Source organism: Gopherus evgoodei, chromosome 10, assembly GCF_007399415.2.
Source record: "Gopherus evgoodei ecotype Sinaloan lineage chromosome 10, rGopEvg1_v1.p, whole genome shotgun sequence".
NCBI classification, from domain to species: domain Eukaryota; kingdom Metazoa; phylum Chordata; order Testudines; family Testudinidae; genus Gopherus; species Gopherus evgoodei.
This window is the reverse complement of record NC_044331.1, coordinates 1,306,553-1,376,201: the sequence shown is the minus strand read 5'-3', so window position 1 is coordinate 1,376,201 and position 69,649 is coordinate 1,306,553. Positions and strand designations below refer to the sequence as shown.

The following is a 69,649-nucleotide window of genomic DNA, read 5'->3' as shown; positions in this document are numbered from 1 at the left end:
TTGGAGGAAAGAAACAAACAAACCTGAAAGCATGAAGCAAGTGTAACTGAGGCAGTGCCATCTGCCTAAGTCTGCGATAGCCAGATACAATTGCTGTGAGGAGGAACTATCCCATCTCTCAATGGGGTGTTAACTCCACAGCCCACTACACTGGGGATGCCTGCCAACACCTCTCCAGCAGACAGCTTTGTGGGTAGCAAGAGAAAAGTGCAGTGGGCTTGTCCCACCTACTGTAGCAGATACATCCCAGGTGCTGAGGTAAGTATTGAGGGTCCCTTACTTTCATCCCTGCCTCTCTGGAGGAGAAGGGGTGCTTCTGAAAAGGGCTGGGGGTTCTGACGCCACTCTTGGAAGAGGGTAAAAGGGAACTTCATGTTGCTACTTCTGCCTCTCTGAAAGGGATGGAGCAGCGTGATGGTGTTGAAGTGGGGCCATGGGATTGGACTCACCGGGGCATCATGCTATGGTGTGCCTAGGGCCCTGGATTGCCTTAATTCAGACCTGACTACATGAGTCACTGGTCACTGATAGCTGGAATCAGGATAAATCCTCAGTCTGGACAAGGTCTCAGCAGAAAGGAGTATTGGGGCAGGCAGATGCATGGAATTCTAAGTCTTGCTACAGGCAGGGCCATCCTTAGGCATAGGCAACATAGGCAGCTGCGTAGGGCACCTGTAAATTTGGGGCACCACTGGGTCTTAGTGTCCACCCTCTTGTTTTCCTATCCCTGTTCTGACCCTTCCTGCAGGCTCCCACAGATGGCTGCTCTAGCCTGGTGAGTCTTCCTTGGGAGGGAATCTAGTAGTTAAAAGTTAAAAAAACCTCCAGCCTGCCAGACCTATTAGCACAACATTGAAACTGTTAAAGAGACATTCAAGGGGTAATAAAGCCATTTAACAGGCATTTGCCAACCCCAAGGTATATACTGACAGGTTTCAGAGTGGTAATCCTGTTAGTCTGTATCAGCAAAAACAAGGATGAGTCCTTGTGTCACCTCAAAGACTAACAAATTATTTGGGCATAAGCTTTTGTGGACTAGAACCCATTTCATCCGATGTCCATGAAAGCTTATGCCCAAATAAATTTTTATACTGTCAGTTTCTGACTTTACTGACAAAAACAGTTGTGCATTAATGTAATATTTATATAGAACATGTCAGTCTACAGGACCTTAGTTTAAAATTTGCTTTAAAAATATTTCATTAGTGAGCTGGTGAAGATTATAAAATCACATTTCTAAAAAATGCTTGCATAGAGTTTTAGATGCACAATCTTCTTTAGCCTTAAATGCGTGGACCTTCAGACATACAGTTTTTTAAATAAATCCTTCAAAAGACCTCCCTTATCTAAAATACACATTTTAATTACTATAGTTAAAAAATAAAGTGCTTCCAAGTCTTCCTGTCCTTTCTGTCCATCCCTTCACCACCTCTCCCCCCACTCCCCACTGAAGAGAGCCCTTAAAGGGACAACAGTCCTTCCCTTCCAGATAGCTGGACAAAGAGTTTCCCTTTCTTTACTTCTGACTATCCGACGAACTAGTTTTAAAAGAACCCTCCAGCAAAATCAGTACCTTAGTAAGACAAAATCCTTGTTATACCTAAAATCTTTGGAAACATATTTTTTTAAAGTTGGTGAAATTTCATAACCATGTCTCTTGTTATGGAGATCACACAAAGTAAATTACTGTTCCCTTTTTCTAAAAGCAACGAACATTGTTATGAACACACTAAACCTCTCTGATTAATTTAAAAGAATGTCTTTGTTTCAGTGAGTTAAATATGTAATAATCTGGAATGCTGGCTTAAGATTTGAGTACATTTAAAATATAAATTCAATTTAGGAATACTGAATAAGAAAATGTAAAACAGAGAAGAGCTGCATCATGTATTCCATTATATGTAATGTTGTATTCAGCAGGACAGCTGACTCACCCTTACTATGAAGTTTTTGCAAATAAATCTCTGACAAACTTCAGGGCATATCAAAAAACCTGTGACTGACATTTTTTATTCCCAAATTTTAGTGCTTTTAATTAGGTACTTTCTTCATGTCCATTCTGCATGAGGGAGAGGGCATGGAAGTCTCTGCGGGGAACTGTGACTCTGGCCTGGTCCACGCTACGCAGTTAAATCGATTTAAACAGCGTTAAATCGATTTAACGCTGTCCCCGTCCACACTACAACACACTTTAAATCGATTTTAAGGGCTCTTAAAATCGATTTCTGTACTCCTCCCCAACGAGAGGAGTAATGCTAAAATCGATATTACTATATCGATTTAGGGTTAGTGTGGATGGAAATCGAAGTTATTGGCCTCATCATTTTACAGTAGCTACCCACAGTGCACCGCTCCAGAAATCGACGCTAGCCTCGGACCATGGACGCACACCACCGAATTAATGTGCCCTAGTGTGGACACATAAAATCGATTTTATAATATCGGTTTTATAAAACCGGTTTTAGTTATTTCGATTTTATGCTGTAGTGTAGATGTAGCCTCTCCGCCACCATGAGGCAGGCCGGGCATCTCATTATCCTTTGCTGTCAAGACCCTCCTCCCCCTCCCCCACCAGGCTGTGAGCTTGGGCTGCCATCTGGCACAGGGGCACCAGTTTAATAATACTGCATAGGGCCCCATAAATCCTAAGGACGGCCCTGGCTATAGGTATGTGTTTGTAAAAAGACAAAGAGGGGGTCAGGGAGCAGGCTTGTGTCAGATCATGCAAGGTAAAACCCAGGAACAATTTATCTTTTCTAAAGCTTTACAACCATTATTATAAAGGTTTGCAATAGCAAGAGCTGCTATAGTTAAGGGTATGGCAGGCCTTTCATTATAACTCTGATTTTACATGCTCACAACTTTCTGCAAAGTTCTCCTTTAAGGGTTGAAACTTTGCATGCTCAATCTCAACAAAGAGACAACATTAATGTTGGAAAGTGTGAGATGGATAGTGAGGAACACACTTTTCCAACAGCTTAAGTTTCCCCCCCCCCTCCCAACAGTTTCAAAAACAGCTGGGACAAAAACTTCCAAAGATTGGGACAATTTGCAAGCAGGAGCCTGTAAAAGTTGAATTGAAACACACCCAACAGTTCTCTGAAAAATGAAAACTAAGAACCCAGTTTTATTCCCATTAAAGTCAATAGCAAAACTCCCATCAACTTCAATGGAAGCTGGGTCAGCCCTAGGGCCCTGATCCTTGCCACCTCGGCAGTGCTTGTATGCCCCTTTGTGGACACACAGGGGTCACAAACCCACAGACTTCCTCACAAGGGAATACCCCCAGCGAAATTCTCTGAAGTCAGTGGGACTTAAGCATGTAACTAAAGTCAAGTGTATGCTTAAGTGCACTGCTAAACAGGGATGGACTGTTGAATCAAGGTGCAAATTGTTAATCGTCTGCCACAGCCTCAGAAAGGTTCACTGGTACAGGGGCTTGAAGAGCAAACACTGATGAGTCGGAGTGGAGAGAGAGAAGACTCCCCTTATAATGCAAGTGTGTGGGAGGAAGAAGCTGTGGAGCGGTTGCACTGGGTGGGGAAGGAAGACAGAAATGACTGAGATCAGAGCCACTGTATGGTTAGAGATAGGAAGAACGCCAGGGACGGGAGAGAACGTGAATCAGGCCATGAGACATGGAGGGCAGCCGCGGGCTGACAGGCTCCACAAACCAAAGCCTAGAGAGAAGTGGGGGCTCTCCGGAGAAGTCTGCCGTGTGTGTCACACCAACCCCATGAGACAGAGAGAAAAAGGGATCAGAGGAGTCCCCTCCTGTGGGGTGGGGGCCACTGGGATGGTGGAGGGAGGCGGGGTCAGAGGAATGGGGCAGTCCCTTCCTGGGACCATGGGAGCCATCAGGAGGGGGTGGGGGCCATGGTGGGGGGCTGACTGTACTGAGCAGCTCAGGGGCACTGGTGGGCTGCGTGTGGCTGGGGGTCACTGACTGGCTGATCAGAACCCCTGGGGCCATAAGGGCTACTCTGGAATAATCCCCCCTCTTCTGGGGGGCAGGAGAAGGGCTCTGCCAGGCCATCAATTGACTGACCCAGGCGCAGGTTGGGGGGAGTCCCAGTAGACACAGTGACTGGCAGATCCAATCCCCGTGGGTGCAGACTGGCTGATTCAGGCTGCTGAGGGCCCTGTCCCTGGGGGACTGCCTGGCTGAGCGGGGTGTGGGGAGCCTCAGGAACCACAAAGCAGAGTGTGAGGGGCCGGGGCAGGCCTCTGGCCTAGCAGTCACAGCTGAGCTGGGTCCACACATCAGGGACGGAGGGATCGTTAGAGCCAGGCTCAATGGGTTGGGATCAGGCCACACAGTGTCTGTGGTGGCCTAGATCACGTCTGGGCTACCTGCCACTGTTAAACAGGGCAGGGCTGTAAGGGGCCGTCAGGCTGGGTCCCTAGGGCAGTGCTTTCTGCAGCACTGGCTCTGCTGCCCTCCTGGTGGCACTGGGGGAATGCCTGCCAGCCCCAGCGGGGCTCCTAGGCCATGCATCCTTACAGAGAGGGCAGGAGGGCAGCTGAACAGGGGGTAGAGAAGGAGCCAGGAGAAAATGATGGGAAGAGGAGGGTGGCTGAGGGAGATCTAGTCCATGGTGGGTAGTATCAGACACTTCAGAGGAGAGCAAAGGAATAATCTACCTGTAGGAGAAGTTTCTTCCTACCAACAGGCAATTAGTGGTTGCCTTACACTTATCTATTGGATTGACTCTCTTCCCAGTCTTATATTGTGAGAAAAGATAAACAAGAACACCCTATTTACCTTGTCTAGACCATTCATTAATTAGACATTCACCTATTCAAGTACCAAGCCTCTGTAATGTTCCTACATTTAACTTTTGTTATTTATTTGTTAAATTCAGTGTACTCCCTGTGAAACAGATCCTTGGTGGCATTTTACTTCACAAAAAGTGCTTCTGCCTCTTTCATCATGCTAACCTTTTCCAGCCGCCTCTTGACACTCTAGGTGTTCTGTAAGCTCTGTTATGTGTTCTGCTCCATTTCCTGTTTTAAAGTGGAAAGCCTTATTTTGGGAGAGGAGTGAATTCTGCACACACACAAATTGTGATTGTCTAAATAAAAACTGAAAACTTACACTCATGGCATTTGTGATGCATTTTGCAAACATTTGTGTGAGCAAACTCATGAGAAAGTGACAAACACCAGTGGAAGCGTGTCTGCATGAATAGATATTCATGCGGAGTTTGTTTGGTGGTCACCTCGAAAGCTCTTTGTGAGTTTTGGAAAAAGGCAGTTAGAGCGCCATGTTTCTTAACCGACCAACCCCACAAAATGTATAGCAGCTATTTGAAGCAAAACTCACAGCCATCTATAGGCTGAACTATGTTTCCAGAAACAATATTTCATATAATTGTAAATAACAAAAATATGTTAAAATCCAAGACGGTCCCTAGACAGGAAAAAAGGATATGTTTGTTAAATAAACTGGTGACTGTAATTAATTTGCCTGCTGTACTTGCTTCCACTAAGATCCACTATCTTTAAACATCCATACAGCCAAATCCTTACTGCCTCTACTTACATCTTTTTCCATTGCTTGTTCCATGAAAAGCAGACCTCATCCTTCTCTTTCTTCAGATCCAGGAAGCTGAGAGTCTCTGTTTTCCTTGAAGTCATTTTGAGACAACACCTTCTGCAGCTGCTCTGAACTACCAACCACTCCCATTACCAATTGTGAGATCTGACCCTCCTCCCTCATGTCTGGGAATTTTGACCTTCCAGTCACTACACCTAATTGCTAAGCCTCCACTTACTCTAGTTCCACCACTCTGAATCTTGATCTCCCTTCCATTCCAGCTTCTATTCTGTGAGCTCTCAGCCTCTATGGGGTCATCATCGGTAATATTCCATAGGCACGACATTCATTCAGGGAACTGAGGAACCCAAGAAAGTCCATTGATTTCCAAAGTTGGGCCAATCCTGATTAAGGGGGGAAAGGTAAACTTTGACCTTAGTTTCCACAAGGTAAAGGTTAATTGTAGAAAATTAATATGGGAAGTAAGGGGAAACAAGGAGAAATCTATGGCCAACAGAGTTAAGGACAATAAGGAGTTTTTAAAGTATATTAGGAACAAAAAGAATCCTGACAATGGTATTTGTCCATTACTAGATAGAAATGGTATAACTATCAGTAATAATGAAGAAATGGCAGAAGGGTTCAAGAAATATTTCTGTTACGTATTTGGGGAAAAAACAGATGAAGTAGTCATATTTTGTGATAATACTCTTTCCATTTCACTTGTATCTCAGAAGGAGATTAAACAACAGCTACTAAAGTGAGACATTTTTAAATCTGCAGATCTGAATAACTTGCAACCAAGAGTTTTAAATGAGCTGGCTGAGGGGCTTGCTAGATGATTAATGTTGATTTTCAATAAGTCTTGGAACACTGGGGAAGTTCCAAAAGGCTTGAAGAAAACTAATCTTTAACCAATATTTGAAAAAGGTCAGTGAGGTGACCTGAGTAATTATAGGCCTGTCAGTCTGACATCAATTCTGGGCAACATCATGGAGCAGCTGATATGGGAATCTATTAATTAAGAATAAAAGGAAGGTAGCACAGGAAAAGCCAATCAACATGGTTTTATGGAAAAAGATCCTGTCAAACTAATTTAGCAGCTCTTTCTGATGAGATTACAAATCTGGTTGACAGCAGTAATAGTGTTAATGGAATACATTTCTGTAACTCATTTGACTTGTAACCACATGATATTTTGTTTAAAACCTAGAATGATACAAAATTAGCACAGCACACATTACATGGATTAAAAACTGGCTAACTGATAGGTCTCAAAATGTAATTTAACAGTCAGTCATCTGTTGAACCAGTGGATTTCTAGTAGGGTTCCACAGGAATTGATTCCTGCCCTACATTGTGCAATATTTTTATCAGTGATCTAGAAGAAAATATAAAATAATCACTGCGAAGGGTTGCAGATGACACACAAATTGGGGGAGTGGTAAATAATGAAGAAGACAGGTCAGTGATAAAGAGCGGTCTGGAAGGCTTGTTAAGCTGGACACAAGCAAACAGTATGTGTTTTAATATGGCTAAATATAAACTGGAACAACACATGCAGGCCCTACTTACAGGACTGGGAACTCTATCCTGGGAAGCAGTGACTCTGAAAAAGATTTTGGGCTCCTAGTGGACAATCAGTGGAATACAACTGAGATCCTGTGGCCAAAAGGACTAATGTGATTCTTGTTTGGATGTATAAATAAGGGTATGTCTACACTACCCACCAAATCAGCAGGTAGTGATTGATTTATTGGGGATCAATTTATCACGTCTAGTGCAGATGCGATAAAATCGATCCCCGATCGCTCTGCCATCGACACCACAACTCCACTGCGGCACAGGGGAGCGTCAGCGGTCAACTCACTGCGGTCGAGCTCACTCACAGCTATTTGCGTAGCTGAAGTTGCGTATCTTAGGTCGACTCCCCGCCCTAGTGTAGACCTAGCCTAAGGGAAGTTTAAGTAGGAGTGGAGAGGTTATTTTACCTCTGTTTGGCACGGGTGCAACCACTGCTGGAATCCTGTGCTCAGTTCTGGTGTCTGGGACACCCCCGTGGGACGATAAAGTAGAGAGGGTTCACAGAAGAGTCACAAGACTGATTCAAAGATTAGAAAACACGCCTTATTGTGATAGACTCAAGGAGCTCAATCTAATTACCTTAACAAAGAGAATGTTAAGGGGTAACTTGATTATAGTCTATATAAGTACAGTATCGGGGGTAGCCGAGTTAGTCTGGATTTGTAAAAGCAGCAAAGAGTCCTGTGGCACCTTATAGACTAACAGACGTTTTGGAGCATGAGCTTTTGATGCATCTGACGAAGTGGGTATTCACCCAGGAAAGCTCATGCTCCAAAACGTCTGTTAGTCTATAAGGTGCCACAGGACTCTCTGCTGCTTTTATATAAGTACAGTATTTCAATCTAAGAGACAAAGGTCTAACAGGATCCAACAGCTGGAAGTTGAAGCTACACAAACTCAGACTGGATATAAGGGGTAAAAACAGTGGGAGTAATTAATCCTTGGAATAATTTCCCACCTCTCATGGTGGATTCTCCATCACTGACAATTTTAAAATCAAGATTGGATGTTTTTCTTTCTAAAAGATCTGTTTTAGGAATTATTTTGGGGAAGTTCTATGGCCCATGTTACAGGGGAGGTCAGACTAGATGATTGCAATGGTCTCTTCTGCCTTGGAACCGATGAATCTGGGAATTATAAGATCTTTGGGACTGGGACTATTTTTTTATTACATGTGTATAGTGCCAAGGACAGTAGGGCCCTGGGCCCTGATTGGGAGCTCTAGGCAATGTCGCAATAGAAAATAAGACCATGATAAAGGTGTAATCTTCACACACAGAGATGCACTCCCAATCACAGGCTGAAAATAAAATCCAAAGTATGACTTCCCAAGTGTGAGTTGTACGAAGCTTGTCTGGTAAGGATCATTGCAACCATGAGATTTTAAGACAACCCAGAGGAATCATCATCTGCATGGATGTCAAATCACCCAAGACAGTAAGTCATGGTGACTGCAGTACTGGCTAGAGTCTGGGATATATTATTAACAACCGGCGAGGCAGGCAGAGAGTAGGTGGTCTTGTAGATAGCTTCAGGTCTTTTGCTCTGTGTCATGGTTATTCATGGCACCACAGAGGATATCCTTGCAGTGGTGGATCAGGGGGGCTGGAACAATTTGTACAGTGAGTGTGCTGACAGACATCCAATCAAACTGTACATTCTCCATATAATGGAAACCACTTCAAGCCCGGGGTGCGGCAGCAGCACCCTCCCCACTCCTAGTTCCAGCACCCAGGGGTGGGGTTCTGTGAGATGCCTATCTGTCATCCCCACTGCACCAACAGTCCTTCAGGCTCACTAAGCCTGCCTGGCTCCCGGCCACAGCTGATTTCCAGTTACTTTACTGCCCTTACAGAGGATAAACATAAAAAGGTGGCTCAGAATGAAAAGTTTGGGGGCCTTCAGACTAGCTGAACACAGGCGCAATCCCAGCACTGGGGAGTCGTGGGCTTTCCTGCCCCGGCCGGCTGGGGTGATGTGCGTGGCACTCGTGTGCGGCACTCGTGTGCACTGCGTGTCCCCCACGGGAGCGGTCACTGCCCCGCTGGGAGAGGCGCAGGTGGAGCAGTTCAGCCCCTCGCTGCCGGTGGGAGCCCAGGGCCGGGCTGAGCAGCGGCTCGGGGAACGGACCGATCCCCGCGCTGCTCCCGGGCGCTGTGGGCGAGTGTCGGGGCGGGGGCCGGGCCGATGCCCGCCCCGGCTCTGCACGGAGCCCCCGCTCCGGTCCCTTCCCGTGCGGAGGGGGGACGGGGGCGTGACTTGGTTCGGAAGCGAAACCGCCACCGCCCGCGAGCCGGCAGAGGGGCGGGCGGGGCGAGCCCCGGGCTCGCGGCGAGCCTGCCTGGCGGACCGGCCCGGGAGCCGCTGGGCAGTGGCGCGGAGACAAAAGGGAGCGGAGCCGAGACGCGGCTGCTTTGCATCCCTTCCCGTCAGCCCCGCTCCTCGCTTCCTGCCGCCGGGAGCGGCCCGGAACGGACCCGGAGCCCAGGGTGAGTCCCGGCGCGGGCGGCGCGGCGCTGCCTCGGGCCCGGCTCGGGGCCGCCGACATGGCGCGGGCCGCACGTGGGGCCGCCGCTTCCCTCCCCCCCCCGCCACCGGCAGCGCCCCCGCCCCCGCCCCCGCCCCGCCCCGCCGCCAACTTCCCGGGGCCGAGCCGGGGCCGGGACCTGTTGAGCCCGCGGCCGGGACCCCGCCGGGATCCGGGGCTCCCCCGGGCTGGGACACCCCCGTGGGGCGCCGCGCAGCCCCAGCTCCGTGTCCCCCGATTCCTGCCCAGGCCACGGACCCGGCTCGCTGCCCTCCTGCCTCGCCACCGCCCGGCCCAGGCTCCTGCCCCTGGAGCAAACTTCGGGGACAGAGCCCGCGGTGGGCCCGGCCCGGCCCGGCGCCCGCACTTACCGGGGAGCTGTGCCGAGCCGGGCTCAGCTGCTCCCCGCCCCAGGCGGACCTGCTGGGCTGCGGAAGGAGCCTCCCCTCGGCCTGGGTGCTGGGCTCAGGGCCCCGGTGGACAGCCCGTGTCCGTGCAGGAAGCGCCGTGGGGTAGCCCTGCCTTTACTCCCAGAGAGACTGGCTGCCAGGGCCGCCCGGGGGGCAAGAGGGGCAATTTGCCCCAGGCCCCGAGCTCCGCAGGGGCCCCACGAGAGTTTTTGGGGGCCCCTGGAGCGGGGTCCTTCACTTGCTCCAGGGGGCCCGGAAAACTCTTGCGGGGCCGGGCCCCAGAGCTTCTTCCGCTCCCGGTCTCTGCCGGCGGGGGGCACTTCTGCTCCAGGGGGAAGGACCCCCGCCATCGCATTACCGCCCAAGCGGGACCTGCCTCCGAAGTGCAACCCGGTCTTCGGCGGCGGGAGGCCCTTCCGTTCCGGGACCCACCGCCGAAGTGCCCCGAAGACCCACGGCCGGGATCCCCCACCACCGAATTACCGCCCAAGCGGGACCTGCCTCCGAAGTGCAACCCGGTCTGCGGCGGGGGGCCCTTCCGTTCCGGGACCCACCGCCGAAGTGCCCCGAAGACCCACGGCCGGGATCCCCCGCCATCGCATTACCGCCCAAGTGGGACCTGCCTCCGAAGTGCAACCCGGTCTGCGGCGGGGGGCCCTTCCGTTCCGGGACCCACCGCCGAAGTGCCCCGAAGACCCACGGCCGGGATCCCCCGCCATCGCATTACCGCCCAAGCGGGACCTGCCTCCGAAGTGCAACCCGGTCTTCGGCGGGAATTCAGCGGTGGGGGGCCCTTCCGTTCCGGGACCCACCGTCAAAGTGCCCCGAAGACCCACGGCGGGGATCCCCCGCCACCGAATTACCGCCGAAGAGCGGGCTGCACTTCGGCAGCAGGTCCCGCTTCGGCGGTAATTCGCCAGCGGAGGGCCCCGCCGCGGGTCTTCGGGGCACTTCGGCAGCAGGTCCCGGAACGGAAGGGCCCCCCCACCGCCCAACAGGGCCGGCTCTAGAATTTCGCCGCAGGGGGGCACCCTGCCGCTTGCCGGTCCCGCCGCTCCGGTGGACCTCCCGCAGGCATGGCTGCGGATGCTCCACCGGAGCCGCCTGCCGCCGATGGCCCCAGGCCCCCGGAATCCTCTGGGCGGCCCTGCTGGCTGCGGGGCCTTCCTTCTCAGCAGGGTGCACTGTGCTTTTGTGGGGGGCCTGAGAGTAGCTGATGGGACCATTCTGGGCTAAGGAAGGGTTAGACTCAACTGAGAGAAGGGAAAAGAATTTCATCACTAGCTTGGTGTTATATAAAAGTACCTATGATCATAGTAGTTAGAGATGGGATGAGCCTGGCTGAATAGGTTGTGTTCCCCTAATGCAAATATTTGAGGTTTAGGACCCACTCTCACCTGCCCTCTTTTATCTACACCTCTTATACAGCAGACAGATCTCACCTGCCTTCTGGAAGAATTCAGAAAAAAATCTAGTTTCACAACAGCTTTGTTCATGAGAGCTCTGGTCTGACTGGTAACCACCTTCTTTTGTGACTCTCTCCTTTGAAAAATATTGCATGTGGTGAGGAGCTTTCCCTGCTTACAATCATCTCTAATCAATCTACAGAATACAATATGAATAGACTTTATTTAAACACATTGTGTTGCAAGAAGGGAGGGATGGTCAAGGCAGAAGATGCAGTTCTGAGAGGTTAAAACTCCTTAAAATATAAAAAAAACACTGGAAACGCAAAAAGTAGAGAAGGCTGGTTAGTCTTTAGGCTTCAGTCAGAAAGGACCAGTTGTTTGTGGCATAGATGATTTAAGTTTATTTGCTCCAAGGCCTCACACTAAGGATTAAACTTTTAGCAGAATTGATTTTAAACACCATTATACAATGGTTTTGGTGGACTCTGTTTAAACATGGATTGTCTGGCCAATGTGGATCAGGCATAACCATTTAAAAACTGCATTCTAGGTTAGTTGGAGCCCTAAGAAATTTAATATCCCCAGATGAACTCTGGAAAGGTTGTGGATAAGAGCTTGTTTTAACATTTCCTGGGGATCTGTTGAAAGTAACCCAATTTTGGCAGCAAACCAAGGGCCAAATTTTAATTATGGTTTAGACTTTCCCTTCATTCATGAAACATTCCTATTGGAGTCTTTCCTCAAATTCTTTTGATCAAACAATATATGGAGCTGTATTTGCACTTGATTATGGCAATGAAAATCCTTCTGGCAAAGAAATGGAATGCCCCTCTCTCCATTCTAGAGGAATGATTTAAACAACAACAAGAGTGAAGAATACCCTTCCAATGGAAAAACTCACAACTGCAGGCTAAATACATATGGCCATCTTGCAACATGGTTCTCATTTTATGAATATGCTAGACTGATAGGCTCCATAAATACAGATAACACATTCTTTCCATATACAAGGTTAAAGAAAAATAGATAACTTCACTATTATTACAAACTGTATGCAAGTAAAATTGTTTCTTCACCAAATAGGACTGCTTTTTGCCTTGCTTGTGTTGTGTTTAATCATTTCGATGTAGTTTTAGTTTTATTAGACTAAAAAGTATAAAGGGATTGTGATTTGTAAACCAGTTTAGTAAATACCCCTCAGAGACAGGCTGAATGAGATTGTCAGAAGCATTGTGTTAATGAATAGGCAATGGACTATTTGTGCATGAGCTACGGTGATTATTTCAGGACATTTGCCGCTAAGCGAGACAAACGTTCCATATGTTGATAAATGTGATTTATTTTTTCATATAAATTTTATATTGAGACTTAGACCCCAGTTCAGAAAGGTCCTTTAACACGCCTAACTTTAGCACAGTCCTGTTACCGTCAGTTGAACTAATCATATGCTTAAAGTTAGGCAGGTGTTTAAGTCCCTTGTCAAATTGGGACCATAATAAAAAGAACCGGCTAGTGTAGGTGGGTGGTGAGTTGCCATTATTACTCCTGACTGAGTAGGAATTGTGCGTACTCTACTGTTCTTGCTACTCCATCTGCCTCTTCCTGCTCCCCAACCCAGTTGTTCTGCTGGTCCACTTGCTATGTCTTGGCTTTTAGACTGGATGCTCTTTCAGAGAAGGACTGTAATTTTCTACATATTTGTTCAGTGCATGATGTCACAGCTCAGGGCAGCTGCACCTGTATTCCTCCTCCACAGTCCAGCAAAGATGCCCACTTCTAGGCTTTTGGCTCCCCAGCTGTCACCTCTCTTGCATGGAGACTCGTGTGTGTCTCCCTCCTGACATGTTTTTTTCCAGGGTGCACGGTTGCCTACCTACACTGTTAGGCAGCTTAGCTTGCTGGGAATAAGCTGGCCGGCATCTGCACTTTGCTGTGCTGTAGTAGTGTTTTAGTGAAGACCTACTGTGCTGATGGGAGAGCTTCTCCCAGCAGCACAGCTAACTCACCTCCCTGCAAGGTGGTAGCTATGTCAACAGGAGCAACTCTTCCATAGACACAGCAGGGTATGACTGTCACTCGGGGTGTGCTTTGTTTACACCCCAAGTGAAGTAGTTATACTGATAATGGCCTTCATTACAACAAGCGTGGTGAAAGCATTACAGAGAAAACATTAAAACAATAAAGGGGCCTACGCGCATGCTCATAAGCTCCCCAGAGATCACCCCAACTCCATCAGGGGCTCTGTTAGGAGTCAGTCCTTCAAACCCCACCAGGAGGTTTTTCTGTGGTGTCAAGTTCATAGCAGATTCTTTTAGCACAAGCATGCTTGTGCATTGGTTAGTCTTTCCTTTATGCAGTTTAGGCCTTTGATGTTCAGATTCCAGGAACAGGAAATCAGCAGACAGTGATTCCTTCTTCAGGGCGTAGCTACCAAAGACTCTGTTGCTGGGTTTTTTGCATAATCAGAGGTGAGAAATTTGCAATCATCTCCCCATAGGGATTTCCCAGGCAAACCATTGACACTGTTTGTTCAAAATCCCATTCTTCTCTGGCCCGTTGTTCAATATAGTCCTTTGAAGTTCATAATATTTCCCAGGGCTCACAATAATACAGAACCTTTGCATTTAATACAGTGAACTCCAAAGATGATTAAACTTAATCCCTTTTTTTCAAGGATATTGCAGGAAATTGCCATATCTGTCACATCTAGTATAATGGGGGCCTGACCTGCTTGGCCTGTAGGTTCTACTGCAATATAAATAAACCTTCTAAAAGATCTAGTTTGTCTCTCTTTTGGATACACATTTTTATATAACTGCTGCTGTGCTTTTTATTTGTCTTGTTTGAGGTGGAGGCCCAAGGGCCTGGCTGCTGCACAGCATTCCATCCTAGAGGGCATGTCGGGGGTGTTCCCTTCATTTCAGGCTATGGATTTGGGGCAGACAGTGTATTCCAAGTGGGGCTTATAGAGCTTTGACCTTTTCTTTTTTATTCTGATCTACCACATTCCCTCCTTTAACTCTAATTAGCTGCACTCTGCGCTCTCTCCCCTTCCCCAAACCAATTGTGATGGGCACAGTGATTAGACTGTAATAAGTTGGCCTGATTCAGTCTGTCCCATTTTTAGATACTTTTCCCCCAAACAGAAGCTTATTTTAAAGGTGTCATATTCTTGTCTTCCCTAATTTTGACGGAGGTTAGCTTGGAGACCAAGAGCACTGGAGTTTGAGGTTTCTCAGCCTTTGTCAGAGAGTAGTGTTGAATCTTCAGTAAGGAGAACTTTGCTCCCAAATGTGTCAGTCAAAATAAGCTGAGCTAAAATAAGTGTTAAAAACCAAAGTTTAAAAAAAATTCTAACTAAAAATCCATTTCCTCCTTAACTGTTCAGGTTTCACTTCCTTAGCACTTGTGATACTGTCATCCTTTGTTTTCTCAACTTTTCTATAGGGTGTCCCAGGCCAAACAGAGGAGACAACCTCCATTTCTGCTGGAGGGAAAGAACAGCAGGAGGGGAAAAAACCTTTTTTTAAATATCTGCCCTTCTCAACCTCTGAAGATTGTAAAGAAGCTCCCCTTCTCCCCTGACCATAATCCACACACCTTGTCCTCCCACCCCTCTTTTCAGGCCACCTCTGGTCTTACCATAGAGACAGGGCTGGCTCCAGGGTTTTTGCCGCCCCAAGCGGAGGGGGAGAGGGGAGGGGTCATGATCGGCAGCAGCTCCACTGCGCCACTTTCTTCTTCAGGGGCAGTTTGGCGGGTGGTCCTTCCCTCTGAGAGGGACCGCGGGACCCGCCTCCGAATTGCTGCCAAAGAGCCCAGCGTGCCGCCCCAAGCACCTGCTTGCTGAGCTGGTGCCTGGAGCCGGCCCTGTGTAGAGAGGCTAAAGTAGAGGAACAGTGTCTGAAATGTTCTCCAGTGTAGGGGAAGAAAAGAGCCCGTCGGAAGTTCACCTGGGTTCTTGGAAAAACTTTTTCCTGGTAACAAAGATGAAGTGCTCTGAGAGGCTGAGGTGACTGAAGTAGTAGTGCTGGAGCAAACTGATCATTTAAAATGCAGTAAGTCACCAGGCCCAGATGGTCCATCCATGGGCTCTGAAGGAACATAACTAGGAAGTACAGTAACTCCTCACTTAAAGTTGCAATTTTCAGGAACAGAACTACAACTTTAAGTGAAACGATGTTAAATGAATCCAATTTTCTCATAAGATTTAATGTAAATGCTGGGGGTTAGGTGCCAAGGACATTTTTGGGGGCAGACAAAAGGCGTTCTGTATGGTAGTGTACTGTACTGTGGTTGGAAAGTGTCCCTGGCTTACCTCACACAGGCACAGCCTGCTGCAGGCAAGGACGCTAGGAAGCAGCGCACCGGCAGCAGCTTCCCCGGAGAAGAACGGGTGCTGACTGTGCCAGGGAATGCTCCAGGTCCATCTCTTCCCACCCCCCTCCACCTCTCCAGAGCACGCTGCATCCCTGCTTCCTCCCCTCTCCCCCCAAGTCCTAATCTCCGCCATTTGGCAGTGGGGGAAGTGCTGGGAGGGATGGGGAGGAGGCAGAGGAGAGGAACTTATGCAATGCTCCCTTGTAAAGTCGCTGCTCTTCCACAGAATCTTACAAACAGTGGACAGAGCAGGCAGCCAGACGATGTTATAAGGGAGCATTGCACGACTTTAAACGAGCATGTTCCCTAATTGAGCAGCGACGTAACTTTGAAACAGTGTTAAGCGGGAGGATGTTAAATGAGGAGTTACTGTAGTAGAAGTAGCTGCCAACAAAATTATGCATCTTTAATTTAAAAACAGCCACTGTTCCAGAGAATTGGAAGGAAGCAAATATTGCACCCGTAATTTTTAAAAGGCTGTAGGAGAAATCTGGGGAATTATAGATCTATAAGCCTTACATCAGCACCTGGCAAATTAGTTAATTGCCAATTCAACCAAACACCTGGAAGATCATGATCTGATAGGGTCTAACCAGCATGTATTCCACAAAGGAAAATTGTCTCACTAATCTCTTAGAATTCTTTGAACATGTCAAGAAAGTAGTGGATGAAGGAGAACTAGTTAACACACTATATTTAGATTTCCAAAGGGCCTCTGAGAAGTCCCCACGCAAGAGACTGAAGACGTTGTCATGGGGTAAGAGACAAAGTTGTCATGGATCAAAAAATGGCTAGGAGACAGAAAGCAACAAGTAGGATTAAATGGTCAGTTTTCATCATGGCCAAAGGTTAAGGTTCTGTGCTAGGTCCTTTGTTCAATATGTTTGTTTAGTATCTGGAAAGGTGGGGTGCAGTGAAGTGACAGAACCGATAGGGTACACAAAGTTATAATTAGGACCAGAGAGGATTGTGAGGAACTAGAGTGAGACCTATACAAGCTAGAGGAGTGGGCAGCATGATTGCAAATGAAATTTAATTTTGATAAATGAGAAATAATGCACATTGGAGAGAGAGCTTAAACTTTTCTTCACCTTACAAGTTCCTAAATTAACTGTATCAACCTAAGGGTATGGCTACACTTGCAGCTGTACAGCGCTGCTGCGGGAGCGTTGCCGCGGCAGTGCTTTGAAGTGCGAGTGTGGTCGCAGCAGGTACTCCACCTTCCCGTGGGAATTAGCTTGCAGTGCTGGGAGCCGTGCTCCCAGCGCTGGGGCACTGTTTACACTGACGCTGTACAGCGCTGGAACTTGCTGTGCTCAGGGGGGTGTTTTTTCACACCCCTGAGCGAGAAAGTTGCAGCGCTATAAAGCACCAGTGTAGCCAAGGCCTAAGAAAGTGACGTGGATGTCATTGTAGACCGCTCAATAAAAACCTCTGTGCAATTTGCATTTATAGTCAAAAAACTAACACAGTGTTGGTGTGCATAGGAAATAGCATAGAAAATAATACTAAAAATATCATAATGCCTTTATATATATCTCCAGTTGCATCTGGATACTCTGCTGCGTTGGTCACTCCATCTAACATAGGATATTGCAGAAGTAGAGGGGCTTCAGAGAAGAGCAACTGGAATGATCAGAGGCCTGGGGAAAGCTCTCATTAAGAGAGATTGAAAGGAAGATGGAGACAGTCAATGAAATTAAAATGTGGGAAATTCACAACCGATAAAAAGAAATACTTTTTCACACGGTGTGTGATTAAACTGTGGAACTAAATGCCATAGGAAGTCATTGAGGCCAAGAATTTAAAAAGGTGATTGAACATTGGCATGAATATCCAGAGTTGTCATAACTCCTATCCCTTCCCAAATGTTTGACATTAAACCTTATTCATCAAGACTTAAGCCAATCTCTAACTATTACAGATCAGAATGAGACCTTTTTAGGGGGAATGGAGGGGTGGGCGGGCAGGCAGGCATCTGTCTGCTGCAGGGTTCTTGCACTGTCCTCTGAAATATCTGATTCTAGTTACTCTGAGATAGGATACTGAACTAGGTGGACCTCAGGTCTGATCTAGTCTGCAATTCCTGTCTTTCTGTGAAACTCTGCCATTCTGGATTTGAGGTGGAGAGCTCTTTGAGCTAAACGGTGTTCCTGGGTTTGCAGGGGGAGTTTATGCTTCAAAGGAAACGTGGGCAGCTCCAAAAACCTAGAATAAGCATATGTGTTGTAGGAAATGGATTGTGACAAGCAAAACCAGATATGTGATCTGCAGTGGTCCATTACTTAGGGCTGAGATTCTCAATCAGAGAAAGATAACTTCATAGATGTAACATACTTAGACTTTTGCAAGGTGTTTGACTTTGTAACTCAAGATGTTCTGATTTAAAAAAAATAGCATTCAGTATCAGTAATGCATTTGTTAAATAGATTGACTATCAAGCAGTTGCCAATGGGGAGCCATCAGGGGGTGTTTCTAGTGAGGTTGCGTCGGAGTTGGTACTAAGCCTGATGATGTTCAACATTTTCATCAATGATCTGAAAGTAAATATAAAATCACTGCGAAAAAATGTGTGGATGATGCATAGAATGATAGTGTGGTAAATAACGAGGACTAGGCAGTTCTAGAGCTTGATAAGCTAGGCCCATTCAAACAAAATGTGTGTTAATAAAGCCAAACGCAAAGTTATCCATCCAGGAACACAGAATGCCAGGCATACCTACAGAATGGGGGACTGTGTCCTGGAGAGCGGTAACTCTAGAAAGGTTTTAAGGGACAGAGTAGACGAGCAACCTAACGTGATCTCCTAGTGATGCTGTGGCAAAAAGGGCTAATGCAAGCCTTGACTATGTGACATGGGGAGAAAGGATGAGAAGGAAGGTAATGTTTATCTCTGTAGATGGAACTAGTGAGACCAATCCTGGTCCAGCTCTGGTGTCCACATTTTTAAAGGATGTTGGAAAAATTGGAGAGGGTGCAGAGAGGAGCCAGAAAGATGATTTGAGTGTTGGAAGAAATGCCTTTCAGTGAGAGACTTAACGAGCTCCATCTGTTTAATTCATCAAAAAGAAGACTGTGTGGGGTCTTGTCAGAGGGTCCAACCAAGGCCAGCAGAATTGTCTGCTTTTTTTTTTAATGGGTAATTTTCATGCACCAAAATCATGGTGTCTCCAAGTTTGGATAAATATCAAGGCCCAGCCTATGGCATTCAGAAACCAGGCAGGCTTGAAGTCCACTTGCAGTTTGTATTCATAGGTGATGTATTGAGCGACAGGGAGAAAGGAGTGATAGAATTACAGAAGAATAAATGCTTGTTCTAAATTTATCTTTCCTGTTTCTTGGTAGCAAATGTTTGTGTGTATGTGCTGCAAGGCTCCAGACAGTTTCCCCCTTTGCCATTTTTCCTTTCTACTGACTGACATTTACTGCTTGTCTGTATTTTCCTTCATTTCATAGACTCTCTCTCCCCTATCTCTTTTTCTTTTTATATATATTTTTTTCCTGAGCCCTCCCTTTGTTTCCTTCCTTTTGTCCTTTGTTTCTCCTAACATCCTGTCTACTGACCAGTGGCCCAGCACCCTATTCATCCAGGAAGACACATGAGTGAAAAGCCTGGGTTTATTCCCTGGCCATTCAGTGGTGAAATGGTGGCGGTGCTGGAAATTGTGGGGGAGCAGTGTCCCCTGCAGAGAGCCAACATACCAGCTGCTCTGTGGATTTTTTTCTAAATCTTGAGATTAAGAACGTTTCAGTTTCTGTGAGCTTCCAGCTAATAGCCCTGGAAATGAAAGGAGCAAGCTGGAGGAGGGCATTTGGCTGTCTTCCCTTGGGGAGGGCTCTGTTTGAAATGTGATGCTCTGGGTTTCTCTCTTTCTCTCAAAGGGCTGGTCCAGACTAGGGGGGGGGGGAAATCGATCTTAGATACGCAACTTCAGCTACGTGAATAACGTAGCTGAAGTCGAATATCTAAGATCGGATTACTCACCCGTCCACACCGCGCGGGATCGATGTCCGCGGCTCCCCCTGTCGATTCCGGAACTCTGTTGGGGTTGATGGAGTTCCGGAATCAATATAAGCGCGCTCGGGGATCAATATATCGCGTCGACGCGATATATCGATCCCCGAGCAATCGATTTTAACCCGCCGATACGGCGGGTAGTCTGGACGTACCCAAAGAGTAAAAGACAGATGCTAGCTCTTCCCTAACTTGCTGTCTCTGATACTTTCTCTCTAGTTTCCTTTTCCCCCATCTTTCCAGCACAATTTCATTAAGCCTCTATTGTAGCTGTCCCATTTTCAGTACAGACGTGTCCACAATTTAATGTTCTGGAATTATTCTGAGTAGAAAGTTAGGCACACTAGTTCAGCACAGCAAAGCTGTCTCCTCTGTCGTGGGCAGAGGTTTTCTCTTCTTCTTCCTAGACCGCCTCAGGGATCTCGTTAGGGAGACACCAATGTGCTGTGCAGATTTCCAGGATGGGTTCTAGCTAAGTAGTTGCCTTTCGTGGAAGTGCTGATTGTAATTTGCATGACGATGGATTGTGGGTAGTTGTTTATAGTTTCCAGTCAGAATAAGCAAAGATTATTTAACTCTTACTGTGATCCCTGATTGAAGCCTTTCCACTTTTGAGCTTTCTTACTTTCTACCACTTGAAAGGGGTTAATTTTAAAAGATGAGTGCCAATATATTGTGGTGCGATGCAAACCACTTGATCTGAAATGGGTAACGGTTATTGTCAGGAATGGATTGACTAGTGCCCGCCTTATTTGTTCTGCTGTTCTTCAGTTTAGAAAGTCAATAACATTTTCTCCTTGGCTATGCATTTACTAGATAAGATACCCAATTTTTCAACCCATATTTGAGTTGCACTTTACCGTGTGAGTAGACACAAGGCTAGTAACTGCTAACTCAGTGTAAGAGAAGCAGAACTGGGCCCTCATAGGCATTTGTGGCACTCGAGAGAAATTCCTTTGGAGAAGACAGAATCATAGATGCTAGAATTGAAAGGAAACTCTTGGGTCACAGAATTCAACAAGGAGGGTTGGACTCATTCTGGTCTTTCCCAGTTGTATTCTTTGCTCATTCAGCATGTTTTATAGAACCCAAGTGAGATAATTTTGGAACTCATCAGCTGAAGACAGTAGGTGTTGATTTATGAAAGTGATATTTTTGAGTGGTTGATTTTATTTCATGATTATCAGCAAGGTGCACACACAAGCAAATGATTTCTGCAGTTGGATATTCTTTATATTATTAAGGCCTCCTTCAGTGCCATAGAGAGAGAGGCAGAGATTGACATTTTAAAACCTGAGCACACAGTCGCAGTAATGGTACACATACGGGTCACACGGTTCTTCTAAATTCAGATGATATCAAGAACTGCTCATACTTGGTATCACCACCCTTTACATGTAAACACATATACAGACAAGAGAAACCTTAAAATATTTATAATGTGTTACAGTATATTTGTAACCATTTAAATTAATAATAAAAACAATTTCCCACCTTGAGAGCTGATCCCATGAACCCAAGCCAGCCATTAGATTTTCCATTTCACAAGCCAACATCCTTTCTCTAGAAGCGTTTTCAGAATGTGCTTGGTGTTGGATTGATACTTCACATCCCTTGAGGAGCAAAGCAGTTGTATTCTATAGATTGGTTTGACGTCTCAAGATTTGTAGGCCAAAAATCAGTTATAAAATGCATCCAGGGCAGTTGGCACAGTATTCTGTTCAGATGCACCAGCAGTCAAAGACAGAGAAGATTATGGATTTGTGTATGAAAGGACCCAGTGGCCTCCCTGACCCCCTCTGTGCTGGCCTGTTCAGGGCTAGTGTGGAAGGCCCTTTCGTTCTGTGGCACACGTGGGCTATGAACACTCCGCTCGCTTTGTGACTGCTTCCTCTGTGCCTCTCTCATATACATGGCAACCTTCTGGAGCTTAAGTGGAGTGGAAGTTCTGAGTTTTTCACTCCACTACAGACATCTATTAAATTAGGAAAGTAGAGCCCTTTTCTTTTTCAGGATTCCTACTGTAGCAGACTTAGCTTTTGTCCAAGTCTTATTCTTTGTACTCTTTATTGTCACAGAAAGGACATTGCTCATTCCACTTTAAGAGGTGCATTTCCTGCTTGCTGTTTTTCTGAAGATCCCTTTACTGTAGTGCGACTCATTATAATAACTTGTAACAAAACCCTTGAACTGTGCAAATATTTGGTGTAATTTTGGATTAGACAGTACGTTAGTGATACAATAACATGGAATGACAATGGAGTTGCTGAAGGATGTACTTGTTAAAACCACCTGAACTTGTAACAAACTTGACAGTATTAATGCTGTTATAGACAATACCAAAGGAGTATTCCCACAGTGAACTCTAGGCTCTTCCAGGTATTATGAATTACCTGTGGACTGCAGCTAAATGGAAGCTTTCAAAAAGATTCTAGCTGGTGGCTCACTGAGCCACATGGGTCCAAGAAATATTTGTCATGAGGAGCAGATAGAGCAAGTAAGTTTCAAGTTGGTTCGGAGCAGTGGTAGGAGAAAATTATTCAGATTATTCATTCCCCATAGTCTAATCGTTCTCCCCACTGGGAAGACGGTCAGTTTAAACGTTCCTGTTTGTAATCTGAACTCAGTATGTCTGATTATCTCTTTGGCGATCCCTCTCGAGCTCATCCTCCTTGTGCCTGGGGACAATTTAGACTGAGCTGAGAAGTGTGATTGTGTGCTTCTTGGCTGCCTTGTGTTCCCTTTGGCTGGTAGGTCCTTCTGGAGACACTACTATCATCAGCATGTTTGCCTTAATGGAAGGCCAAATACTGGCTTACTGCATCTCTGGGCATTTGTAGGTGTAAAGACGTGTGGTTTGGCCTTAAATGCAGAAGGTAGAAAGCTCCCACCCGTTACCAAAATGAGTTTCTGAGTTTATAAAGGGAGCTGCTCTGTGATGAGTCTGTTTGCCGGCATCTGTGAAAGGGCCACTGAAGGGTGGAACATCTCTGTTCTTTCCTTTGGCATAATTCCTCCCATAGTGCTTTCATACTGATGTAAATTGGGCCTAATCTTGCAGTCTTTGTGCAGTCAAAATTCCCACGATAGCCAATCAGAGTTTGGACTGCATTAGGACTTTAGGTTCTAGACTATAAAGCATAAGAACATCAGAATAGCCAGACTGGGTCAGACCAAAGGTCCATCTAGCCCAGTATCCTGTCTACCGACAGTGGCCGATGCCAGGTGTCCCAGAGGGAATGAACAGAACAGGGAATCATCAAGTGATCCATCCACTGTCACCCATTCCTGGCTTCTGGCAAACAGAGGCTAGGGATACCATCCTTGCCCATTCTGGCTGATAGCCATTGATGGACCTGTCCTCCGTGAATTTATCTAGTCCTTTTGTGAGCCCTGTTATAGTCTTGGCCTTCACAACATCCTCTGGCAAAGAGTTCCAGAGGTTGACTGCATTGTGTGAAAATATATTTCCTTTTGTTTGTTTTAAACCTGTTGCCTATTAACTTCATTTGGTGGCTCCTAGTTCTTGTTTTATGAGAAGGAGTAAATAACACCTTGTTTACTTTCTCTACATCAGTCATGATTTTATAGACCTCTGTCATATTTCTCCCTCCCCCCCGTCGTCTCTTTTCGAAGCTGAAAAGTCCCAGTCTTATTAATCTATTCTCATATGGCAGCCGTTCCACACCCCTAATCATTTTTGTTGCCTTTTTCTGAACCTTTTCCAGTTCCAACATATCTTTTGGTTTTTGAGCTGGGGCATCCACATCTGCACACAGTATTCATGATGTGGGTGTACCATGGATTTATATAGAAGCACTATGATATTTTCTGTCTTCTTATCTATCCCTTTCTTAATGATGCCCAACATTGTTCGCTTTTTTTGACTGCTGCTGCACATTGAGTGGATATTTTCAGAGAACTATCCACAGTGACTCCAAGATCCCTTTCTTGAGTGGTAACAGCTAATTTAGACCCCATCATTGTATATGTATAGTTGGGATTATGTTTTCCAATATGCATTACTTTGCATTTATCAACATTGAATTTCATCTGCCATTCTGTTGCTCAGTCACCCAGTTCTGAAAAATGCTTTTGTAGCTCTTCGCAGTCTGCCTGGGACTTAACTCTCTTGAGTAGTTTTGTATCATCTGCAAATTTTGCCACCTTACTGTTTAACTCTCTTTCCAGATCACTAACGAATCTGTTTGTCACGGAGTTCCCAGGCGATGCTCTGGAACTGCTCCCCACAAAGCCAGGCAGGACTTTGGGGAGCCTCCTTTCCCTTGGAGCAGACTTGTTCAGGGCAAGAAGCTCACATGGCTTCACCTCCTGGGTCTCTCCTTGGAGCATTCAGCATCCTCTGCCCCTCCATGCGCTTTCCACAGCGAGTCCACCCCAGCGGGGTCCTGGGGAAGCCACCGGGTCCTGCACCCCCACTTTGCAGTCAGACGTTGACTTTTAGCCAGCCAGTAAAACAGAGGTTTATTAGATGACAGGAACAGGGTCTAAAACAGAGCTTGTAGGGTCTAAAACAGAGCTTGTAGGGTCTAAAACAGAGCGAACAGACCCCTTGGCTGGGTCCATTCTGGGGGGCAGTGAGTCAGACCCCCACGTCTGCACTTCACTCCTTGTCCCCAGCCAGCTCTAGACTAACTACCCCATCCAGCCCCTCCTCTCTGCTCAGCCCCTTTCCCGGGCCGGGAGGTCACCCGATCTCTTTGTCTCCAACACCTTCAATTGGCACCTTTGCAGAGGAGGGCCCAGGCCATCAGTTGCTAGGAGACAGAGGGTCAGGCATTTAGGTGCACTGGCCCCTTCCTCTGCAGCAATCACACACCCTTATTCCACCACCTAGATATTAAGAACTGTGTAGGGGACACTGAGGCACCAACACAGTTTTCAGAGCAAATATTAAGAACATTCCCAGTTCGTCGCACTGTTAGATAGGACTGGGCCCAGTACAGACCCTTGGGGGACACCACTATTTACCTCTCGCCATTCTGAAAACTGACCATTTATTCCTACCCTTTGTTTTCCTATCTTTTAACCAGTTACCAGTCCATGAGAGAACCTTCCCTCGTATCCCATGACAGCTTACTTTGTTTAAGAGCCTTTGGTGAGGGACCTTGGAAAAGGCTTTCTGAAAATCAAAATACACGCTATCCACTAGATCCCCCTTTTGCCATATGATGGTGGTGTACTAGCTCACTGGGGAACTGAAACAGCTTCTTCTCTCTGTTGGTTGGAGGGTGGGGGGTTTGTGCTTTGTTTTCAACACACTTCCACCAGTAAAGGATTTTTCAGAAGACTTTTTTCACATAACACAAGAACCAGGGGTCACCCAATGAAACTAATAGGCAGCAGCTTTAAAACAAACACAACACACAGTCAACTTGTGGAACTCATTGCCAGGGGATGTTGTGAAGGTCAAAAGTATAACATGGTTCAAAAAAGAATTAGGTAGGTCCACCAATGGCTATTAGCCAGGAAGGTCAGGGATGCAACCCCATGCTCTGAGTATCCCTAACCTTCTGACTGCCAGATGCTGGGACTAGACAACAGTGGATGAATCACTTGATTAAATTGCCCTGTTCTGTTCATTCTCTGCAAAGCATCTGACACTGGCTGTGTGAAAGAGAGAATCCTGGGCTAGATGGACCATTGACATCACACAGCATGGCCGTTATGGGCCTGAAATAAAATTATTTTGGAATTGTTATAAGAAGCCTCTCTTGTTTTTTGCTGTCTTTGAGTTACTCATTGGAAGTTACCAGTACAAGTTGCTGTCTAAGTATTACAGCTTTTGAACTGGAAATTAATAGGTGAGCCAGAACATAAGCCTCTCTCTCTGCTCTGTGATCTCCATTCACAGGGGCTGACCTGCTTCTTCCCTTCTCAGGCCCTTCCTGCACTAGCAGCCTGAGCTCTTGGCCCACGAGTTCCTACACCCACTCATTCCAAATTGGAATGGTGTTGCGACAGGGCATGGGAGGCTGCAGCCACAATCCGGTTTGGTCCATCCCCACCCACTCCAGCTCTGCGGTCTGTGATTCATCTCTGCTGGGCACCTACTTGTGTCTTCAGCAGAGTTAGCAACATCATCAAATGGATTTGTTGCTTCTGTGTATGAAGAGTGGTTCATTTCCAAAGCTCTTAGAGGTTTTGGATGGAAAAGATTCTCCAGGGGACCATTAATTAACTTGTTAAAATGAAAAGCACTCTGATATTAGGGTAGCACCTAGCGGCCCCAATGTGCTAGGGCTGTACAAGTGTAGTGAAAAACCAGTCCCTGCCCCAGAGAGTTTAGAGTCTCACTAGGCAGAACCACCAAAGAGAGACCACACGGGGACGTGACTAGCTCAAGGCCACTTGGTAGGCTGGTGGCCTAGCCAGAGAGAAACCATCTTTTGTGGTGCCCTGTCCACTAGACTGCACTGCCTCTCCCCTGTGGCACTACAGGTCCTGCGATAGCCATCTCCCTGCGTCGGCTGATTTGTGAATCCCGTTGGAGAGCACTTCATCTGTGGAGTCAAGATGAGGTTTGGAGAGAAATAACGGTGACCCTCCTGGTGTGGTGGCTTCACGAGGCAGCTCTGGGTTAAGGTTACTTCCAAAGGTGTAATGCAAAGGACAGAGAACACCACATGCAGAAGTGCTCATCAGTAATCTCTTGCCAGGCTACAGCCCAGGGGCTGGGGCACACTGTACCAGCATATCACTTTCTTCCCTTTTAGGCTTTTGTGATGAAATATTTGAAACTCCAGGACCAACTATTCATAAGGCCCAAACCAGCTTGCATGGGGCTGAGAACAACTGTAGCTGAGGCTGTGCTGAGCTGCTCCATGAGTTCAGTCCCAGGGTCACAGTGGGCTTTGCTGTTTCCTTTCACAGCAGCAGAAGTGGCAATACTGCGAGGTGTTGGGGGAGTGCTTCCTAGCCATGGAAGACTGAACTCTATCAGCTAACCCAGAGGCAGTCATTGGCTATCGTCTTCCTCCCGGCCTTTAGCTGGCTGGTGGCAAGCCACATTACATATTGCCATTAATGGAGCCGCATGCTGGATCTTTCCCTGCTTAATCCATTCAGTGCAATGCAGGATGCAGGATTGGGGGCGCAAGGGGAACTAAGCTGTCCAGTTTTGAAGCTGTGGGTTTGGAGGTTACCCCGTAGCCACGAGGCAGAAGCCGTTGCAGAGATAATGGATGTAGCGCACTGAGTGAAGAAGTAGCATTTCACTCCACCATTTCATCCCATCACTCTTAGTGAGACACTCTCTCCAACCACTGCAAATCGTTCCCCTCCTTGCCTGATCTGTGCACGCTGCCGATGGCTGGAGACTGTTCCGTTTCCCCTTTGATATTGCTTAGCCATGGTATACAGAGGTAGTTGCTGAGTTTCTCCTTTTGTAAATTGATGCCTTTAGCCCCTAGTCATTCTTGTTGTTCCGAGTTCTCCAGTTGATTCGTCTCCTTCTGGGACTGAGGTGTCCAGAAGTGACTGCACCGTTGTAGGCTTGGTCACATCAATACCCTGTAGAATGGACTTATCTCCTCTGTACTCCATGAGGCTGTTTCTTCATATGCTGACCAAAACTGCCATATTACACTGTGAATGCATATCTAATTTGCTGTCTATTTTCATGCCTGGGTAGATTTTTGCCTGTTGCTTCTTTCCAGATTCCTGCCTCTGGTTGGGATCTGTGTTTTGGATTTTTTCTCTAGACATATTAACTCTGTTTTTCCAAGTTGTCAGTTTCCTTTCCGCACCTCTGATTTACAGAGACAGTGCTGCGGTGGCACCCCTGTAGTACTTCGTGAGGAGCCAGCTACCCTGAGAGGAGAGGTGCTCCCCAGAGCCCATAGCCGTGTCGATGGGAGGCTGGTATAACTACATGGCCCAGGGGTGTGGATTTTCCATACCTCTGAGCCACATAGTTCTACTGACGTAAGTTCCTAGTGTAGACAAATCTCTGTGTCCTTTTTAATTACTTCTCTCTCCTCACTAGAGTTCATGCACCTCCTGGTCTTGGGTACTGGAGCTGGAACGTTCTGCTCATTTAATGTTTTCAGCGATGGCCTGGGAGTAAAGTGGGACCTAATGCTGGCTGATGCAGTGCCACGCTGGACACCTTCCTCCAGTCCATTGCGTTACCATTTAGCATTGCTTTTTGGATCCAGGCCACCAGCCAGGGGCTGGGTGGTAGTGCTTATCCGCAAGCCCTTTGGAAGAAATTTTGCAAATAGCTGTACTTTATTGTATCAGTGCTGTACCAAAGTCGAGCTCTATTACATTCCCTTCATGCGCTGAGGAACTGATCCTGACAGAGCATGGCTCAGGATCAGACCTCTGACTTTGTAGCTCTGACAAAAGCAGCCATGGTGTTTTCTGGCCAGGTTTGCTCTTTCTCAACTCCCAGTGCTAAGCATTTCTCATGGCTCTGTTACCCTCAAGTTGTTTACAGATTTGTTTTCTTTGAATATTTGTTCCAGTATTTTACTAGGAAAAGCACTGTGCTTTTAATTTGAGGGAAGCTTTGCATAACTGAGAGAGAATCCTTATTAAAGAAACCCTCTCATGTGTACAGCATTGCATTTGTTTCCTTACATATCTGCTTGTGTAATTACTCAGGGGTATTTTTAAAAGTGGCTCAGTGTTTCTTTTGCTGCATTAGAAACAACCAGATTTATTTTCTGGTATGTTGAGAATTAACTCTCCTTTCTTCCCTTTTCCTCTGCCCCCACTGGAAAAAGAGAGAATGTGAAAAAGAAGAAAGGATTTGCATTGTAGTTGTGATTGGCACAGGCTGTGAATGAGAGGTCATTTCATGTGGCTGTTTCTTTTCAAGCGTTCCCTTTTCATGCACACTGTATTCAGGCTTGAAGCATTCTTTCTTTTCAAAGCTTCTCTGTCTGTGTCTTTCTTTTCCCTTCCTTTATTTTTCATCTCTTTTCTTTACTTTTGCTGTCTTTTCATTCTGTTTTTCTCCACCCCCTTGGGGTTCCATTCTTTCTCTCCTCCTTCCTCTATTCAGTTCCCTTTTTCTTTTGCATCTTTTTTGAATAGCTCTTCTATTTTCAGAGAGGAAAGGGAGTGAGTAGAAGAGAAGTTGTTTCAGCAAAGAGGAACTTGAAAGTCTTTCCCTATTTATTTCACTTAAAAGCAAAAATTGTTTTTCAAGGGAGAGATTTGTATGGGGGGCGCTTAAAGTGAACCTACTAAGACAGTAGTGCCAGCTTGGTTAGTTCTGGGATAGCTTTGTCCTCCCTCCCTCTCTCAAAATGACAAAAACAAAGTCTATCCCCAAATTGTTTACAAATGATGAGAACTCCATGGAAGTACTTCATGGTTGGGGCTCTGCCTTGCTCCCTGCTCAGTTTGAAATGTGGTGTTTGGCTTTACGACTAAGCTCAGAAAAGGAACAACTAACTCCCACCCCCACCACCTCCACTTGCTAACTCTTCCCCCTCTGACACTGTATCCATTAGTTACATTTTAATTGTTAATTTTCTCATTGAGGCTCATGCACCAAGAGGTGGTGAAAGGGACGCTTTATAAATGAGAAAACAGAGCTCCCTCAACAGGATCTGGGGGCATTCCTTCTGCAGTGCAGGCAAGTGGGCTGCTCTGCAGTGACAAAGGCTTGAGAGGATGAGGCCAGGTTTGCTTGGTCTCTACACTGGGAACGTCCCACTGAGGAACGTGGGCTGTGGAAGGGTCTGTCCTGCTCTCTAGGCGCTGAGCTGTGAGTTGTTGTCTGAAGCACACATTGTCCATCTGATCTGGAAAGGCACAGACTCTTCGGTCTGATGGACACAAGGCTTTAGACTGAGGGGATCTCCACAGCTTGGTTAGGTGACCATCTTCTAGTGGGGTAACACAGAGCAAGGGCATCATGCACAGCGGAAGAATGGCAGTGGAACGCCCTAGACTTAGACAGCGTTGCTGTCACCGTGTTGGTCCCAGGATATTAGAGACACCTGAAGAAGAGCTCTGTGTGGCTCAGAAGTGCCTCTCTCTCCCCAACAGATGTTGGTCCCATAAAAGATACGACCTCATCCACCTTGTCTCTTGAGCTTTAAAAGGAAGAGACTTGAGTAAGTGGGACAAGTTGGTCACCATTTAGTAACACTTCATTAGACGCGTTCTGCCAGAACGCCATCAATATTGACTCCGTTGTTTAAATCTCAAGACCATCTCCATTGCCATCCCTTGACTTTCATCCAGGGGTGGCTCTAGCTTTTTTGCTGCCCCAAGCATGGCAGTCAGGCAGCGTTAGACGGTTTGCCTGTGGGAGGTCCCTGGTCCCGTGGCTTCGGCAATTCGGCGGCAGGTACGCCGAAGCCGCGGGACCAGCAGACCTCTCGCAGGCAAGCCGCCAAAGGCTGCCTGACTGCCACCCTCGCAGGGACCGGCAGACCTCCCCCCGCGGCTTGCCGCCCCGTGCACGCGCTTGGAGAGCTGGTGCCTGGAGCCGCCGCTGCTTTCATCCCTGCCGTACTGTTCGCTGAGCAGTGGGGTGTGGTACTGTTGATACTTCAAGCCCTGCTTACAGCAAAAGCAACGGTAGGTTCTGTTTAGCCAATAGGACCATGCATGACCTAGTGTGTGCATTGGCTGGACACAAACCTCAGCCTGGATCTTACCTGCAATTGTCCAGATTAGGTGAAAGCTCCTGGTAGTTGCGTAGTTTTCACTTGGAGCAGAACTGGGGTGGGAGGAAGGTTGACAATGGCTGATTCAGGCTGTAGAAGTGCAAGGAGCTGATTTGTTTGCACCAAGCAGCAGAATTACACCAAGTCGTCAAGCAAGCTCGCTACAAGGCATGTGACAGTTCCCAAACACTCTGCAAGTGTTGCCAAGCGAGAGTGTTCTTCAGAACAATAACCATGAGCAAAGGTTGGTGTTTCCGTGGTGACTGCTCTCGGGATCCCACATTCCTGTGGGTGGGAGAAAACAGGAAAAGCTGAACTGATGAAGGAATCTGTTGGGTTGAGCAGGGAGGATCAGCACGGTGCCCCATGGGAATGTGCTAGTTACCAGCATACTGGTCCTGTCTGCATGGTTAAGTGGGGACGCCTGTGAAGAAATCTTGTAGTATTTGGGTGAGCTGTCCCCCATGGTGGATGAGAGGAAACTGGGGCAGCCCTGGGCAGAGGCAGAGAACTGGCCGGGGGAGGAATGAAGGGTTTGAGTTGGCACCATCTGTGCACAACAGCACAGGGTGGAGCCATTTTACCTTCTTCGGATGATGCATGTGGTGATGAACTGTTCTAATAGCTTGGATGCTGTACAGCTTAGACCAGGGGTGGTCAAACAACGGTGCGCAGGCCACATCCAGCCCTTCAGACTCTTTAACCCACCCCCCGGGAGTGGGGTCAGGAGCTTGCCCTGTTCTGCCTACCCGACACTCCCACATGTTCAGGTGGGACCTGCGTGAGGACACACATTACTGCAGCCGCACAACCCAAACGCGCTATCAGAGCCTGGAATGTGCCAGCCCATGGGCCTGCTACTTGTTGGCTTAGGGGACTGTCTGTTGGAGTAGTGTTAATTTTCCATTGTTGAGGATAAAACCAAGAGTAGTTGGCCAGGGAGTGCTGGCTGCATTGTTCACATTAATCAAAGAGGGTGTGGAAAGGAGGTAAGTTTAGTTTAATTATTGTAATACTTTTATGATGGTATATTTATGATTATAAGTAAGGTTTAATGTCTGTTTCCACTAAACTGTGTCTTTATTTAATAAAGTTTATTTGACTATCTCTGAATTGTTAATTTTGTGAGCATTCGTGGCCCACCATACAATTTCCATACCCAGAAATTTTGCCCACCCCTGGCTTAGACAATGCTGGTCAACTGAGAGTGATTATGCAGTGCTGAGTCGGAGTCAGCCCCAGTCCCTCTCACAGCTTCTCCACTTCCTGAAGGATGCTGTTTTCCATCCGTGGCACCGTTTCTGTGACCTGGAGGGCCATAGTGATAGCAAGTACAGTCAGTTCTCTGTATTTATTTTCATACGGCATTTGTGTGTCTCTTCCCCCACACCACCCCCTTTGTTTTTCCTGTTTCGGATTGCTTTAGCTACAGATGGAAATTCGGGAATGGCCTGGGACACACACCCTTTGGAATAGAACCCCCACCTTGCTGAGTGGTCTGGGGGCAGGGGCTTGCTGATTTGGTGCCTATACTGTATGGGCATAAAAACCCGGTCACTGAGGGTGAGATTAGAAAAGAGTGGGTGGGAAAGGAGGAGGTTTTCTGTGAGGGAGGGTCTGGTAAAGGAGAGGTGTGTTTGCAAGGCTGGTTTATATGGTGAAAGTAAGGCAAAGTGATGGCCCTTTGCCATGTATCTAGACCAGAAGGATATGGATTAATAAACGACTGCGCACAATTTTAGATATTTATACCCGTTCATTGGATCCTGGACTTCTCATAGTAGCAATAAGTGAAATGGAAATTCTCCTTCCTCTTTGCTTCCTTGAGGGTGTGGGAATAGAGGGCATGCCTGAGGATGGAGGTCTGTATTTTAGGCAGGCAAGCAGGGTGCATGTTTGGGGTTAAGTCCAATTGATTCTGACATCTGTAGGGGGTCTGAACGGTGCAGATGGCCTCCACGAAGGGTTGGAGCTGAATTGGTGGCATGGTGGCTAATGAAGTTGGTTTTTATGTTTTTGGAGAGAGGTTTTTAAGTGAGGTTCAGATAATTGTAACCCAGAGACTGAGAGGGGACGTTGGAAGAGATGAAAAGCAAGCAAAGGACAGAGAGGTTTGGAATAAAGAAAGAGATTAGGAGATAGATGAAAGAGAAAAAAGAAAGATAAGAGAGAGAGGGAACAGATCCACAGAGCTGAGATAGGTGTTGCTAGGGAAACAGAATGAGAGAGCAAGAGAGAAATAGAGAGGAGACAAGGATGGAAGATACTGGGGATGAGGGAACAAAGGATTTAAAGACAATGAATGTTTGGTAAAGGAGGGGGAGTGAATTCTGAACAGTAAAGGGAAATGAGGGGGGAAGTTCTGGGTCAACTAGCAAAAAGAAACTTGAATATTTTCCCCTGGGATGCCACAAGAGTATTTTGGTATCAGAGGGGTAGCCGTGTTAGTCTGGATCTGTAAAAGCAGCAAAGAATCCTGTGGCACCTTATAGGCTAACAGACGTTTTGGAACATGAGCTTTCGTGGGTGAATACCCACTTTGTCAGATGCATGTAGTGGAAATTTCCAGGGGCAGGTATATATATGCAGGCAAGCTAGAGATAATGAAGTTAGTTCAATCAGGGAGGATGAGACCCTGTTCTAGCAGCTGAGGTGTGAAAACCAAGGGAGGAGAAACTGGTTCTGTAGTTGGCAAGCCATTCACAGTCTTTGTTTAATCCTGAGCTGCTGATGTCAAATTTGCAGATGAACCGAAGCTCAGCAGTTTCTCTTTGAAGTCTGGTCCTGAAGTTTTTTTGCTGCAGGATGGCCACCTTAAGATCTGCTATAGTGTGGCCAGGGAGGTTGAAGTGTTCTCCTACAGATTTTTGTATATTGCCATTCCTAATGTCTGATTTGTGTCCATTTATCCTTTTCCGTAGAGACTGTCCAGTTTGGCCGATGTACATAGCAGAGGGGCATTGCTGGCATATGATGGCGTATATTACATTGGTGGACATGCAGGTGAATGAACCGGTGATGATGTGGCTGATCTGGTTAGGTCCTGTGATGGTGTCGATGGTGTAGATATGTGGGCAGAGTTGGTATCGAGGTTTGTTGCATGGATTGGTTCCTGAGCTAGAGTTCCTATGGTGCGGTGTGCAGTTACTGGTGAGAATATGTTTCAGGTTGGCAGGTTTCCTGTGGGCGAGGACTGGCCTGCCACGCAAGGCCTTCTGCTACCCCTCATACACTGACCCCTCACGAGTTGAATTTCCATCATCTGAAACATTTCTCCTCCAGTACAAGAAAGCTTTCTTTGGAAACTGGATGCTACATTGAGGCCACACTTGGTAAAGCACAGGAGTGTGCAAAGGAACAAAGAGCTCAGAATTTGGGGTGATAGGGAAGTGCCGTGTGTGTCTTTTCCAGATAATTGTCTGTGGGCACATTTCAGATGATAAAAAGGAGCTGAATATGAATCTTTTCTCTAGAAGTGAAGGTTTTGTTACTGGGGCAGGGGAAGGTGAAGAATCGAGTAGAGATGGAAACCGATGGCTGGGTACAGTACTGCTGTGGCAAGGGAATTTTTGTGTCTTTGCTATCAATCTGAGCTTTGGTCTCTCCACAGTAGGAATCGGTGAGCTAGCCAGACGGCCACATGTGTAATGTCATGTTCTGGTAACAGGCAAGCTAAAGTAAGTGACCTAGCATCACAGGTATGTCTACACTGCAGAGAGAAACCCACCGCACAAGTCTTAGCACCCAGATCAATTGACATGGGCTCACAGGGCTTGGGCTGCAGGGATAAAAGTAGCCATGTAGATGTTTCCGTTTGGGCTGGAGCCCAGGCTCCGAGACCTTCCCCCTCACCAGGTGATGCCCAAGTAGGATGTCTGCCTGTTTTAGCCTCAGCCCTAGTCTGTCAGACTTAGCGCTGTAGGTTTCCCTTGGCAGTGTCGGCAGTCCAGAGACACTGCTGCAGCCCCTGAGTGTGTGCGCAAATCTGGAGACTGATGGGGCAATACAAGCTTTCTCCCCCCACCCCCACCCCTCCCTTGTGCCTCACTGATGGGCCTCGCCCGGATCTGGAGCAATGATGTCGTTATGGCTTGAAATTGCTCCTTCCATTGCTCCTTATTCCCATAGCAGCATCCTGTTTTGGCACCAACATTGCCCTGCCGCTGAGCAGTAGCCTGTGTCTGGGGGTTGCAGATCAGATTCCCAAGTGAGGAGAAATCAGCGTTTGGGCAGAGTCTGGGCATGTTTTAATTGTAGACATACACCAGTTCTGGGACAGAGATTGCTAAGTAGCACACAGGACAACTTCTTCTTTCAGGAATCTTCATCTAGTACCAATGCCCCGGTCCCTGAGAACAACTCTGCTTTAAGAATTGGAGACCAAGGCAGAAAGCAAGCTGCTTTCCTGCTGTGTCTCAGCTCCCACTCCCTAGAACTACTGCCTCAGGACAGAATCCTGCATAGCTCAAAAACTACAGATACAGCACATCTTCCCAACACTGAGCACTTGCTCTCACACTAAGAAAAAGAACTTGGAATATTGTGATGATGCCTGCCATAAATAAATCAAGAATACAGATTTATCAGAACTCATTGCCTAATCGGGTCTGCTATCTAAGAAGATTTATGAAAGACACATACAAACAGTAAAGAAAAATCCCAATTATCAAAACACAGAGCAGAAGGAACCATCTATCCTTGAGTTTGAGGACCTGGCACGAACTTGTGCCCTTAGATAAATAGAAAAGTGAACAAGAATTTTTTTTTTTTTTAAACTATCTGTGTAGGATGCATAAGCAGGCTTACAAATCATTCCCATACACACATTTGAAATGCAACAGTAATGGTTTCAAAACTGAGCTTTTCACTTTGTTTAGAAAAATATTGTGCTTTGCTGATCATTACGTTATTCTGTGGGCAGGGTATTAGAGGATGAACCTCCTTATATCACCAGGAACTGTTGCTACACATTTTAAACAAAAAAAACAAAACCTTGACAGTTATGTCTTCAGTAGACTTACTTTTTGGTCTGTTAATGAGTAAACTTATTAACATTAAAAAACCTGCCATCTGTAGCCTTTTTTTGCAGGTAAGTGTATTGTGTCGGGGAAGAAGCTAACCAAGTATCTATTTGTCCATTTTCTGTATACATACTCAATATTACAGAGAAATTAGGCTCCCGTATTTTTTGGAACCATTCCTCTAGTTTTGGATAAACGTTTTTCTTTTGCAGTGTTAGGTTACTAGTAGTCTAGTGACTATGAAAAGACACGCTATTAGTGCTTTGGAGTGTAACCATTTCTGCGTGGAATCCCCACCAGAATTGCTGAAAGATCGTTCAGTAGTAAACATCCAACAGTGTATCATGGTTTGGTTGCATCACAATATTTACTAGCTGAGCGTGACCACCATGTGGACATAAAATCACCTCTTTCCCCAACATCTGTCCCTACGCAACCTGTGTATATTTTTAATCTTGCTGTGTAAGGTGCCACTGAAACATATCTGCTGTCCCCATCATACTGCAGTTGTGGTTGGTAACTCACCTTCCAGATCCTTTTATCATAATGTCATCCAGCTAGTCCCTTGTCAGGAAAGTTGCCAAAGGCTGAAGTTAGTTTTGTTGTTTCCTTATTATCCAGAAGCAATTGATTTTATTAAGGTTAACGTTGTCTGCAAAACAGTTACCTAACTTGAAGACACTGGTGCCATGGGAAATGGGACCGATTAAATTAGGTAATGATTTCTTTAAAAAGAAAAAAAAATAATTATTTGCTAAGCAGCTTGCTAGCTATACAAATCCCTTCCTGTTCCATTTTCCTAGTGTAGGTCACGGTCTGGTTTATTTACAATGGATAGGTATCACTGGTCATGGAAAAGGATTATCTCTCTAGTTCTAGCCCAAAGGCAGAGAAGAGCTTTTGCCAGGGGGTGGGTACAAGTTTCTGGACAGCGTCTCGCAGTAAATCCAAGTACAGGAGTTTTATCACCACTTTCTTGCTCAGTGAAGACCCAGGACTTGTCTCCCCTACTGCTAAAGTTGATGTAACTGTGTCACTCGGTGTGGAAAAACCCACCCCTCCTGAGTGACATAAATTACATTGACTTAAAGCAGTGTCTGCATTGCGCAGTCGGTGGGAGATGCTCTCCCACCGACCATGGCTTTCGCCTCTGGTGGTGGTGGAGTAATCCCATCAACAGAGCGCGTCTCAACCAGATGCACTACCGATGCAGCTGCGCCGATGTAGGTGCGTCTGGTGAGGACAAGCCCCCGCGTTAGGCTGGATTAGAGTGCCCTGTTGGCTTGATAGGCCTGTGTGATGTTTGGAACAGCTAGTCCACGCTGCTTCATAGGGCTGTGTTAAGTAGCCACACTCACTCCATCTTTTGTGTTCTATCTACATCCCAACAGTCTTGGTATCCCTGCTAGAGTTCTATTTGAGGTGATTCTGGAACAAGATAGACATCCTAGGCAAAGCATTCATTCTGGCCCCAATTTAGGGAAGCACTTAAGCACATGTGTAATTTAATTGTATTGCAATATTAGATTAACAATCCTCCAAAAGGTGTCCTGGCCAATACAGAGCATAAACGAGACAGCAGCTCAGCCCTGTGGACTCTCACAGGCTAGTATATTGAGCAGGAATCAGTTTAAGGAAATATGGGCTAGAGGGAAAGAAGGACCTGTTGAGTAACATTGAGAGATTGACCAAGAGTAGGAGCACTAGATGATGCAATCGGGCAGATGAGCCTTGATTTATAAACTTGGTAAGGAAGAATTTATTACACACATCCTGCCCTTACCCAATCCCATGGACCAAACCTCTCCATACCACAGAGAGAGATGGGTCAAATTTTTCTAAAAGTAGCCACTCACTCTGATGTCTTCATTTTTTGGGGTGCTCACCTTGAGATCCTCAAGGGCTTTTTTCCATAGGTGCTGCCATTGCCTTCAGCTGTAATGGTGGGAGTTCAGCACCTCTGAAGCACTCAGGGACCTAAAGCCAGTGATGGACTTTTGTAGGACTGTCGGTGCCAAACTTTCATTGGGTTGACTAAGGCTGCTCTGGAACACAAGTGATTTAATTGCCAACCTGGGGCTGGCAGAGCAGCCACCTGGGACTGCAAGCTGGGTGGGACAGAAGGATTTCAGCTGAGAGGAAGGGCTAGGTGAAACAGTCAGTTTGAACAATGGAGTGGGAGGGAAAAGAGGAAGTGTCCAGAGATAAATGAATCTCTCTCCAGCACAGAATGTGTGTGCTGGCATCTAGCAAGGACTACACCCGAGGGTATAGAAAGACCTGTGTGTGTGTGTGTGTGTGTGTGTGTGTGTGTGTGTGTGTGTGTGTGTGTGTTTAAAATATAGGAAAGAAACTGAGACATCAGGTACAGGTGAGAACTGGTAAACTGAGTGATTAAAAATAAAATGGGAACAAATAAAACCTACACAGGAAACAATGCAAATGTGTAGTGAACAGGAGATCAGAAAGGAGATATTTAAGGAGATGGCTGAGAAGGGGCATTTTAAACACAAGAGGTATATTGATTGAGGAAACATTTAATTTTTAGCAGCCTTTACAAAGAAGAGCAGGGAAGAGATGTCCACTGTAAGCACAGGCTGTGTGGGAGGGAGAAGAAAGACCCAAGCAAATAGGCACATGAGAACAGGAAATGAGAACCTCTACGGGCCGCAATGGCATCCACCCCAGGATTGCGAAGGAAGAGACAAAGAAACAGAGTGCCTTCAGCCAGTACATTCAGAAACTCTTTGGAAACCAAGGACATCCTGATGAGAGGACAGTGAAACACACACTCATGGATTCTAGAGAAGACGCAGGCATCTTCCAGACATGTAAGTGTAGCTTCAGCTGTAAGGAAGACGATACAAGAAACATTACCCAGAGTGGAATGGGGAAGCGTCTTGGTAAGTAAGTGGCTGATGACCAGAAAGACCAGAGAGACATGGGAAGCATGTTAAGGTTTTTGGTGTAGAACCATAAAAGATCCATACAAGGATCCATAAGTGTGGCCTATAGGAAGAATTTCTGTATCTGAACTGATGACGAGCAGACAGGGATCCATAGCCTAGGCAGAGGGGAGGGAGCTGCACTGCCACAAAGGTTAGTATTGGAGCAAATTTCATCCTTGTGCTGTAGCAGTGATTGGGAGAAGGAAGGGTAAGCTGGGGGGAGAGGAGTGGAGGGCCAGAGAGCGGTGGGGATTGGGGGTGCAACGTGCCTGCAGCAGATGATTTTTTGCAGCAGCAGTCTGAGTGAGTGCAAAGGGGAGCTAGAGCCCTGTGTCAAGGCCAGAGGGGAAGGTTGGCATAGTCACGGTGTAAGCTGATGAGGGTCTAGACAAGAGTTTCATTTGTGTGGATGGCAAGGAAAGGCCTGGTCTTGGAGAGAGCCGCCTGAAGAAGCACCATGGCCCAGGCACAGCCTGGATGTGTGGGCTAGAGGGACCAGGAACCAATGAAGCTGAGATTCAAGCCCTGAATGGAAGGGGGGTTGGGAAAGTTGCCAGGGGGGAGAAGAACATCAAGAATTCAACTTGGGCCTTTCTAAGTAGAGATCCCCTTTAGGACTCATTCGACAGACTGACCTCACTGGCAAGAGCTCGGCTTAGTGCGACCAAGTGCTGGACAAGACACTGTGAAGCAGAATCCCTGCTGACGCTCCTCTGTTCTGACCAGCATTTGTGCGGTTCAGAGCGGAGCACCCACCTGGCTCTGGCAGTGCTCCTGGAGCCTGGCCTGAAATCTCCATTGCTTCAACTGGGGCCATTTCTAAGCCGGCTTGTATGACAAAGTGGGAATGTTCTTGCAGTGTTTTGTGAATGCTGAGTGGAGAGTACTGACCTGGGAAGCTTGCAGGGGAGTTGTGCTGGGATGGCTTCCTTGCGGAAGGGAGGATACCTGAGCATGTAACCTGAGAACCCAGGATGGGGGTTGAAGGCCAGGTAACACCTCTGCCCAGGAAACTGGACAAAGGCTGGAGGAGAAGCTGGGGGGAGGCGGAGTGAGAGGCTGGAGGGTTTTTCAGTTTTGGAGCTGACTGGGAAATGGAGGGGGTGACCCAATAGGGCTTGGGCTTCCCAACGGGGCTGTGGTCTCCCTGGGGGCTCCAGAAGGACCTAACTAAAGGGGGTCCTGTTGTCTGTACCGGCAAGACCTGTTTTGGACTGTGTTCCTGTCATCTAAATAAACCTCTGTGTTACTGGCTGGCTGAGAGTCACGTCTGACTGCGAAGTAGGGGTGCAGGACCCTCTGGCTTCCCCAGGACCCCGCCTGGGCGGGCTCACTGTGGGAAGCACATGGAGGGGCAGGGGATGCTGAATGCTCCAAGGAGAGACCAGGAAGGAGAAGCCGTGTGAGCTTCTTGCCCTGAAGACAGTCTGCTCCAAGGGAGAGGAGGCTCCCCAGAGTCCTGCCTGGCTTGGTGGGGAGCAGTTCCAGAGCATGGCCCGGGGACTCCGTGACAGCCTGTTTTAGCGGCTTTGTGCTGGAATTGCAGCACTAACTGCACTTGTACTTGGTGGTGCTAAGGGAGGTTTGAAGTCCGATCTCTGCAGCTGAGAGGCTGCTGTCCTTCCCAGCACTCTGCCACCATACAAGCTGAGGGCGATTCCCAAACGGTCAATCTGCTGAAAAGAGCCATTCCCAGGCTTCTGTCTGGGGCAGAATCGAGAAAGTTGCACAAAAAGGAAACGTGAAGTAAGGAAGTGAAACAATGTTTGTCTGATTCCCCATTTCTCCCCCTGTGAAGTGTGTGTAGAAAACCTGCTTCCCTTGTCTGAGTGGCTAACACCGTAGTTGTCTTGCTCCCTCACCTGTCACCTTGCAGGTGAGGGCCTGGATGGGTGTCATAGAAAAGTCCAAAGGACTGAATTGTGCGCACACAAGCAAGGTTTTTGGGTCAGTTCTGCATGTCCTGGGGAGCCATGTCCTGACAGTGTTGGGAGGTAGGAATCCCCAATTGTTCTGCATGGAAAGGTTTTGTTAGTCATTAGTCCTGTTCTCAGCACCGTGAGTGTGCCATTTGCTCTCCTCCTCCTGTCTTTGGGCTGTCCCAGTGCCCCTGCAGCCACAGAGAGAAAGGGTCGCTCCCATAGAACTGGAGAGAGAGAACCTGCTGGGTCTCCTCTAGTTTATACTCACTCCTTCTTCCCCCGGCCCTGGAGAATGGTGCAGGATTGTCCCCTGCCCTCTGTTCTCTAGGCCTGTTCCAGTTCTGAATGTGTCGCTTTGCATAACCCTTCCTATGCATGCTAGCATTTACTCAGTGGCACCAGGAGCAGTGAGAAGCTGAATAGGAGTCAGTTTAAAGCTGCTGCTGGGAAAAACGTGTCCATGATTGTTACCCGCTTGGCAGGAATCTCTCCCCTGTGTGCAGTGGAAAGGGACGAAGTCCTCTGTTCATGATGGCAAAAGCCGGAGATGAGCCTGTAAGGGGGAGGTGGGTCGGTCCGCTAGGCCTCGGATCAGGATTTCAATTGTACTCCAGACAATAAAGCCAGATTATCACAGGGAATTGGGTTCTCCTCTCAAAATCATTTCCAATTCCTCCTTGCAAAGCCTGGGGAAGAGAACTCTGGCTCCACACCCCTTCTAGTCTCAGGCCCTACAAAGGGGAACCTAGCGCCTGCTTTTAGCTCCATCACTTTCATTGAGAATTATATAGATTAGCCTCTTCAGGCCAGTTCTCTAGATTCTCCTCCTCCCAGGAAATGCCTCGGTTTTGCACTTCTCGTCCTTGCAATCCCACTCTCTGCACTCAGCTTCTGGCACAGATGTTTGGAGACCCTGCCTCTCGTGGTGCATGCTGGGAGGGAGTTCTGCGATGATTGACAAACAGATTAATGGCAGGGGGGAGCTGGATTCTGTCGGCTCCTAGCTCTAATGGCAGGAGGTCTGGGTTGTGGTAGTGGTGGGTTTTTACTTGATGGCTGGTGTGTCTGTGGGGCATAAGGGTGTAATCTGCTGAGTGAAACCCCAAGATGAGCTAGAACCGAGGAAACAGCATGTGGCAATGCTAATCTGATGTTTGATATTCAGTAGTCTCCAAACATTAAGGATCATGGCTTTGGAAACGCCACCTGGCCAGGAGAAGATGGAGAAGTATCTACAATGGTGGCCTAAAAGGTGATGCCGTTGTGCTGGGGACCTGTATTCGGTTCCTGGTTTCTCTCCCTAGCCCGGCAAGTATCAGTTGGTGCTGCAAGGGGGACATGCACTCTCATGGAAGCGGGTGTCTTGCTTTCTTTGATCCCTTTGGCTGAGTAGAGAGCAGGACTGATGGCTTCCAAGCGAGTCTGGCCCTCCTTGAAGGGCAGGGCAATTGGCTGTGATATGGGGAGCCAGAGGGTTTCCTTGCGGGTCCACAAGTAACATGAACCACACATTCAGCTGTGAAAGTGTTCAGATGGGTGGTGGGTTGCACAGCTGGTGAAGAAAGCGGGGGAGTGGGGAAGGAAAGGTGGGTCTCTGGCAATCTCCAGTTCACTTTCCCTGGCTGCATCGCTCAGGTGCCCCATTCCCTGGTGCTCTGTGCTCTCCGCACACACTGCCTGGCTGTCTCTGGAGCAGCAGCTGAACTGGCCCAGGTGCTGTGGGTCCCAGGTTGTGCTGTCGCTGGGAGCCAGCAGCACTCTGATGCCTGAGATCTAGTTGTGCCAGGCCCAAGGGCTGTGACCCCGCGGTAGCTGCAGGTTCCAAGCCTTCTGTCAGGAGACATTGGGGATGGTTAAAATAGACATTTTGCTCTGTCCAGCTGGAGGGATATTGCTGATGTGACCTTGCCTGGAGTCCTCTGAACAGCACTGTCCGTGGGCACTGGTGGGTCAGAGAATGGGGACCCTTCACTCCCTGGGGCCTAAAGGGCAGATTTTGCACTGTGGGTCTGCAGGAACTTCCTTCACTTGGAGGAGTAACTCTGGATTTACCCCAGGGCGGGTCAGAGCCGATCCTGGCCAAGAAGCCTTGCGGGGACGGTACCGTACTGCATACACCACAGTTCCTGCTTTCCAGCTGCTTGCTTCTTATTCCTTCTCTCCTCAGTCTGCCTTCCCCCTCCCCCAGCTCTGTCCTTCCTCCTTCCATCCCTCCCCATCCCCCTTTCTCTCCTGTCTCCCATCCCCCCTCTCCTCTTTGTTTCTCTGCCTCCACTCTCTCCCTGCCCCTCCTTCTCTCTGTCTCTTCTTTCTTTCTCTCTCTCTCTCTCTCTCTTTTTGTCTGGCTTTCTTTTCTCTGCACTGGCCACCCTCCCCCACCCCAGGGTAAGACTTTACATTCTTCCCAGCCAGCTACATCTGTGTAAGACCTTCCCTCCTCACCAAACACTGAACCCGAGGAAAGGCTGACATGGCTCTGGTCACATAGTGCCTTTGGTGGTAGAGTAAAAGAGGCTTGGTGAATCCTTGCTCTGGGCTTGCTTTGCATCCTCTAGCTCGCCAGCTCTGCATTTCGTGCACATGCTAGAGGAACAGGCGCTCTGGAGGAATTCTGACTGAGCTGTAGCAGTGCCCAGCTGTCCTTTGGAGAAAGCAGTAGCCAGACTTAGTCTAGAGACTGACCAGGTATGTTTGATGCTCTGTTTAACCTTTTGCAGGGACCCTGAGGTACAGATGTGCACGTGCTAGGGTGCATCAGAAGGCTGCTCCCTCCAGATGTGGCACCATGCAAACAGCATGCTGTGGTGCACTGTGAAGAGAGAAGATCCTGTCTGTAAATCAGGGCACAGGCTGACTAGGCTCTCTGGGTCAGAGCAGCAGAACTTGGCAATGGGTCAGTCCTTTCCCCAAATGTTAACAAAGCTGTCTCAGCACTGGAGCGCTGTTTGGCTCAGCCTCCCTGGTCCTAAGGAACAAGTGAGTGGCTCACATTGTGTGAGCTGAAAGAGTTGGAAGGAAGTGGGTTCTGCGCGGCTGCTGTGCACCAGAGCCATGCTGGCCTGCGGGCAGCTGCAGTGGGGCTTCCTGCCCTGGGCTGGGACAGACCTTGGACCTGCCTCTGTCACTCCCAGCCACTCTTGAGTCTAGCTCAGTTAGGCTAGAACCTCTCCCCAGCTTAAACAAAACGGTTTAGTTGTTTAAAGCCTCTCTCCTGATTTGTACCCCAGTGCGTGCCCCCTCCCCATGCACCCCATTCCCTGCACCTTTTCTTTATCTTCTTGCCAATGCTGGTGTGGCTCAGAATGGACCCTGTGACTCACTATGGCTTGAGGGGGATGATCACATCCTTCCTGCTGATTTTCCTTCCTTCTGCATGGCTTTGGGACGGCACGGCACTGAGGATCTGCTGTGTTCGTGTGTCTGGGTTTAGCTCAGAGGAACAGCACCCCCTTCCGTTGAGCACAGTCTCATTACTTAGAAAATGCCTAATACTTCGGCCAGGTTGGCTGCATGCTTAGAAGCACATGCCAATTCTAACAGGTGCAGCGAATGCCCGGGTGCCATTTTGCTGTCCCACCTCAGGGGAGAAGCCCCTCCACACACCTAGTCGGCAGCTGCATGAAACTAGAGAGACCGGGGGAGAGGTAATGTCTGTCCTGTTGGTGAGAGAGAGACGGGAAAGGTACTTGGCATCACAGCAAAATACCGGGAGGAACAGATTGTTTAGTTAACACATTTCAAGGAACCATGCAAGGTGAAGTGGCCTGTTAACACCCCTCCAGTTATGTGGGGGCGGGGAGGAGAAAGCTGCGGGAGGGGGTGGTTAGCTGGGTTACAGATTGTTGTAATAAGCCATAAATCCACTGTCTATTCAGTCCGTGATTTTTAGTGTCTAGCAAAGTTATGAATTTAAGCTCCCTGGCTCATATTTTGCCAGGTGTTTGTGCAGGTTTCTGTTGCGAGTGAGGACAGACAGGTGAGACAGTGATCACTTTGTGAAGTGTTCACCCACAGGTGACAGGGTGTTTGTCTTTTGTCATTTTCCTGTGTGAGCTCATTGGAGAGCATTGTGCTGTTTGGTTTCACCCACACAGTTGTTCTGGGGCATTTAGCATCCTGGATGGGATACACCCCATGTTGTGATGGGCATGTGTAGGACCAGGGAACTCAAAAGGTGTGTCTTGGGGGATGCTGATCACCGCAGCAGTGGAGCTGTGTCGGCAGGTTTTGCATCTGTTGTGGCAGGGTCTGGTGCTGCTTTGAGTTGGTGGGTCCTGGTCTGTGGGGAGCTGGCTTCTGATGAGCTTGGAGAATGGTTTGAAGGCCAGAAGAGGGGGTTCAGGAGAGTGGGGTCCCCATTGAGTGTGGATAGTAATTCTTTGAAGCCCTGTATGGATTCCACTGTGGGGTGGTAGGGGACAACTCAATGGGTCCTGGAGATCCTAGAGAAGGGAGTTCCAGTGCCTCCCTTTCCCCTTGGGGACCCATCTCATGAGACCCTGTTCAGGAAGGAAGTGGACTCCCTACTGCAACTTGCAGCAGTGGAAGACGTGCCTGTAGAGTTCCTGGGCTGAGGGTTCTACTTCTCTTGAACCAGGAAACTGAGAGAACGGTGGGGGGCACGCCATCCTGCATCTTCAATTCAACACCTTTGTCAGTTTGGGTTCAGGAAGGTGAGACTGGCATCCATAATTCCATGGCTGGATCCTCAAGACTAGATCTGAGCTCTCGACTTCCATATCGTGATGCACCCCTCAGATTTCTCGTGGGGAAGTCTCTCTGCCAATACAGAGCGCGCTCCCTCAGCCCCTTCATGACCCCGAGATGTTCGCTGAGGGCTGGGCAGTCATGGCTGGGCACATTAAAGGCAAGGAGCTCGGGCCTCTCCAGGAGGCTAACCCCACAGGAGTGTTCCAGGACTGAGGGCCCTCGGCTGGCATGTGTAGGCATTCTGCCAGGTCTTCAGTGTGCCACAAGACAAGAACTCACTGCCAACATGGTGTGCTATAACAACACACATGGGGGGCTCACGTGCCACCACTGTGTCAGGAGGCGACCTCACGGGCACTGGTGCAGCAATCACCAAGTCTCAGCAGTAGCTCTTCACTTCCTCAATCTGCAGAACACTCTAGCAAACCACCTCAGCCAGCACCGTCAAGTCACGCTAGGATCTGTTCTCCATGACACCCCACTGTAACCCTGTGGCACATCCCACCTGACCAAGGAGTGGCACAGGGCAGTTGGTCCCGCTCTCCGTCGGACCCCTTTCTCATTCCATGGGGCCTGAGGTGCATGTACGCCTGCCCTGCTGTTCCTCTGGTACCAGGACGCCTCAGGAAGATCAAACAAGACCCAGCTCTCGTGACTGGGGCAGTCCCTGCATGGCGCAGGCATTTTTGGTACTTTGACTTCGTGAACCAGTCCACATGGCCTCCCATCAGGCAGACTCTTGCAGTCCAAGGCAAAAGGCCTGGCCCTACCCTCCAGACCCTGTTTCCAGCTCACAGCTGGAAGGACTCCAGTGAGCTCACCTTTGCTGTGCCGTGGAAGAGATTCTCTACAGCTCAGCTACAGAATTGTCTTCTCCCCTTCTGAAGCCCCCTCACTGCCATCCTCAACTACCCACTTGCCTGAAGGCAGGTGGGGCTCTGTTAGCTCAGAGTGCACTGGACTCTGCTCACCCTCCTCTGGTGGAAGGCTGCAGTCTCCTGCCACCTAACCACAGCCAGGATCCTCAAGAGGCTTATTCATGGCTTTCCGCATGCCAGGCCCCATCTTCCGTGGGTGGGGGCTCCAAATCTGACAGCCGCTTTGGCAGCACTGCCCCACAGTCATTAGTCCAGCAGATGCCGAGCACCCCTTGCAGGACATGCTTCCCTGCATGTGAGTCACCAGAGGTGCAATATGTGTGGACAATCGCTCAAAGACTACTTAACTTACCCTAAGGTAACAGGTTGGTTGAGGTGTGTTTGTCTACATGTGTTCCATGACCCGCCCTCTTTCCCCACTACTGCAGAGGCCTTGCCAATCTGGGTCCTTTTTAGCAAAGAAACTGGGGAGCAGTTGCAGCCATCTGGCCCCTTAACCTTCAGTTATGGGGTGCTGGAGGGCACCTAGGCTGCAGGCATAGTCCCAATGGACACTGCTACGCAAGAAGATTCTGATCTCGGATATCTGGGGCACATGTGGGTGACACGTCTCGAGGAACCAGGCACGTAGGGCAGGGAACTGTTTTCTCAGGCTCCAATGAGGAAGGTTTAGGGGAGCTGTGCATGTGGTTGTATTATATATTGGGCTGGGTTGGGGTTACAGCTGCTTTTGAGCTGAAGAGAGTGTTGATGTGTCTGTTTCCCAGCCTACCTGAGGGTTGGCCTCTCTTGCTGGCTGGCTCTTTTCTGTCTCTAGCTGTCTCCTCCTTTCCCCATCTGACACTTTCTGGCTTGCTTTGTTTGGCATTATCCCCCTTTAACTACTTCTCAGCCCCGGTCCCCTGCGACCTGAATCCCTAAGGAATGCTGCTGCTGCAGAGTGCTAAGAGATTTGTGGATCTGAATGCAAAGCAAACCACCTGCACCAACGAAGTGAGTATTCACCCACGAAAGCTCATGCTCCAATACGTCTGTTAGTCTATAAGGGGCCACAGGACTCTTTTTGCTGCTTTCACCTGCAAAGGTGTCTCATCTGCCCCACATCTTTCCTCTGCAGCAGAGTCTCTGTATTTCACCATCCCAGGTTCCTCGGCTTGCATATGGCAGTTATGAAATTACTAGCTGGCAGCCTCCTTCAGTCTTTCCAGCTGTAAGTGCAGTGTATGGGTGACTGCTCGAAGAAGGTTCCCGTCTCTGTTTTGATGCTAAAGTGTGTGTAAGCAAGGCAAGGCTGCTGGATAACTAGTGCCGGGTGCTGTCAAACTCCCTTAAAACTCTTTGCCACTTCTGGTGAAATTTATCCGCAGCTGACTTGCCTTGGTCCAAATTTACCAGCCTCCCAGCTGCTCTGGAGACTAGCAGAGCACATACGTCTCCGATGGCAGACTCTGGGTCCTGGCTTGGCAAGAGCTCTGAGGAGTTCAGTCCTCTGTGGGTTCTGAGCATACGTGCGCAGGCAGCCCTGCGCAGGCCCTGGACCCGACGTAGGGAGGAGAGGTGCTGCATGTTAGACTTGCAAGCTAGTTTAGAGAGAGCTCTGGGACTGTGGCACTCCGAGCACACAGGCAGCTTGTCTTCCCCCTGGATAGTCAAACTGTATGTTGAACCTTCTGTATTGGTTTGAAGGCAGCTGAATTCCTGAGTGGTGATTTTTAGTTAAACTTTGGGGAGAGAAGAGGGACACGTACGTTTGGGGTGGAGGATGGAGGGGCAATGAAAGAAGATGGATGCACGTGAAGCTGAAAAGCGTAAATTCCATCCTGAGTGGGTTGGTCCGGTTGTGAGCACCTCTCTGTGCTCCGAACACTTCCTCCTCCCTGCCTGTGGAGCTGGGCTCCACACGTCTTCTCTCTAGTGGTCACGGAACAGCACGAGCAACAGTAGTGTCCAGCAGGAAAAGCAAAGCACCTGCATCTGCTCCTCGTTGCAGTGGGAACAGGATCAGGCCCTAAGCAGTGTCACATTCAGGGCTGTGGCCTCTAGCAAGGTGAACTTGAGACTGGGTTGTATCTCTGGCAGACTTGGGACCATCCTTGTAGAATGCTGCTGAGTTCCCTGGGGCTCTTTGTAAAGAGGCTCCTGTAGTGTGATTTCGCAAAACCCCTGCCCAGAATTTCACCCGTCCTTTCTGCCTGAGCCCATCGCTCCTGGCTGAGCTAGAGCGCTGGTTTAGAAAGGCATCAATCTGGATTTAAAGCCTTTGTGCTGGAGAATCCACCAGCTCCTTAGGGAAGCGCCTCCAGTAGCTAGTTCCTCTCACTGTTTAAAAAGCAGCACCTTATTCCTAGTCTGAGTTTGTCTAGTTTCAGCTCCCAGCCAGGGGACCTTGTTCTGTCTTTCCTGGCTCGATTAACGAGCCCTCTGCTATCAGAAATCTCCTTCCTACGTAGGCATTTAAAGATCCTGAGCAAGTCCATGGTACGCCCACATCTCGAATACTGTGTACAGATGTGATCTCCTCACCTCAACAAAGATATTCTAGCACTAGAAAAGGTTCAGAAAAGGACAACTAAAATGATTAGGGGTTTGGAGAGAGTCCCATATGAGGAGAGATTAAAGAAGCTAGGACTCTTCAGCTTGGAAAAGAGGAGACTAGGGGGGGATATGATAGAGGTATATACAATTATGATGTAGAGAAAGTGGATAAGGATAAGTTATTTACTTATTCCCATAATACAAGAACTAGGGGTCACCAAATGAAATTAATAGATAGCAGGTTTAAAACAAATAAAAGGAAGTTCTTTTTCACATAGCGCAGTCAGCTTGTGGAACTCCTTGCCTGAGGAGGTTGTGAAGGCGAGGACTATGACAGTGTTTAAAAGGGAACTGGATAAATTCATGGTGGCTAAGTCCATAAATGGCTATTAGCCAGGAAGGGTAAAGAATGGTGTCCCTAGCCTCTGTTCATCAGAGGATGGAGATGGATGGCAGGAGAGAGATCACTTGATCATTGCCTGTTAGCTTCACTCCCTCTGGGGCACCTGGCATTGGCCACTGTCGGTAGACAGATACTGGGCTAGATGGACCTTTGGTCTGACCCGGTACGGCCGTTCTTATGTTCTCAAGTCCCTCTTTGCCTTCTCTGGGCTACACTAGACTGAGTTTCTTCACTCTCTTTACAGCAGGTTTCCAGACCTCAGATCCTTCTCAGTCACTCTCTTCTGAGCTCTCTCCAAGTGTGAATGCCAGAACTGGAGCCTGTATCTACTGGTGGGCTCACTAATGTTGACAAGGCAAACCCCACTGTCCAGCTCTTCCTTAATATTCCTCTGCATATTCAAGCATCCAAGTGCTGGGTTTGCTCTCAGCTGCAGCACTGCACTGAGAACGTGTGTTCACTTGGCTAGCTCCCGTTACGCCTTCTCGATGCCCTGCATTCCAGGGTACTGCCTCCCGTCTTGTAAGCGTGACCTCTGGTCTTTGGGCCACGATGCATGAATTTGAGTATGGCTGGGTTAAAACACAGGTTGCTGAAATGAGCCCCATTTACCAAGCAATCCAGGGCAGCCTCTATAACTGGCCTGTCCCTGTCATTATTTACCACTCACTCATTTTTATGTCCTCTGCCAATTTGACAAGCAGTTACTGTATAACTTCTTCCGTCTCTCGGCTAAAGAGACAGACTAATGCTGAGCTGGGAGCGGATCCTCACAGGACCCCACTATAAACCTCAATATGTAAATTTTTGTTTCTATTTTTTTTGTCGGTGGGACCAAGCCAACGTATGTTATGTCAGCAGTGTCACTTTTCTCACCCGAACCAGCGGTCGGCAACCTTTCAGAAGTGCTGTGCCGAGTCTTCCTTTATTCACTCTAAGGTTTCGCATGCCAATAATACGTTTGAACGTTTTTAGAAGGTCTCTTTCTATAAGTCTATAATATATAACTAAAAACTATTTTTGTATGTAAAGTAAATAAGGTTTTTTAAATGTTTAAGAAGCTTCATTTAAAATGAAATTAAAATGCTGAGCTCGCATGCCATAGGCTGCCTACCCCTGACCCAAACTGTAATCTCCTTAAAAATGAGAGATTGACGAGACCTTATTTTCCAATAAAAACTCTAGTGACTGGCATGAATTATGCTCCCATCATGTAATTCTTTGACTACCCTCTGTATCAGCCTTTCCATGAGTGTGCTCAGAACTGACACCCGGCTGGCTGGCCTGCCGCTATCCACAGCAGCCATTTGTCCTTCTTTGGAATATTGGCACATCGGCTTTTTTCCCAGTCCTCTAGAACCTGCCTAGTGTTCCCAGATTCGTTACAAATGCCCCCAGGCGATTCAGAGAGCCCCTGGGCCAGTTTTACCAGGAAGTCTGGAGGTCAGGGCACAGGACAAGGGCTCAGACGATCTGGGTTCAGTGCCAGGCCCTGCCACAGATACCCTGTGTGAGCTTAGGCAGGTTAGTCTGTCTCTGGGCCTCAGAGGTCCCCTCTGTACGATGCGGCTGACAGCCCTGCCCTGCCTGCAGGGGTGTTGGGAGCATACATACTTGGGGAGAGATCAGACACTTTAGTACAGGGGCCATGTGAGTTTGGATCCTTTCAAGCATGGTAACTTTGGGGCCTGCTGGGTGCTGTCTTGCTGTATCTCAGCCACTCGTACCCTTAGAAGTACCCTGTCTTTATTTTACTAATTTCAGAAGCACTTCTGGTTACTGTAATTAGCTCTATGACCCTCTCTGTCTTCTGTTCAGTGGTTATCAATCTGCAGCCAGCGCAGGCCCTGGACGTGCAGCTGAGGGGAAGGAAACCAGAGAAAATATAAACAAGTGAACTTCCCTTAAAACCAGGCACACTCATTGCTGGGGAAACTCTGACCCAAGGGAGGGGGGCAGTTAATGACGGCCAGAGGGAAAGCGGAGGCCCCCAGCCTGGAGGTGGAGAGGGCTGCAAGGAAACAGAGGCTGAAAAGCTAGAGAGAGTAGAGACATCTGCCACTGAGCAAGGGAGGCAGCAGCAACCTGGGCCGGCTTGGCTCCTGTACGGAGAGTCCTGCCTGGGAATGCTGCCCTCTGCACCGGCCCCTGCGGGAGGAACACGCTGGGGAACCTAAACAGAAAATCCCCCTAGTACGGGTGCACTGGGGCACTTCCCAGTGGGTTCGGGCTGAGTCCCTCGGCTCCCTGGCCCTTGCAGTGCTGTGTTCCCCTCGCCCTGCCTTGTGGGAGAAAGGACCTTACGGCAGCTCACAAACCGTTCACACATTTTGCTTTCTTGACCCTTCCTTGAACCCTGCCCTGGGGTCCCCTGTCAGAATGAGGTGTTAAGGGGATTGGGGGAAGCTGAGGTTTTACTGCATCTCCCTCACCCCACCACTGGAAGCCCAGACCTCAGACCAGTCCATCAGGCTAAGCTGGCACAGAACACTAATGAAAGGTCGCGCTGGGGTTCATGAAACACCCAAAGGACTCAGTTTGCCCCAGGGACTGCTACCTCTTGGGCCTACATCTTAACATGGGCTTTGATTTTTCTGAGGGGCTCAGTGCCACAGCTCCCAGGGGCTTCATCTGGAGTGGAGCGCTCAGCACCTCTGAAAATCAGGCCCAGGTGTTCCAAGTTGGGCACCCAGAATCAGTGGTTGCTCTTGATAAGGTTGGTCTCTGCTCGTTAGCCAAGCTGCTGTTCCAGAGCAATGATCAGGGCGTGGCTGCTAGCCAGCACCTCCGTGCTGCCACTCACAATGACAGCAGACCGGCTTCTCGAGGCACCGGGCTTGTGGGGTGGGATGCAGCTCTGACAAAGGTTAACGAGCCCTCCTCTCTGTTCCTGCAGCCATGACAGCCTAGCCGTGGGGTGAGAGATGGAACGCTTCACTGACTCTGGAACTCAAACGGATGCGGTGGTGGTGCTGTCCCTGGCACAGGCCGCTGTCTTGGGCTTGGTGTCCGAGAACGAGCTCTTCGGCGCAACCATCAGCCCCGGAGGCTTCTTTCCAGGACTAGGAAATGAGCTTGCAGACACTGCCACTGTGGAACCAGAAGATCCGGAAAGCGCTTACAGGCTGGAGAAGGAAGGCTGCGTCCCAGCCGAGGCACCAGAGGAGGAGGAGCTGGAGGCAGAGACTCCATTTGAAAAACATACTCGGAGGAGGAAGCGGCCCCCGGTGAGGCTGGTGCCCAAGGTCAAGTATGAAAACCCTGTGGGTGCGGAGGAGGAGGTGGTGTACGAAGTGCCCGTCCCTGGCGACAGCAAGGAGGAGACGCAGAGCAGCCACCCGCCCAGCCTCGAGGAGTCCAGCTGTGAGAAGACCGTGCAGAGCAGTGCCATGAAGATGATTGACCTCAGTGCTTTTGGCAGGAAGCCTCGGCGCCTGCGGCATCTGCGCAGACACGTGCGGCAGGAGGTGGGCCTGGGGAGTTACGAGCACAGGTGTCCAGACCCTGTCCAGCTCGGTTACGCTGAGGCCAGCATGGGCGGGGCTCCGGCAGGCACAGGGCCAGAGGCCCTCAGAAGCGAGTGCAGCTTCGAGGCGAACGCTGCGTCGCTGGAGTCGCCAGAGCAGGGGAAGAGCGAGCAGGGCTTTGCGTGGCAGGAGCCAGTGGATTTTGATGCAGACACAGCTGGAGTCAACACTGAGCACAACAAAAAGGCCCAGCTGGACCGGCTGGACATCAACGTGCAGATCGATGACTCCTACCTGGTGGAGGCGGGGGACCGCCAGAAGCGCTGGCAGTGCCGCATGTGCGAGAAATCCTACACCTCCAAGTACAACCTGGTGACGCACATCCTGGGCCATAACGGCATCAAGCCCCACTCCTGCCCGCACTGCAGCAAGCTCTTCAAGCAGCCCAGCCACCTGCAGACGCACCTCCTGACGCACCAGGGCACGCGGCCCCACAAGTGCGACGTGTGCAGCAAAGCCTTCACGCAGACCAGCCACCTGAAGAGGCACATGCTGCTGCACAGCGACATCAAGCCCTACAGCTGCCATTTCTGCGGGCGGGGCTTCGCCTACCCCAGCGAGCTGAAGGCCCACGAGGTGAAGCACGAGAACGGGCGCTGCCACGTGTGTGTGGAGTGTGGGCTGGACTTCTCCACGCTGACGCAGCTCAAGCGCCACCTCTCCACGCACCAGGGGCCCACGCTCTACCAGTGCCTGGAGTGCAGCAAGTCCTTCCACTACCGCAGCCAGCTGCAGAACCACATGCTGAAGCACCAGAACGTCCGGCCCTTCGTCTGCACCGAGTGCGGCATGGAATTCAGCCAGATCCACCACCTCAAGCAACACTCGCTCACGCACAAGGTGCGAGCAGCCGCTGAGCCCGAGGCCTTTCCCTGCCCCAGAGAGCAGGGGCCGGGGGAGGAGACGATTTCAGTTCCTTAGAGCTTTGACTGTCCCGATCGGGGGTCGGGCTTAGGCAGGGATCTAGCCCTTCGAGCTGCCTGTTGGGTTTGCGTTGATGACTCATTGGTCGGTAGGACAAAAGGACATCTGAGTTCCCAGGGGCCTGTGTGACCTCCTTTCCCTTGTGGGGGAGACTCTGGGGTCTGCCTTCCCTGCTTATGGGGCGGGGACAGTGCAATATGGGTGCTGGAGGGCTGTCCGGCCACTCTGTCACTCTGACTTTGGCCCTGAGACTGGAGTGTTTTCTGCCTCTTAGGGGGAGCAATTCTCCCAGCTCAGCCTGTGTGCAAAGCAGAATGCAACACTCTTAGAGCCCAGTCTGCCCCTCGTTCCCAGCGCCCCTTCCCCAGAGAGCCGGCCAGGTCTGTCCACAGGGCTCAGGCAGGGTTTAGCAGTCTGCGTTCTGCCCTGGCCATGCCCTGTCCACTGGAATGGCCAGGAGTTTCCAGCCAGCTGGGGCACCTGCAGCCCAGGCCCAAAGGGAATGGTTCTTGCTCTCCTGCCAAAGGAGGTGCCGAAGGTACCCAGAGGCACTTCCTGCTCCGCTGAGGGGGAGCCAGGAGTAAGGGCGGGGGCAGGATTCCCCACACAGGCTCTCTGGCCCCTGGGCTCAGCTCGCAGGGAAGGTGGATGGGCTTTGGGGGATCCCTGTGTCTGTTTATGCAGAAGGCAGAGAAGGCTGGGGTGGGTGAGGAAACAGGAAAGATTTTGAAGGAAGTGCAGACAAGTTGGTCGCACTGACCCTTTGTTCCTTATGCTCTGTGTCCTGTACAGCAGTTTCTCAGGAGCAGAGGCAAGTCCTTAGATCCCCTGGTCTCTGCTCCATGCCCCTCACGGTCACTGGGGGAGACTGATGAGCTGCTGAACGTGCCTGAGCTGGTCAGAGGCGTTCTTGTGCTCCATGCAGGGAGCCTCCTGTTGAATGGACTGGCGGCGGGGGGTCCCCGCAGTCCTTTGAGCTGGTCCCCACTAAATATGCACACTCCACTTCAGACAGTTGGCTTCCATTTGTGTGGTATTCTTCAGTATGCTCCCATCATGCTCACAATTCCTGTGACCCTTTCAGGGTGTGAAAGAATTCAAGTGTGAGGTGTGTGGGCGTGAGTTCACCCTGCAGGCCAACATGAAGCGGCACATGCTCATACACACCAGCGTCCGTCCATACCAGTGTCACATCTGCTTCAAGACCTTCGTGCAGAAGCAGACCCTCAAGACCCATATGATCGTGCATTCGCCGGTGAAGCCATTCAAATGCAAGGTATCCTCTGGGAGCCTCCAAAATCCTTCTGGGGGGTGGCCCCCTCATTGGGGCTGACATGCCCATGCTTCACCTCTGCAGGGCACCAGCGCCCCCATACCCGCAGCCCCCATATCCGAAGCGCATCAACAGTTCAGCCTGGCTTGCAGTCTCTCTTCCGGGATAGCAGGGGCCGCAGCTCCGCACTGGGGCCTGTCGGCAAAGCTGGGAGGGGAGTTTGAAGTGCATGTACCCGTGTTGAGCCCCTCACTTCCATGAGCACTAAAATTCACACCCAGTCTCGCCAGCCTGGGACCAGAAGGGGGGTGCGGGCAGAGGGATGAGACGGAATGTGAGCGGCTAGTTCAGGTCTATGTGGAAAAGACAGGGGTAGCCAATCTGTAGGGCTTGCTGGAAAGCCCAGACCCTTAAGACGGCTGGCGGTGGGGGCAGTGACGGGATGGGGCTTGGCTAACCGGTGGCCTGTTCCCAGGTTTGTGGGAAGTCCTTCAACCGCATGTACAACCTGCTGGGACACATGCACCTGCACGCAGGGAGCAAACCCTTCAAATGCCCCTACTGCTCCAGCAAGTTCAACCTGAAAGGCAACCTGAGCCGGCATATGAAGGTCAAACACGGGGTCCTGGACATCAGCCTGGATAGCCAAGGTGCGTGTGGCGGCCTGCTGGGGCTCCTGGCCGGGGAGAGGAATCCAGCATTGACAGGGCACCTGCCAAGAGATCTGGCCAAACCCTGCTGCTCTCTGGCAACACGCTAGCTTGAGGAGCTGGGCTGCACAACGGGTCCCTCTGCAAGTCCCATACTAACCCAGGCTGTCGCTAGCCCTCCATTGGGTCACAGCGTGTGAGTGCGATGCCCTACACACGTCCTTGCAGCACAGAGGCTGTCAGGTGGAAGCTGGCAGTTGAGGCTTCTGGTAGTATCAAGGGTGCATCTCCGCCGTCCCCTCCCTTTGGCGGGGCTGAGGTGACTTTGTTAGGGGCTGGAATTCTGTATTCCCAAGCTCTGACTCTCCCTCCCCCAGGGATGGCAAGATGCTTTAGCTGGCTGATTCTGCAGTGAAATAGCTAACGATGTTGACATTTAATTGTCAGTATTTAGTGTTCAGACTCTAGCCTCCAGTGGGACCCCTGCAGCTCAGAGCTGTTGTTTCAAGCTAACTGCAGCCTCCCTCCATGGGCTGTGCCTGGGTCATGGGTTCTCATCTAGTGCTGTACACACGTTAGCGAAAGCTGAGATTCTGCTATACTGCTGCAATTGGAAAACCATCTGCATGGCCCCAGAAGCGCATTATACCTGGGGTGCTTGCTCGTGTCTCCTGCTGTAATCACTCTGCCCCAGAGACAGCAGCACGCTATGGGGTAGCCAGTGTCCCACTGGGCGTGTGAGCCAGCTGGGACACAGCACACCCGTGCTGCCTGGCACTCAGGCACAGTGTTACGAAGTCTGGGCCCCAGAGAGCAAAGCCACCTGCCACTGCTCCAGAGCCTTGAAGAGACCTTGCCGGTGTGGGTCAGGACATGAGGGGAGGGGCTGCCTCCTTTGCCCCCTTTTCCTGGCAGACCAGCTCTGGGCAGGCATGACAGCGTTCCCCCCTACCCCCCGGCTGTCCGCTAACGTGAAAGCCCCACCTCCCAGGAGCATCAGAGACGGTTGTCTAGCTCCCCAGCCCACTGTGCAGTCCTGAGGGTTTGGGACCAGCTCTCCAAGGTAGGTGGGTGCCAGAAACACCTTGCCCCTGGGTGCGCTGCTGGGCCATGCTCACTCCACCCCACATCACACACGTGTTGTGTTGTTCCCAGATCCCATGATGGAACTGACCAGGGCAGAGCACACGGAGCTGGATGCCCAGCAGGAAATGGAGGAGTATGATGAGGAGAACGCCTATGATTACGCAGGAGTGGGCAACCCCCCGGACGAGAATGCCCTGACAGAGCAGGCCATGAAGGAAATGGCCTATTACAACATGTTGTAGCTGAGAGACGGGGGCCAGGCCCAGCCAGGTGCAGGGTTGTGAGAGGGAGTGACATGGGGAAAACAAGCTCCTGTCTCCCATTGCAGCATCCAGAACCAAAAGCCAGACTCAGCAGGGCTGCCCCATGGCGCTTGGCTGAGCCCAGGGAAGCTGACACTCCATGGTGAAGGAGGAAACGGGGGTGGCTCTGAGCCCTGGCCATGCCAGACCAAAGCTGGGCTGCAGGAGCCTTCAGCCACCAGCCCACAGAGGTGACATACCGAGCCCCTGGCTCCTGAGACTGTCCAGGCTGTAGTGAGCCGGCAGGCCTCTCACCTGGGTCATCCTCTATCAGGGCCTCTTTCTCCCCCCCCCCACCCCACCCAGGGGAAGAGCCGAGAGCCCTGTGTTCATTCCTGCCTGCGGTCTCGGCGGTGCACTGTGAGCATAGTGCTCAGGCTGGGGCCCTGGGAGGGAGCTCTGGCTCCTGGGCTCTGCCCCAGGGGGCACCAGAAGAGATGCTCTCTGGCCCCCATACTTGAAGCCCCAGGTAGGGAAAGACTTGGTCCAGAACCTGCTGAGCATTAATTATATTCTACCTCCTCCCTAGTCTGCTGTGGTGGGGACTGCAGCCCAATCCTGCCTAGGAGACACTTGGACTCACCTTGCAGCCAGGCCCACCCCATGAAGCAGCCATGCACAGGGGGGCTCTCTTGCTCTCCTCCCTTAGCCCACCCTGGGGCCAGGAACACTTGCTCTGGTGTCACCCAGGAGCGGGAGGGAGAGGTGCTGCTGCAAAGCAGAGCTAGGGGCCAGCCCTGTACACACAAAATATTTTCTTACCGACCCCTGGGGGAGGCTTGGGGCTGGGCACTGTGTTTAAAGGACAGACCTGTACAAAGCTGAGAAATGGTGGTATTTTGAAAGTAATTTATTTTTTTCAGGTGTGCTGAGCGGTTAAAGGATAAATCCAACCACCTTCCTTTGTAAAGCTGTATAATGCATGTGTGAGGTGGGGGTGCAGGGCTCCCAGGGGAGAGCACATCCTGCATGGGGACCCTGAGTTGCTGTCACTCCATGAAGGAAAGTGACCGTGTTTGCCTGCTGCCCATGAAGACAGGCCTAGAGAACCCGAGGGGAGGGTAGTGGTGGTGGAAGGCACTGTCACTTCCCCAGTCTGCTGCTTGGGGAGGGGAGTTCTGCCCTGTGGCTGGAGTAACTGCAGAGGCCCAGCCCCCCCAGGCAGTGGTGCCAAGGAGGTTAACCCTGGGGGCAGGAGCTGGGGTTGTTACGGGGAACTCCGGGCTCCAGCCCAGCCCAGCCCAGCAGGAGTGACATCTCTGCTAAAAGTCAATGGCCCAAAAGGTGCAGGAACCTGCCCTGGGGGTGTGTCCCCAGGAGCCAGCGCTGCCCTAAAGTGCAAGATCCAGTAAGGCCTGGAGTGAGGGCAGAGGCTGGAGCTGTGTGGAAACAGCAATGAAGGAGGCAAAGCCCAGCACTGGCTGCTGGGCTGGAGAGGGTAGCCTGGGGGGAGAAGCAGAGACCCTACCTCCATGCTGTCCCCTGCATGGGCTTGGGGCAGCAGTCAAGGCTAGAGTTATGGTCCAAGCAAGGCAGGCCCCATGCGAGCTGGCGCCAGGCAGGGCAGCCACTCTTTGAGGGCTCCAGGGCTGAACACATGGTAAGAGACTTTGCCAGCTCAGGACTATGTGGCCCTGGCCCGGTGCAAGCACAGAGGGACCAGGCCCCAGCAGGAGGGTAAGCATGCAGCTCCCCCCATGCTCTGGGGGGAGGGGCAGGGGCTAGTCCACAGCCAAGCTAACCTAGCCTGCTGAGCAATGCCCTGGCCAGGGCCTGCTGGGGGAGCTCAACCACTGGCAGCTTCAGCTTTGAGGTCGCTTTTCCACCTGCCACAACAATGCTGAGGGACTCTCAAAGCTGCCCAAGAACTAGGTAGCAATTCAGCCCTAGCTGCCACTGCTGGTCTATGTTCTTTGCAGGGTCTGGGGTGCTCCTCTCCCCTTGCAAGCTACCTGTGTCCCCACTTACCAGCCAGCACCTGTCCAGCCTGCAGTGTTCACCCTGAAGCACAGCTGAGCCCAGAAGAGGGAAGGTGAAGCAGGCTGCTCGCTCTACACAGCCTCTTCTAGGTGAGCTGCTCTTAGCCCTCACAGGCAGGCCTGGCCCATGGGCAGAGATGCAGGTTGAGCGGACGACAGCAGCAGTGCGCACAGCTCCTGTTGTCACTGCACTGCGTGCACAGCACAGGCACTGGTCTCATGCAGGCAACGCCCTCAGGTGCACTGCAGTTCCCTCCCTGGGAGAGCTGTTTAACAATCGTTCTAAGTAACAGCCTTTACCAGAGTGATCTCCCAGGCCTGGCCCTGCAGGCGAATGTGGGAGCTTGCTAGGCCTCGCAGCCCAGCCCAGGGGGACAGAGGGGAATGTGCCACCAGGGACCAGCAAGGCAACCATGGGGGTGTGGAGTAGCTGCAACTTGCCAGTGACCTGTTAACCCTTTCTGGGCAGCAGAGAGCAGGAGGGCAGCTGGGTGAAGAGATTTATTAGCTACACTTGGCACCATGAGGTCAGAGGAGGTTACATAAATTAAGCACACGACTGGCAGCGCTGGCCAGGCCTGGCCACAAGCCCCTGGCCCTCGCGCTCCTAGAAATACTTTAAAAAACATGTTATAAAAACTAATCCCAGTGTTCCTGGGCCCAGTCCATGAGCTCAGAGCAGCATTAGCTCCTATATGTTAAAAATGAGGTAAACCGCCTGGCTCTGGTGCTGCTACAGATGGACGGACACCCCTGCCCCCACACCGAGCAGCCCCTCGCCTCTACTGCTTGCCCAGGGCTTTGTCCAAGTTGTTCTTGATTGTGTCCAGGAAGTCCGTGGTGTTCATGTAGTGCTCGTTCAGTTTCACGCTGAAAGACAAGGGCAGAGGGTCAGGGGGGATTGCCCCAGCAGCCTCTCCCACTGCCAGCACAGCCCCTGGGGAGTCTGGCCTGACTGACAGGGCGGGCCACAGGCCCCTGCAGCCTCCTGCCCCACATGGCAGCAAGAGCAGGGACCCCACTGTATCTGCTGTGTGAGAGTCAAGCCTCCAGCTCCTCCCTGAGCCATGGAGCACAGGGGCCCCATCCTGTCCCAATTCCCAGCACAAGAGCACCCCCACAAGCCCGACAGCTCAGGGTGCAGGGGGTGCAGAGCCAGCTGGGACAAAGATATCACCCACCCCCTGCAGCACTGGCCTTTTGGTGGTGCTGAAGGGCCCCTGGGGTTGGAGGGCAGCAGGTGGGAGCTGGATAGCAGGGGCAGCAGTGCAGTGTGTGATCAGAGCCCCCCGTGAGTCACTCACTTGCTGAGCCCATGGATGCAGCCTGCAAGGTCCTTTGTCATAGCTCCACTCTCCACCGTCTCCACGCAGACCTTCTCCAGAGTCTGAGCAAACCTGGCGGAGAGACAACACAGTCACAGTCTACACCCCCACTTCCCTCCCTGCTGCAGCCTGTCCTCCTGAAGGCCCTCTGGTCTCAGGGCTGGCCAAGGAGCCGTGTTACCCTGACACGGGGCCAGCCAGGCTCCTTCCACACAAGCAACCCAGGGCCTGGTACAGTCGCAGGCCACATTAGCCCCAAAGAGAGTGTCAGCCCCCCAACAGCTGAAGCAAGGCTCCAGTCTCCAGGAAACAGTTACACCCTTGCCCCCAGGCTGGTGCTCCAGCGCAATGCTTACGTCATGAGATCCGGGTTACTGTCCAGCTTGCCTCTGTGCTCCAGGCCACGCGTCCAGGCAAAGATGCTAGCAATGGGGTTAGTGCTGGTGGGTCGTCCCTGTGGGGGGACAGAGCATCAGAACACCTAGCGCCAGGGAGACACTGGCCTGACCCCAGCACCCCAAGGCTCTGAGCAGCCTGCAATGAACAGTGCAACCGCCTCCCCCTGCAGAGCTGTTGGGAGGGACCCCAGATCCCACCCCATACCTGGCAGGCTCAGGCAGGAACATAGGCCAGGCCCCGGCCCCAGCTCCTCCCTCTCCCAAAGTGTGAACACGGACTCTCCACACACTGCACTGGGCCTGGGAGCTGGGGGAGTGGCACCCACCTTCTGGTGCTCCCGATAGTGGCGGGTGACAGTGCCATGGGCTGCCTCAGCTTCTATGGTCTTTCCATCAGGGCACACCAGGACGGAGGTCATCAGGCCCAGGGAACCGAACCCTAGAACACGAGGCAGAGTCTGCTCAGGAGAAGTCCCGGGAGGCCGCACTGGCAGATCCTGCAGGGAGATGCCCCGGCACAAGGCTGCCCTCCTCAGCCAGGCCAAGCGGCAGGGCCCCAACCCCCAGCCCCTCCCCACAGCAGGGACTGGATGTGGTGGCCCCTCTGCCCAGCATTACCTTGGGCCAGGATGTCCGACTGGACGTCCCCATCGTAGTTCTTACAGGCCCAGACGAAGCCGCCAGAGGATTTCAGCACCTGGGCCACCATGTCGTCAATGAGCCGGTGCTCATACCAGATCTTCAGCTTGTCAAACTCTGTCTTGTAGTGCCTGGGAAGCCGAGAGCAGGGTCACCAGGAGCCCCTGCCCCCACCCAGAGAGCGCCCGCAGCTCAGACAGGATGTGCAGTGATGGGTACCCCGTAAACCCCTCTGCATCTCCCCAAGGGCAGCTGCTTCTAGACACTGGCTATAAACAGCTTAATGGGCCTTGGAAATAATAGCACCAGGGCCTGGCCTCCAGCCTGGACTGCCCCTAGAGAGCCACTCCTGCAGGGCTGCTACCATACAGTATGCTGGTCCTGCCCTCCTCAGCAGGGGGCGCTGTAGGGAGCGGGGCAGGAGGGCAGTGCCAGCCCCAGCCCCCACCAGCAGGGGCACTGTAGGGAGCAGGGCTGGGGGGGGCCCTGGCACTGCCCCCAGCAAGGGGCACTGTGGGAGCAGGGCAGGGGGGCAGGGCCAGCCCCCCCCAGCAGGGAGCGCTGTAGGGAGCGGGGCAGGAGCGCAGTGCCAGCCCCAGCCCCCCCCCCCCCCCAGCAGGGGGTGCTGTAGGGAGCGGGGCAGGAGCGCAGTGCCAGCCCCAGCCCCCACCAGCAGGGGGCGCTGTAGGGAGCAGGGCAGGGCCAGCCCCCCCAACAGGGGCGCTGCAGGGAGCAGGGCAGGGGGGGGGCCAGGAGGAACAGCTCAGGGACTCCGCAGGGAAGGGCTCAGGACAGGTGGTGCCGTACCTGTCGAAGATCTCCTGGAAGATGTCTTTGAAGCGCCCATCGTAGGCCTTGAGGATGGTGTTCTTGGTGCTCATGTAGAGGGGCAACTTCTTCTGGCTGGCGTACTGGAAACAGCTGTGAGCGAAGCCGGAGATAGACTGCAAGGGAGGGAGGGCCGGCCAGTGACTCCTTCAGCGCCAGCTGCAGCGCCACGGGGAAGGGGAGGGGGCAGCTGAGTCTCTTGGCAGCTTCCTTTGGCCTGGTCCAGGCAGCCCCAGACGGGCTCTGGGCGAGGCAGGAGCAGGACAGCGTCAGTCACCAGCTGCGGGGGCGGCCGGGGGGGTGTTAAGGTCACTCAGTCCAACTGCCAACACCCAAGGGAGAGAGGAGCCCGTCCCCCAGCCAGGGCTTGGCTCCCACACTCAGCCTACAGCGGCCCAGACCCCTCATATTAGCCGCGGGCTGGCTCCTCAAGCAGAACACGCAGGGCTGGGCTAGGCCAGAAGGGGAGTCGGGCAGGGCCCTGCTAGCCAGGAAGGGCCCAGCCCCATGCCAAGAGGGGCTGCCAGCATCAGCTGCTCCCAGCCCACGCCCTCCCTGCAGTGCCAGGCCTGGAGAACACCCCGGCAGCGCCCGCCTGCCTCTCACCTCGTCCGTGTTGTACATCCCCATGCCAACACCCCCATCAGGGAAGTTGTAAACTTCCCACTCCTTCACGGCACTGCCATCCTTCGGGGTGAACACCATCTTGAACGTCCCGGACCGGTCCACAACGAAGTCCGTGGCCTTGTACTGAACAGGAACAGGCCAAAGAGTTATGCTCAGCAACCTCTGCATCCACCCACTCCAAGCCCCCGCCTGCCGTCGCTGCCAGCAGCCCCCTGCTGCGCCATGGGCACACAGTGCCTGCCGCCATCCAGCTGCCCTCACCCACACAAGGCCCCCCAGTGGCAGGCTCACCTGGTCGCCATGGGCGTGTCTGCCGATGGTGATGGGCTTGGACCAGCCGGGGACCAGGCGGGGAATGTTCTTGCAGATGATGGGCTCCCTGAAAACAGTCCCGCCCAGGATGTTTCGGATCGTGCCGTTGGGACTCTTCCACATCTTCTTCAGCCTGAATTCTAAAATCAAGGGGGGGTAAGATGTGCCATGGGCCCGCCCCCCCCCCACACACAGCCCCCTCCGCCACCAGGCATCCTGGCAGCCCAACCCCAAGCCAGCCCCTGCAGCAGCACGGGTAGGTGTCATGCTGCCCAGGGACTGCTAGAACCACAGCATCTGTCTGGACTGGGGTCAGTGCTGGGACCCAGTCAGGAGGCAGAGCAGACAGAGGTGCCTCTGCCTGCCCCAGCCAGGGGCTCTTGGCAGCATGAGAACTCAGAGGCTGGGGGGGCAAGTGCCCCACAGAGAGCAGCCCAGCCCCCCAAGCCCAGCTCACATGGAGTCCGAACCCCACTCCATAGTGAGATGTGGGCTCACTGCCCAGGGTCCCCTGTCTGGCCCCTCCCCGGCAGCCTGCCCTCTGCACCTTCCACTCTGGCTTCATCAGGCGTGATGGTGGCGCATTTCACAGCCACGCTGTACTTCTGGGTAGCCAGCGCCGAGTCGATGGTGACCTGGTCGTCCGTCTGGTCCCGGTTTGGCAGGCCCAGGTCGAAGTACTTCAGCTGCACGTCAACGTTGGGCAGGATCAGCTGGAGGACAGGGTGGGGAGAGGGTGTGCTCAGTGGGGGCACTGCACCAGGGAGCCAGGGTGCCCAGAACACACTGGCACCCAGGAAGTAGGACAGCCCAGTGGGCTATGTCCGAGCTGCCACAGGGGCTGGGAACACTGCTCCTGGAGCCACGCCCTTGCCCGGTACAGACGCGCTGGGGCTGAGGGTAGGAAACAGTGACGCCGCCTTGGTGCTGCCGCTCCCCTCCCGCAGCTGGGGCCACTTCCGGGCTCTCTCTCACAGGAAGCTGCAAAGCCCATGGTGAGAGGTTCTCAGACACCTGCTTCCTGGCTGGGGACAGCAGCAGGATCGAGGGAAGCCGAGATCCATGGGGCAAGACTGCATCCTCTCCTGGGAGCTTCAGAAACCCCGGTGCTCCCACCAGCCACAGCCACCTAGAGAAAGCCTGTGTTCTGGCCACGTTTATGCTGCTGAAGCAGCAACGGGAGCCGACAGCTCGCCCACAGGCAGCAGGGATGGGGGCATGGACCTGAGTTGCTGGTGTGTGTCCAGTCACCACGCCCACAGAGGACCCAGCATCAGAGGGCAAACGAGTCTCATCCCCCTCCCCAGAGCCTGGGTCCTACGCCACACTGGGGGCCACCGCAGAGCTCTCTGACCCTGCAGACCATCCACTGCCCCCAGCACTACCTTCTCTTTGATGAACTCCCAAATGATCCGTGTCATCTCGTCCCCATCCATCTCCACCACCGGCTTGGCCACCTTGATCCGTTTGTCAGCATCTAGGCAGAAGCACCATGGCTGTCAGAGCACCTGCCACCTGGGAGCAGAGGCAGCCCCCAACCCCAGCCATCTGCCCAGCCCAAGCTGCCCCCAGCCTGCAGCAGCGCAGGCTGGGCAGGTGGCCACGTGGGAGGTGGGCAGCCCAGCCTCCAGCCGAGGGAGCCCTGTCCGGGTTTATCTCTGCAATTCCCCATCCTGATTCAAACACGCTGGGTTGTAGCCAGAGCTCCTTGAACTGAGAAGCGCCATAGTCAGGGGCCAGATCCAGCTCCAACTGCCCCAAGGGAACCCATCAAGACATTGCCAGGCTCCTCCATCAGCATGAGTCACCCAGGGATGGGGGCCTCTGGAGCCCAGCCAGCCCAAACTCTGCCTGGCCAAATGGGGCATCACGCCTCCCCTCCCCAGCTGGCACCAAGGGCAAAGCGCTGCTCCGCACGCCCAGGCAGTGACCTAGGGACACATGAACGGCCTCTCAGTGAGGCTCATTCTTGCCTGGGATTCAGGGCAGCAGCTGATCCCGTCTAAAGGGAAAGTGAATTAAGCACATGCTGGGAAACTCTAATCCTGACTCCAGCCCAGGGCCTGCTGCCAGCTCCCTGCTCTCAGCTCTAAGCCACAGACTTTCTGAGTGAGAAACCGGCCCTTTCACTCCCAGCGCATAAGCTGCAGCAGAAGCCAGCTGATCTCCAGCACACAGTGCAGCTGGGCAGAGCAGGGCAATGCACCCAGGCCCAGCCACCCACATGGCCACAGGGAGAGAGACCCAGGGCTGATCTCTACATTAGCAGGGCGAGCGCCTTCCCAGGCAGCTCCGGGCCCACTGCCAGCCATGGCACAAAGGGGCCTGTTCCATTTCACAGCCCAGAGGGGGGCGGGAGGAAGGCAGAATTCACAGCAGGGGCCACCCACACAAGGCTTTTGGAAGCCCCTTTCTTCCCCCTCCTGCCCCGTGAAATCCAGAGCTCTAGGCCAGGCCCAAGGGTCCGATGCCCTTGAAGTCCTTGGATGACCTTAGCAGAGCAGGTTCCTTTCCCACAGGTCACCAGCTGAACAGCCCAGAACCGGCTTCCCGCTGCTGGGCGCCAGCAGTGCCCGAGATTTGCAGCCCAGACAGCCAGGCCTGGTGCCCTGGGTCACACCAGAGGACGCAGCCAGCAGGACCCCCAGAATCCAGGCCGGCCGAGCGCGGGGGGCTGGAGAACAGTGTCCTGTTCTGAACGCAGGTTACTAGGACCAGGCATCCGGCGCTGCAGCCTGGGCCTGTCTAGACCACTGCTCCCGGGGAGCTCCCAGGCCGGATCAGACCCGTTTGGCTCTAGAGCGAGACGTCCCCTGCCCCAGCTGCACCGCAAGACCCAGGCGGGCCCGAACCCCTGAGCTCCCGCACTAGCTGCAGCCATTCTGGGAGGGCAGCTGCTGGCGCCCCGGGCCCAGGGCAAACACCCCGCCCACTCCAGCTGAGGGAGCGGGTCCCAGCCCGCCCTGGAGCCCCGCTGCTGCCAGGGCCAGCGACTGCCACGGACGGACAGCGGGGCACCGGGCTGGCCGCGCCCCGGGCCGGAGCTCCCAGCACCGCACGTCGGGCGGGGAGCGCGGGATGCCCAGCGGACCCGGATCCGGATCCGGCCCCGGCCGGCGTAGTAGCAGGGCTGGGGGCCGGGCGGGGGCTCCGAGCGCCGGGCCGCCCGGGGCAGGGCTGGGGAGACCCAGCCCCCGCGCAGGACAAGGCCGGGCAGCCCCCGGGGGACCCAGCGCCGCTAGGCGGGGCAGAGCCCGGGCGGCCCAAGTCGCCGGCAGCGTCGGGGGAGCAGCCGGGACCCGGGACCCACCCGAGGGACGCGCGCGGCGGGGCCCCTCCCGGCTCCCCTCGGCCGGGCCGGAGCCGCCTCTGCCCTTCAAGTCACCCCGGGCCCTTCCCCCGCCCGGGGCCGCCCCGGACTCACAGTGGCGCCGCGGCTGCAGCGCGCCCGGCACCGGGGCCAGGGCGGCGGGGAGGCGGCTCAGGCCGGGGGCTGCGCGGCAGAGCGCGGGGACTGCGCGGAGGTATCGCGCCATCGCGGGACAGCGGCCGGGCAGCGCGGGCCGCGCACTCGGGGCGGCCGGGACACGTCAGGGGGCCCCGCCCGGCCTGGCGCCTCCGCACATTGGGCAGCGCAGCCCGGCCCCTCCCCGGGGCGGAGCGCGGCCCCCGGCCCGGCCGCTCCCTGCGCCACGTGCGGCCCTTGTTCCCCGCCCCGGCCCTGGGGGCCTCGCGTCCCTTCGGCGTGGCTGCGCCCCCACCCCGGAGACCCAGACCCGGAGGGCCCCCATCGCCGGGAGCTCCCCCCGGAACCGACTCTGCCGGGAGACCCGGACCCCTCCGCCCCCGCCGGGAGACTCCCCTCTCCCCGGACACCCCCGCGGGAGACCTGGACCCAGAGTGCCCACTCTGCCCCCGGACCCACGCTGCCGGGAGACCCAGACCCCGAGCCCCCCTCCGTCGGAGACCCAAGACCTCCCCCAGATCGAGACCCTGAGTGGCCCCGCCCCGAGCCCCCAGTCACACCCTGATCCCCGTCCCCAGTTAGACCCAGACCCCCAGATGTGCTCAGGTAGAGAGGGACCATGACCCCGTCTCTGCCAGGTGATTTCGCAGTCTGTTCATAACCCTCCCCCAGGACCTGGGGTGGGCATCTGCCCCCCCCCCCTTACTGCCTCCACTGCTGCTTCTGAGCCCCCTCCCCCCAGCTCTCTTCTCGGAGCCACCCTGCCTGTATCTCCCAGGGCCTCGCTCCAGCCCAGCCCCTTCCATCTCCTGTCTCTGGTTCTCTTCCTGGCAAGGTGCCCTGGGTAGGGGCATTGGGGGTCCCACCTCCCAGCCTCTTGCCCCCCCCACCCACTGGAACAGGGCCCCAAACCTCGGGCCACCCCAGCTCACCTGGCTGCTCTCCAGGCTGCAGCATCTCTAGGATGGAGGGGCCCAGAGATGAGTGCAGGATCCGGACATGGCCCAGAGCCCTAAGAGAGGGACTCTCCCCATTCAGGTCCAGAGCCCTGAGAGTGAAGAGTCTGCAGCTGGGTTCAGTACGCCCGCGGCATGGCCTGTCCCTATGTCACTAATCTCTTGAGGGAGCAAGTCCCCCATTTCCCCAGCAGGGTCTCCTCCCCCGAGGAGCCCTTTCCCACCAAGGGCTGCTGCATTCCTACCGACAAGCTATGTGCATGGGCCCCCTGTGCCGGCGGTGCTGTGCTGGGGCTCGGGGAGTGTCGTTGGAGCGCAATGGGGGATTCTGTAGGGAGGTTCATGTCCAGGCACAGGGGAGCCTGAATGGGGGCTCTCCACACCAAAAGGAAAAAGGATCTTGGGCGGAATGGGTGCAGACGCCGCCTGGTTTGGGGCTGGGATAAGGACGAGTCTCCAGGAGGCAGTCCCCCCCACCCCTGGCTAGTCTTCACCATGCAGTCTTACTTCCCCAGAACCCCAGTGGCCCAGCCCAGAGCTCCTCAGTCCCTGAGGCTGCTTGGCTGGGCAGGGCAGCCAGGGGAGCTGCCCCTACAAAATGGGGCTTCCATGCCTCAGAGCTGGCTGCAGGAGGAGCCTGTGCGGAGCCAGCGTGTGCGCTGCCAGACAGAGCGTCCCAAGGACGCAGGCAGCCGTCAGTAAACAGCATCAAAGCAGGGGACAAAGGGCAGGCAGCATGAGCTGCTTCCAGCAGTGACTACTGGCTTGGCTACGTACTCCCCACCCAGGGACTTGGCGGAGGGGAGTGGCAGCTGCAGGGACAGACTCAGGCCCTCACTTACTGGGTTGTGGGTTTTGGTGCTGCTCACTGCCAGGGAACGGGCAGTGGCAGACGGGCAAGTGAAGGCAGGAGGAGTTCCGGGGGGGCACCTTCTCCTGTAAGTGGGTGTCTGTTACGGAGTCCCCGGGTGATGCTCTGGAATTGCTCCCCACCAAGTCAGTCAGAACTTCGGGGAGCCTCCTGTCCCTTGGAGCAGACTGTCTCCAGGGCAAGAAGCTCACATGGCTTCACCTCCTGGGTCTGACCTTGGAGCATTCAGCATCATCTGTCCCTCCATGCACTTTCCACAGTGAGTCCATCCAGGCAGGGTCCTGGGGAAGCCACAGGGTCCTGCACCCCCACTTCGCAGTCAGACGTAACTCTTAGCCAGCCAGTAAAACAGAGGTTTATTAGATGACAGGAACATGGTCTAAAACAGAGCTTGTAGATACAGCGAACCGGACCCCTCGGCTGGGTCCATTCTGGGGGGCAACGAGCCAGACACCCACATCTACCCTCACTTCCCATCCCCAGCCAGCTCCAAACTGAAACCCCCTCCAGCCCCTCCTTCTCTGCTTTGTTCCTTTCCCGGGCCAGGAGGTGACCTGATCTCTTTGTTCTCCAACACCTTTATCTATCTCCTTGGAGTGGGGAAGGGCCCCAGCCATTAGTTGCCTGGAGACAGAGTGGCGGCCATTTATGTGCACTGGCTCTTTGCTCTGCAACAATCTCACCCCCTGGAGACTTAAGAAATGCACAGGGGAAGCTGAGGCACCCACACAGCGTTCGGAGGAAACAGAACAGTCCCACTTCGTCACAGTGTCAAGGCGGCCAGTCTCAGCACCCGTGTCAAGTGGCTGCATGTGCCCTCCACACGCCGTGTGACTGAGCTTGGCTGCCTTGGAGGCCCTGGGCAGAGGGCACAGGCTCAACACCCAGCGCCGCAGCAAGAGACGCTGGGCTCTCACCAGCCAGCACACAGCAAGGAGTGTGTGGAAACTCGCCCCTCCTCCTCCACCAGGCAGCCAGCACTCCCCAGGACTGGGAGCTGCTGCTAGTTCAGCTATCAGTGTCCTAAACAAATGTCCTTTGGTTTGTAAGGGCCCTTTCCCTGCATTGCTTATGCCTTGGCATCTGCACAGGGCACAGCAGCTGCCTGCCTGCCAGCGCCTCCACAGAGCTGCCTCAGGGCCTAGGTGGAACCGAGCAAGTGGGCTGAGTTCAGGTCAGGAGGAGTTGGGCAGGATGAGGAGGAAGCAACCCTAGGAAAAAAGGAAACTGTCCCTTGAGTTTAAGTCCTCTCACTGCATGAGGGCTGCAGAACTGGGCATCAGCAGTGGGTGAGGTGTGTCAGGGGCTGGAATTGTAGGGGTTGCAGGGCCGGGCTCGGCATCAGCAGCAGGAGGGCAGGTGGGGTGTGTGTCTGGGGCTGGAATCGCAGGAGGCTACAGGGCAAGACAGGGCATAAGAACAGCCAGACTGGGTCAGAACAAAGGCCCATCCAGCCCAGTATCTTGTCTGCCAAGAGTGGCCAATGCCAGGTGCCCCAGAGGGAGTGAACCTAACAAGTAATGACCAAGTGATCTCTCTCCTGCCATCCA

The 69,649-nt window shown here is 51.8% G+C and overlaps 2 protein-coding genes across 4 annotated transcripts; one reads left to right on the top strand and one right to left on the bottom strand.

The window, feature by feature from the left end:
* The first annotated feature begins 9,529 nt into the window (after window positions 1-9,529).
* On the top strand, window positions 9,530-57,465 carry ZNF710 (zinc finger protein 710). Of its 3 annotated transcripts, none has more exons than XM_030577613.1 (5): window positions 9,530-9,612; window positions 51,833-53,303; window positions 54,472-54,663; window positions 55,136-55,310; window positions 56,466-57,465. In XM_030577613.1, exons 2-5 carry the CDS (start codon window positions 51,861-51,863, stop codon window positions 56,636-56,638), a joined length of 1,983 nt encoding a protein of 660 aa, XP_030433473.1. In that variant the 5' UTR covers window positions 9,530-9,612; window positions 51,833-51,860; the 3' UTR covers window positions 56,639-57,465. The 3 variants fall into 3 exon arrangements, with proteins under 3 accessions (XP_030433473.1, XP_030433475.1, XP_030433474.1); XM_030577615.1 differs by lacking the exon at window positions 9,530-9,612 and adding an exon at window positions 31,444-31,508; XM_030577614.1 differs by lacking the exon at window positions 9,530-9,612 and adding an exon at window positions 46,629-46,991.
* Window positions 57,466-59,165: 1,700 nt separating this feature from the next.
* Window positions 59,166-66,342, bottom strand: IDH2 (isocitrate dehydrogenase (NADP(+)) 2). Its single transcript, XM_030577617.1, has 11 exons — window positions 66,231-66,342; window positions 64,192-64,283; window positions 63,354-63,519; window positions 62,786-62,946; window positions 62,474-62,617; window positions 61,847-61,983; window positions 61,019-61,170; window positions 60,727-60,839; window positions 60,359-60,456; window positions 59,982-60,074; window positions 59,166-59,547 (listed from the first exon to the last, which is right to left on the bottom strand). The coding sequence occupies exons 1-11, from the start codon at window positions 66,340-66,342 to the stop codon at window positions 59,460-59,462; spliced, it is 1,356 nt and encodes a 451-aa protein (XP_030433477.1). The 3' UTR covers window positions 59,166-59,459.
* Between the last annotated feature and the right edge of the window lie 3,307 nt (window positions 66,343-69,649).

Bases quoted from the DNA above. Each gene is read 5' to 3' on its own strand.
- IDH2 (XM_030577617.1), bottom strand. From the start codon at position 66,342: ATGGCGCGATACCTCCGCGCAGTCCCCGCGCTCTGCCGCGCAGCCCCC. The intron at 62,947-63,353 runs GTGCAGAGGGCA...CCTTGATTTTAG, and splicing joins TGATGAAGCCAGAGTGGAAG to AATTCAGGCTGAAGAAGATG. The intron at 60,457-60,726 runs GTGGGTGCCACT...GTCCCCCCACAG, and splicing joins ACTATCGGGAGCACCAGAAG to GGACGACCCACCAGCACTAA.
- ZNF710 (XM_030577613.1), top strand. From the start codon at position 51,861: ATGGAACGCTTCACTGACTCTGGAACTCAAACGGATGCGGTGGTGGTG. The intron at 53,304-54,471 runs GTGCGAGCAGCC...TGACCCTTTCAG, and splicing joins AACACTCGCTCACGCACAAG to GGTGTGAAAGAATTCAAGTG. The intron at 55,311-56,465 runs GTGCGTGTGGCG...TGTTGTTCCCAG, and splicing joins CATCAGCCTGGATAGCCAAG to ATCCCATGATGGAACTGACC.